Raw genomic sequence first — 60,948 nt, 5'->3', positions numbered from 1 at the left:
TTTTAAAAAATTAACTATTTTTGTAGAATTTTGTTGGGTAATGGTTTATAAGACGAAAGTGATTTAGACAGATATTTTTAAGATTAATAGTAAATTCAATAAAAATAAATATTATATGAAAATTTGAGGTAAGGAATGGACGAGGAGGAATTGCTACTGCCAGTGTGGTGTTTGCTATTTATACTCTGCTACTTCTGCATCCCACATTTGTGCAGCAGCTCTTGGCTTCTTGTAAGCCGTAGAGATACTTTGTAGTTAACGGACGAAGGAATGGTATGGTGATTATCGAAACCCTAATCTGCCAAGGCGGAGTTCATGATCGTGGAATCTTATCTCCGTTGTATTCGCTTCACATGCATTTGCTTCTTCGTTTCGGGATTGGAAAATTAAGCAATTTTGACCATTTCTCTTCATCTTCGTGCTCTTCGTCTTCTTCCAGCCTTGGTTCACCAAAAGCAACTAGAGTGGTGAGTTGTCGGGAAAATCAAATGCTTTAAGTTTGAAATGGTTTGGGCAATTGGTTCGTCCATGTCTCGATGAGTCCGGCTGTTGCTGTTCCTGGTTTACTCTGATTCTCTGGAGAACAAGGTAGATGCTTATTTGGGACTAGGGTTCTGATCTTTTGGGAATTTATGCCGTTAGCATTAAGTTCAAGAGACAAAGGAACTAGATAGAAAGACTTGGCCTTTCTGATTTGGTTTTTCCTGATTTTTCCTGTTGTTTGATGCCCCCAAGGGTTTTGTTCCGCAACTGCTTTTTGCTTCAATTTACTTGGCACTTTATTGTGTTCTGGCTTGAGGCATTGTCTCTTGGTTGTGAATAGTAGGGATTGCCTGTCATTTGATTATTGCCTCACAGAAATTTAGCATCTTTTGGTTCTGGGGTAGCAGCATATTTGATACATGGAAATTTTCATCTTCGTTTTATTTCTCTCTTTTTTGGTTCAGAAGTGAAATGAAGAGGAATATCTAAATTTAGGAGCTTGGGTTGAGTTTGTCACCGGGGAGGCAAGAGCAGATATGGACTTGTGGATTGCTATTGCAGCTGCCAGTGCAGGATATGCAGTCAAACACTGGCAGAATCTTTCGAGGGATAGGCAAAGTTCGCCGGACTTTGAGTCCAAGTTTGTGAGACAAGAGTTATCACCTGTCACGGGGCTTCTTCGTGACAAGAGTCATCTCTTCGGCAGATTGACGCAGGCAAAAATGCAAGATGGTGATGTTTCCATAGAAACAGAATTACAAGTTGAGCAAAATGCTTCAGCAACTGATGTGGCTTCTGCTAGTGAGCTTGACAATAAGAAACTAGATAATGTGGGCAATCACGATGACTGCAATTTACTCTCTATATCAAGTTTTCCTGCTAAGTATTTGAGCAATGAAGACTTTCACAAGGCATGGGAAGTTTTAGATGGAAATCCCAATGTGTCCGAGAAATCTGGCAATTCTTTTCCTGAAACTTCTACGACAGAAGTAGGCACATCTTACAGGTTTGCAAGGACTAGAAGTTCTCTAAGGAGTATATGGTCCAACATGCAATTCATTAAACCTTTAACTTCCCTAGAAAGTTGTGTTATGGCTCAATTATATAAGGAACATATTGGAATGAAAGAGTATGTGCTTAGTTGTGTTCCCTCACTGTCTTCCCCAGCTGCTAGACCATGTATTGTGACAGATGGAAGGAGAATAATCAGCAAAGCAATGGATGGTTCGCTTTCTTCGCACATTGAAATTGACGAAAATAAGTTGAACAAGAAAATCTGTTCAGTGGAGAATACGACTGCCTCTAGGGTTCTTTCACTACCAAATGCTGGGTCCATGGAACCACTGAGGAGGAGACTTAAGGCAGGGAAAGGTCCCAATGCAAAATTGAACAGTTCTAGTAAACTGGTTGATGGAAAACTTTTCCATTCATTAGCTGGTATGTTAATTTTCTCTGGATAAATTTTCTTTTCAATATATGCATGAATATGATACAATATCAAGAACTCTGTCTTATAATTTATTTTCTTTTGTTTTTCTTGCATTCAAATTTCAAGATAATAATATTTCTTTTCAATTTGCAGTAGTTTACCTTAGAATCCTAACTGCGGCCTCACCAGGTTTACCTCAGAATCAGTTTTGAGAATTCAAGCACTGCTATCTTCTTGTTCTATGTTTGTTTTCTATTTTTGATGAATAAACCAGGATCAATTTCCCAGTACTGAAGATTATGTCTAAATTGGGGACCATACAATAACTTAAAAGGAGGAGAGGAAACATACCCTTGCCAAAGTTTATTTCTAGTGATATTAAAAAGGTCAGGAAATGTGGGCTATGCTGGAACCATGTATCTAGTAAGAACCTCACTTGTTCCCTACACCTAATTTTAACAAGATGCATCTAAAAAATTTGTCCCATCCTTGAATAATCCACCGCCGAAGCACAACCTGTTGATGGGTCCTAGCAATGCAAGTGAACTAATCTCCCCAAACACTTGATGGCCTGTGGGGGAACCATCTATCTATTTGGAACCTCACTCATACCCTGTTAAGATGCATCTAAAATATTGATCTCACGCCTACATAATCCCCCTAAGGGATCCTAAGCACCCTAGTAGGCCAACCTCCCAAAAGAACTGTATTTATCCTTGATATTTCTATGCCAATGACTAATTCTCTCATTTGTAGACCTTTGAAGGTACTTCTCCTAATGGGCAATCACACCTTCCACCACCCTACTAAATGGTACTTAAAATTGACACCACCTCCCCCACCCTACAACAACAACAACATATCCAGCCTTTATCCCACTATGTGGGGTTGGCTACATGAATTCTAGACTTCCTTGTATTTCTGTCTTTTGTCATATCTTCATTTATGCCCATACACTTCATATCAAATTTTAATGTCTCTTCCAAAGTCTTCTTGGGTCTGCCTCTACCTTTTTTTTGACTAATTGTTCTATTTCATCAACTCTTCTCACAAGAGCGTCTCTTGGTCTTCTTCTCACATGATCAAACCATCTTAGTTTAGTCTCTCTCATCTTCTCATCGATTGGCACTACTCCTACCTTATTACGAATAACCTCATTTCTAATTTTATCTTTTCTTGTATGGCCGCACATCCATCCTAGCATCCTCATCTTCGCTACGCTCGTCTTTTGCTCATGCTGGTATTTGACTGCCCAACTTTCTGAGTCATACAACAAAACTGGTCCTATAGCTGTCCTATAGAATTTTCCTTTCAGTTTTAATGGGATTTTACCATCACATGACACCCCCGATACATTTCTCCATTTTAGCCATTGTTTTTCCCCTTTTAAATCCCACCACCTAATTCTTAGATTTTGTTTTATGTGATTTTTTCTCTTCCAATTTCTTACTTGAACGTCAAATACCAAAAGTTTATGTTGAGTAGTCAAACACTCCCCCGGTATCACCTTACAATCCCTACAGCATAATCGATCCTCTTGTCTCATGAGGAAGTAATCTATTTAGGTGCTTGATGTAACATTTTTATATGTGATTAAGTGTTTGTCCCGTTTTTTGAATTTAGTATTGGTTATGATGAACCCATATGACTTAGCAAAATCTAGAATAGACTTACCCTCATTATTAATTTCTCCGAATCCATACCCTCCATGTACCTTTCTATAGCCGCTTTTGTCTCTTACTCACGTGACCATTTAAGTCACCTCCTATAATCACTTTCTCTCCTCTTGGTATTATTTGTATGAGTCCCTCTAGGTCTTCCCAGAATTTTGCTTTTATCTCCTCATCTAACCCCGCTTGTGGTGTATGTGTCCTAAAGATATTCATAGTTATTCTTCCTAGACCAACATTTACCATAATAATTCTATCCCTTATTCTCTTTATATCCACTACCTCATCTACTAAGCTTTTATCCATAATAATCTCCATTTCATTTTTCGCTCGATCATTTCCTGTGTACCATATTTTATATATAGTTTTTGATAAAGTTTTTGCTTTTTTCCCTACCTATCTCATCTCTTGAAGGCACATAATATTAATTTTTCTCCTAATCATCACATCTACCACTTCCATAGTTTTGCCTGTTAATGTTCTTATGTTCCATGACTTAATCTTTAATCTATGATTTTGATTTTGGCTTTGGCTTTGAATTTGATTTTGTTTTTGATTTTGGACTAGCTTCTTTACTCGTATTCATCCAAGCAAATGCGAGAACCCTTGCTCATTTGTCATTACATCCGGGCGTCGATGCAGCGGCCCTAGCTCACTTGACACTACATGCGGGTAGTGTAGCACATCGCCATGAAGGGTTACACCCCAACGGTTTTTCATAGTTTGTCTAGAGTTCATGTTTTGGATCTAACTAGGTTTTATGTTGGTTGTCGGTTATCTAACACAACCCTCCTCCTTTATCCTGGCTTGGGACTGGCAGTGGATAATATCCCCAGACAGAGTTCACCTCTCCCGCCCTGTCAAAGAATAAAATTGAGACCACCTCACCCTCTCAAAGAAAGCCTTTATGTAACTTCTCTAACCAAACTAGGGATACTAAAAAAAGGACATAGAATACCTAGGAAGACCAGAAATGATACCATTAAGGATGTAATGGAAAATGGAAGAAAAGTAATGAAATTTGTGATGGCTATTGAATAAGCTTCATTTATTTTCTCAATAATAAAGCCTTTGACCTTTTTATTCATTTGTAAAATTTTCTTTAGATTCCATCATCATCATCAACTGCATCCTATCCTAATCAAGATAGGGTCAGTGGCATGTCATTCATAATATTAATTGACTTCTAAAAGTCACATTGACAATACAAATCCATGCAAAAGAACAATATGGAAAATTTTACAACAAATGCCCTTTCTAATTTAATCCTCTAGATTAGGAATGAATCAATGATGAGATAAAGTTTCAACATCATCTTCAAAGAAAAGTTTCATGAGATGGTAGTGAATGAAGATAATTGATTTAGAGTCTTAGTTGTAGCCACGTGAAAAGTAGTACCTCAAGCCTCAGAGAACGCATTCCCTTTGACCCTAAAAAATCCCTGTCAAAAATAATTGCCACAAGACATCCTTGAGCTCATACTAGAAAGGGTCATATCGCCTTTCTCCCCACTTCAGTCTATCAGTGATTTCATATATAACCTCCCAAGACTCCTTGCCTTTCACCCACTAGCATTGACTCAGAAGTTGAAGCTTCCTCTCTGTCCAAGCCAGTCTTGCCCCGGTGGAAGCCATCGCCCATAACAGAGAAACAACTACTGTTTTACTGCTGGTCTAGATCTAGGAGAATTTCTGCTAGCTGAGCAGTCCAACCTCAATAGTTCTAGAGGTACCCCTTTGATAGAAACCTTATTACTTGAAAAATAGCTGGGTAGAGGGCAAACAGGAAGTTTCAGAATCAAGAAAAATATCTGTTTGAGAATAACAGTATTCTGATATGGCACTCAATTCGTTTACTTAAGTGATACCAGTATTCTGACCCTAAATTATATCAGTTCTCTAACAGTGTTGCATTCATCAGGATCGTCCCATGGTGAACTTATTTTCTGCCTTGGGGTATCTATAGGCGTAATATCTTCTCTTATAGCGAATAAAAGGGAGGTAGACAGATTGACTCACTTGTTAAAGCAGACTGAAAACTTGGTTCAAGATCTGCAAGACGAACTTGAGATGAAAGATTCACTAACCGTGAAAGAGCTTTCCAGTGAGCATTATGAGCCACATGACACGCTTAACGGTTCATCTTCATCTGAACATAATTTGGCTGGATCAGTGAAATTTGATACAAAAGAATTGCTTGATCAGAAGGCAGAAGATGATTCAAAATCTATGAGTAAAATTGAAGCAGAGCTTGAAGCTGAACTGGAAAGGTTGGAACTAACCATGAAATCATCAAGTTTGGAGGGAAGACTGTCAAATGTGGTTGAGGTACTCACCTGTATGCCATTGTTTTTATATGCCTGGTAGCTTGTTGATTTACAATCTGCATCATAGCAGTGGCATACCCAAAAAGTGCACGGGGGGTGATAACTGATAACCTAAAGTGTAACTACATATATATGAACAATAACTTCATTGGAAAGTATGTTGGTATGATATGTTAATTGCTACTTCTGATTAGAAAGACAGAATTGTAAAATATTGTAGTTCATATGCAATTTTGTCAATAAATTCAGCACCTCAAGAATAAAACCATTTTAAGTCAATTAAATTAGCAGAGCACCCTAATTCTTATCTTGGCTATCAGTTTCTTTATGGTTTTTAAATGTCAAATAATTTATAGAGATATGTAGAACAATGAAATTTGCTTGCTTGAGACAATATAATAAACGTCTTGTTTCAGTGATTTCAATTATTTGGCTGGAGAATACCCTACGAATATACCAATAGGGCAACAAACCACCAATAACCTTACATAACATATCCAAATGCTTAAAAAATGAAATACCTAAATAATTGATATTCAATTTGTACTAAATATGTCAACTGCAGACTTAAAGAGGAAAAACACTCCCTAGTTTGGGGAAGGGTCATATCAATGTAGGATTACGACCTGTTACGTGACAATATTAAAATATTTGGAATAAGTTGAGGGTAGGTGCTTTGGCTCATGTTATTTGCAGACAATATTATTTTGGTGGTTTAGACAAAAGAATGCTAAAGTCTTCAAGTTGAGTAGGTCAAAACCTATGGGGAATGTAAGTTTAGTAAAAATAGAAGTGTGGATGATGTGGCAGTGAGATTTGGATATAAAGTTATTCCTAGAAAATATTAATTTAGGTATCTTGGATTAATTGCTGAAAAAGAAGTGAAGCACTCATGGAATTAAAGTAGGATGGATAAAGTGGAGTGCAAACAACATTTTATGCAATCATAAAATTCCTTAAATCAATTTTATCACACAGCTATCTATATTATATGGCTTAGAATGTTAGGTTGTTGAATATTAAGATATGTAAAAGTATGAGTGTAATTGAGAATGTTAAGGTGAATGTGCAACCATACTAGAAAAGGCAAAATCAGGAACAAGATTATGCATATTAAGATTTGAGTGGTATCTATTGAAGATAAGATATGCAAGGTGTAGTTAAGATAGTTTGAACATGTGACAGAAAGACCAATATACATACATGTGAGGCAATTGGATGGAATGGAAAAAGTTTGTAAAAAAGGTGAAGGATAACCAGACATGACATGAGATATAATGACTTTATAGAAGGTAAAAGAAAAAAAAAGAAAAGAAAGAAAGACTTTAAAGAAGATATGGCATTGATAGAGATGATTACAGAGCTATAATTTATGTAGGGATGATGTTGTTGCTATTGTTGTAAGTTGAGGGTTAGAGCAAATTTAGAATTGGGTAATTGAGATAGAATTAGTGAAACTTTTTGAGGAGAATAACTACCAAATAGCTGTCAGGCTAGAGTAAAATTTTGGGTGTTTTGGCAGTGGCCTATTTTCATTTCATGGTAATTTATTGACTGCAGCCTGTATGCTCTGTTTTAGATTGTACATAAAATTCATTTGTGTAATGACTTATTCATTGAGCTTCCAAGTGTTGCTAAGGTTTTTCTTGTGGATCTTGTGTTAGACTTCCTCAAGAACTTGGCTCTTATTTCTACGTTGGCCTTTACCTGTATGGTTTTAGGATGAACATTCCAAATGATCCAGCATGCTGTGGGGACCTTGGTATTCTGTGGTCTACTGGGTAAAGGCGAAGGCCAGCACTTAACCGTGTATGAGAAATAGTTTCCTTAGGTGAATTCAACTAAGTGAGAGAGATTTCTCCATTTTGGGGGTCCACTAGAACCTCTTAAACATCTGGGTCATTCTTCTTAGAAGCTGACTGCCTCACCAAACTGAAGCACATTTAGCCCCTGTGCTCTCTATGACGCAGTTCTCCATTAAGTCAAAGGAGCTTATGCATTTTTTTTTGGAAGGGTGGATAACTTTATGAGTTAAGAGTTGGGTGTATGGTCAACCACTTGATGACTCATTTAGATTATTTTTTTGATTTGTTTATGTTGAGAGGAGCATTTTCCAAACATTATTCAATCTTCCCTGCCCCAGGCAATCTCTGATTGGATTCCTATTTCATTGGAGTGTGGCAGTCTTAGGTGTGGGCCTACCCCTTCAGGTAGAGATGACAATCAGGTGTAGCCGCCTAAAAACCTGGCCTGACCCAATATACTAGGGCCCTGCCTAGCCTAGGGTTCTTGGCCTAAGGCCCGTTTGCCCACCTGGCTCATTCCAAATTTTAAAAAATTTAAGAAAAAAGTTTCAAAGATTAATAAGTCTAACACTAGGACCAGACCCAGTCAGTTGGATCTGTGGAATCTGAAGGGATCAGATCCTATTGGATCTGACCATAGCTTCGAGTTCAGGTGCCATATTGTGGCTTGACCAGAGGGGAGGGGGGACAGCGAACCTCCTGCCAACAGGCCAAAGTTGCTTGCTGACTATCAGCCACTTGTTAGAAATAGTTGTAATGAAGGATTGTGTTCTGAGGCTTCAAAAAAAGGGAAAAAAAATCAAATTTTGAGTGCATTTAAGCAAATAATGCAATAGGTTACACTTGCTGATACCCTCTTTTAACACAGACCAACACTGGTCAATCTCATGAACGTAAGTAGTGACCTGGGCAACGCTGATATATAACTTGACATGTTTGTATTATTATTATTATTGTAAGTAAATATGCATTTATTAGTACCACTGATATATAACTTGACAATCAAGCCTCTGGCATTTTCATTTCAATTTCTGTGGTGTTTAACTGACGGTTTTATGTACTTTCCATATGAATTATTCTTGTTAATGATGCACAATGAGATGCCTTATTTGAGATAGGCAGGAAGACCTTGACCCTTTTCTGCATTTAGTTAAAATGATGCCTCTTAACTTCATTCTCACTAGTACCATCAATTAGTTGGTTTTACGAATTTTTAATGGAGGGCATAAACTTTCTGCAGCCTGACCCAGACTTCATACCAGGCATCACTGAGGGTGAATTGGTACCTGAGATGTTTGGTAAGCAAGGTTATCCCCAACCTTGTGCGGACCAAGATGGTAGTGGCACCTCCACCCCACACACAGCAAACTATGTGGTTTCTCCCCACAAGTTAACCTTGCGTCTGCATGAAGTCATTCGATTGAGGATGGAAGAACGCATCAAGGAGCTGGAGAAAGCACTTGAAACCAGCGAGAGGAAGCTTCACTTTATGGAATCAGAGCATAAGATGTTATTGAGGGATTTATCAGAGGGCAAATTAAGATCATCCTCTCAGAAAATAAGTCCAATTGTGATGCAAGAACCGGACTCATTAGACCAAGCTGTAGTTATCAACCTGGCAGGGGAAGCTTTAGATGCATACCATGAGGCTTATGATGAATTTATGAAGATGAACGAGTCTGAGGAGGCTGACCGGCAAGATACCCCCGCGGCATTGTCTGATCAAAATGGTTACCAACCAGACCATACAACCGGTAATAGTAAAGCATCGCCAGCTCTGTTTCCTGATAACTTAACAAGCTCGTTGGAGGAACACATTTCATCTGGTGATATGCATTTTAGTCGGGGGGATGAAACTGGCGATAGCGATGATGAGATGGAAAGCCTGTTGATAAAGCAGATAGTGGAGAAATCCAGGAAAAATTCTTGTGTAGTTAGTGCAGAAAATGGCATTGTTTTCGTTGGACGAAGATGAGCCCTTGTATTAAACAAAACGATTTTGCAAGGTAGAAGTAGTAGTGTGGTGATTAATACACACCCAAGTTGTTCTACGTAATTCTTGCAGTTGCAATTTTACTTTCTCCCCTTACTCTTAATTCACATTGTCTTGTTCTTTCCTCCAAGGCTTGAATGATTTTCTTTTCCGCCGAGAGTTTAACTGCGCCTGCATCCTGCCTGATGATCAATGGGTTGGCAAAGTTGTTTTAATTGAAAGGGTCAACAAAGATAACACATCTTGTAATTCGACAAGATCAACAATGAACCTGCTTAATGTAACAGTGCCAGAATCAATTGCGTTCAAGGAGATCCAACAGAAAATTTTATAACATTAGGATTTTTCAACATAAAATTTTATAAATTAAAAGAAAAAGAAAAAGAAAAAGCACCAACTTAAAAGTTTATCAAGCTGAATATAGGAACTGGGGGTAGGACGAGATGCACAAAAACTAGGTAAACGGGAATGAAAAATAATACTAAAACATCTTTATGCTCATTCTTCTCAATGGTTGCAAGCTTTTCTAGTTGATCTCTCAGGCCTTCCGATTGGCAACATCATCGTTCTCATCATCTTCATCTCTGTAGTTCCCATCTTCACCAAAATTGTCGGGAGCATCCTCAGCTTCGTTATCATTGCTATCAAGCTGATCCCCCTCATATCCAGCACTTGCGAAGCTTCCACCAACACCCCCAGCAACACCAGAACTCTGGCTTCCACTGTTCACACTGTCATAACCAGTTGCGGTTGGGGAAGTGCCACCTTGGGAAAAGTTGCCGCCCCCGTAACTGTTGTTACCCATGCCTCCACTTCCATAACTGCCACCGCCATAACCACCTGCATTTCCATAGTTGTCCCCTCCCCCATAGTTACCAACATTGCCATAGCCACCACCTCCAAAACCTCCATCAGCACCAGCACCAGCACCGCCAAAACCACCGCCACCATAGCCACCACCGCCAAACCCTCCACTTCGTGGTCTATCATTTGCATAATTCACCCTTACCCTGCGGCCATGAAGATCCTGATATGAACATACCAAAAACATCACTGTCAACAAAAAAGGTTCCAACAAATATTAATTTGGAAAGGATAAAGTATTAAGCCACACATAGCAATAATAAACACAGTTTTTGGTAATAAAGAGGCATCCCCATTGCACGAGGCTCCCCAGTTCGCAAGTTAAAGGAGGGTCAAATTTGTAAGTTGTCTTCCCCTTGCTCTTTTGCAAAGAAGCTGTTTCCATAACTCAAAACTGTGACCTTCCAGTTTAGGGTTTAGTAGAAGAACCTTACAATTTCTAGCAATAGTAGGGAGAAAAAACTATATCTACATTCTGTACTCGTACTACAAGAAGCTAAAACCTTAATCCTCTGCTGATCTCTCCAAACCTAAGGGATATTGTGTTTTTTTTTTTTTGTTTATTAACATCTATTAGATCCAGTTCGGTTTACTCATCAATTGAGCCATGCATGTCATTGAGATGTTGCAATCAACACTCCCAACCCCAGTGTTCAGAAGCCAAAGGCAATCCCTGACCAATCAAATGAGAAATAATGCAAAAAATAGTCATCAACAAAGTAAAGTACCACTTATAGAACAATCAAAAAATGGATAGGAACCCATGCTATGACTCTTACAAATAAAAAGTACCACTTTTTAATGATCTGTAATCTCTAGGGAGAGCTACAATCAGAAGAAACTCCCAACACTTGCAGAAAATGACAGCCTCGTCATAAAGATAAGCTCCTTGATCCAAGGAGATTTTCAGCTTCTTCTTACATGGTCATCACTTATAGAACAACATATTTCTACATATGTTCTGATCCAAAAAATCTCAGACTAGCATCCACTGTTAATAAATTATGAGAGATGGACCATCAAACTTATGTCAGAGATGGCATTACATTACACATCATTAAATGCATGTCAGTGAGCAGCAAAAAGAAACAATACCTGTCCATCCAATGCCTGGATAGCAGCAGAAGCTTGCTCACTACTAGTGTAAGTAACAAATCCAAACCCTCTGGATCTTCCAGTATCACGATCAATAATGACTCGAGCTGTCAATGACGCCAAGCAGATTACATTAAGCATAAAGTTACCAAACAAGTATAAAACCTAGCTCCCCAAACACAGTCTGAAATCTTCAAACAGGGGTGTCTCTTCACCCCAGACTAGTCCCTATTTGAATACTGACGGAACAAGGAGAAAAAGCTTTTTCATAATCAGAAAATGATCATAGAGCAATTCAGCTATTTTTTTGAGTGAATATTTGGCTTCATGAAGCAAATACTTTTTCCCTCTCTTTACTTTTCTTCATTCCCAATTTAGTGCCCAAAAAAAATCCAAATCACTTCACAAACCTTGATCCTATTCCCCTTACTTTTAACCTATCAGCATACCACTTCCCATCAAAATTTAGGTTAAATAGGCTAAGGATACAAGAAATCCATCATGCATTAACAGATTCAAAAAATAATGTCATTGCTGAATGGATGTGGCAATAATTGTTAATGTAAGGTAATATATAATCAAAAACCTGGGAAACATGCTGTAAATTCATAAACCCAGTAGAGTAATTCAAAATCTTAGTCATCAAACAAGGACCACCTAAAATAAGTATGTCCCAAACATCACTCTTGATTCTGTGTGACAAAAACATGCTATGACTCCCTGCAACTTTAGTTCAGACTTATTCTTATTGGGAGTATACTTCTATTTCAACAGGACATGATTAACAATTCAGCAAATTGAGAACATCACTTTGACAAGCACCTGGACTTCATTAACATAATGGACCGAACTTAAATGAACTTAAATGCATACCTTCAATAACTTCTCCATACTTGTCAAAAGCTTCTCTCAAACTCATGTCGTCTGTAGCATATGAGATTCCTGCAATACCAATAAAAAAAAAAATTAGAACAATAATAAAGAGAATATCATAATTTCCATCTGAAAGAGCTGAATGCACCTCCAACAAAAAGTTTTGAAGAAGACATCGATCGCATCACTTGGAAGATGGACGGCGTTGATCCACAAACTTCAGAATTGATGTGTCTGGTCACAGTCTGCTTCAGTATATTCCCTGCTTTACTAAAGAAAGCCATTTCTGTGACCTAGAAGAAAGTATAAACATTTATGTTAGAATGATCAACTTCACAAAAACAGGCTGTCTGTTCAGATGTGCTTTCTCAAAGTCCATCCAGACAGCAAATCTACAAAAATCAGACAGTTTTGACTTAAATTTTGGTCAAAGGGAGCTTATAAGTTCTTTAAGAGCTTAAAAATTATTATACTTGTTTGTCAAATCATAAAAAAACTTATAAGCTACCTAGCATATAAGCTCTTCCAATAGCTTATTTGGTAAAGCTGGTACGCTATAGCTTATTTTTGGGTAGCTTATAAGTTACCACAAAAAAAGTTGGTGTTGATCAAGTAAATGTTGAAATTATCCTAATTAAAGTAAGATCTTTATCCAAACACTTTTAAAACTTATAAGCTCCAATGATTTATAGCTAAGCCAAACAGGCTCTTTGCATGTTTCCAATAGAAGAAACTATTTCCAAGGGAAAAATAGAACACCACAAATGCACAAGACATATTAGGATGAATCCCAAGGAAACTAGGGCTTAAATGATCCCTCAACACCTGAAGATTTTAGCATGCTTCTATGCTTTGCTAGTCACTCAACCATGTGGTATCAAGGTAGAGAGACCAACTAGAACAATCTGTGGCCTTAGGACAAGACAGGTAAAATCTTTTTCATAAAATGTATTAGCATTACACATCAAAATAGGATCACATGCAAACAAGAACATAGTGGACTCCTGCGTTTGCATTTATAATGGAGATTAGTGTTTGATGCAGATCCATACATTAATGCAAAGCTTATCACGCAGAGGCCTAGTTCTAATACCCAGACTTTGACAACAAACATTAATTAATGAATTACAAAGTTTTCATAGTAGAAATTCAAATTTGGTCTACTTCTATACCTCAAAAAGTAGCAGGTATTCCAGATTTCACTTGCTTGCAGGTTGTACACCATTGAGGTTATAGTTTAACAACTATAGCTATTCATTTCAGTGCTATACAGTGACGTGCCCCAAAGAAAACAAACATAAAGCACTTCTAAGTACACATCCAGCATATGCATCTCATATATAAAACTCCACCTGGGTTAAGTAAATTCCCTCGATACTGTTAGTGTTGAATGTATTTCTTTTATTATTTTATTCACCATCAGTCCCAGGCTCAGATAAAGGAGCATTAGCAAGAAATCGCCAGATCATATACCATGAATTCTAGACAAAAGATGATAAGAAAACTATAATATAAAGGAGCATTAGCAAGAAATCGCCAGATCATATACCATGAATTCTAGACAAAAGATGATAAGAAAACTATAATTCATATCACCAGCAACCCCCCCCCCCCCCCAAAAAAAAAAAAAGGAAAATTAAAGCTTGGGTTGTTATTGTTATACACCCAATATATAGTCCATAAACTATTTTCAAAATTTGAAGGTGAAAAACATTGTGCGCGTCAAGGCAGACACGGATTTCAAAGGTTGTCCAAAGACAACACAGATTTTGACAATCGCACTTCAACATGCAAAGAGAAATTCCATCAGCTGTATATTTCGAGATTAAATGACATTAACGTTGCCGCCTCTTTCAATCTCAGGTGCTGGGAAGCGTAGGCTAGACAAAACCTCCACACGAATCCACCCATAGAAGCTACTCTCAAACTGACCAGATTTGCCAAACCGCAAATCTCATCGCGCTTTTAGACCAGATTTTAAATTTTTTTGTTTCTCCTAGTCGCGCTTTGTGGCACAAAACCATTCACATACACATAAAAGGCTCATCCGAACCCAACTAAACCCCATTCTCATACGCAGACACGCATTATGTGACACATATTTGTATGCCCCTGAGTGCTTTCCACAACAAATTACTACCTGTTACCGCGATCGTCAACGACTACCGAAATCAAAAACCAGTGACACGTAAAAACATCTCAATAGAATCCTGGAAGCACAGTGCACATGAATCTTCACACACATGTACGAAATCAGAACAAAAGATTGACTGCAAAACCAATTACAAGGGTTTGGAGAGTTACCTTGCTCGACCGGCTCGGCTCTCTCTCTTCGAGGCTAAACCCTAGAAACGTTTGATCGATAGGAGGGTTTATGTGAATGTCGCTCGGGAATATATTGAGTGTTAAATGGGCACAAGCCGTTGGATCGTGATTGGAGCGTTCTGAGCCGTTGGATCAGATGCCGTGACGGTGTTAAACCTAAAGATATTTATCACATGCTGGAGTGGAGTTTTTGACTCTGGGTTTCCATTTATCCCTTCTTTTTATATGATTATTATTAATTCTTTTAAATATAAGGGTTTGATAACAAAAGTAATTTCTTAAAATTAAAATTAATTTTAAAAAGTATTATTTATTTTTTATAAAAATAAATAATAATAGTTTAAAAAAAAAAAAATTGAAATGAGATGACGAATGTAATAGCCTCTTAAGTCTGACCACAAAAACCTCGTGTCATTAAAAAATATTTAATTTAAATTATAATTATTATTAAATGATATAAATGATTTATAAGAAAACCCTTTATATGATTTACAAAAGGCCCCTATAATTTTATTTTTTATAAATACATCCATCAACTAAATAAAAAATTCCTGGGTGATAGTGCAATTTTTTCTTTCTTTTTAAATTTTGGATATGATAATGTGATCTAGTTTTTCTACAAATGCCCCAAAAATGCTCAAAATTAATTGGTATCTCCTCAAATCCACCGAATCTGAATCACCCGCTAACCCTTGAAGCGCCACCAACGACCCAAAGTTGATCCAATCTCTGGCTCCGAAATGGACCAAAACCCAAAACCCACAAGCATTCTCGATTCGCTTGGCGAGGAAATCATCAGAATCGTCACCCCAGTCTCGATTTGTATGTTCCTGGTGGTGATTCTGGTCACCGTATTGACCAACGGTTCATCTTCTTCCGCATCTTTATCGTCGTCGATCACCACCATGGCTACCATAGCCTACACCGAGGAGAGCTCAGACTCCATTTGGGACAAACTCAAAGGTGCCCTTTTGAACTCACTAGTGTTTGTTGCTGTTGTCACTGTTGTTACCTTCTTTTTGGTCCTGCTTTTCTACCTCAGATGCACCAAGTTCTTGAAATACTACATGGGTTTCTCTTCTTTCCTTGTTTTGGGCTTCATGGGGGGTGAGATTGCTCTGTTTCTGATCCAAGATTTTAGTATTCCCATTGATTGCATCACGTTTGTGTTGCTTCTGTTCAACTTTACTGTTGTTGGGGTTTTGGCTGTGTTTATGTCAAAAATGGCTATCTTCTTGACACAAGCTTATTTGGTTGTTATTGGGATGTTGGTTGCTTATTGGTTCACTCTTTTGCCCGAATGGACCACTTGGGTGCTTCTGGTTGCCATGGCATTGTATGATCTTGCTGCTGTTTTGTTGCCTGTTGGGCCTTTAAGGCTCTTGGTGGAGCTTGCAATATCTAGGGATGAAGATATCCCAGCTCTAGTTTATGAGGCTAGGCCCGTTAGTTATGATGCAGTTTCAAGGGGCAGTGTAGCTCGGAGGGGAGTGTGGAGGGCAAGGAATGATGCTCATCCAGAAGGGAATGAAAATGACAATCCCAATTCGAGTTCAAGAGCAACTCTTGGGGCTTCTTTAGCTATTGGAAGTGGCCAAAATGGAAGAAATTTGGTGCATGCTGAAGAGGGTCAGGCTACGGCTGGGGATGCGCAGCTCACATCACCATTAATTGAGAGGAGAATAGATGTCCAGATGCACTTACAGGAGGATGCCGCGCCGAGCGAAAATTTGGCACTCGAAGGGATTGGGCTTGGATCATCTGGTGCAATTAAGCTGGGGCTTGGGGACTTCATCTTCTACAGTGTTTTAGTTGGAAGGGCTGCAATGTATGATTTCATGACAGTTTATGCGTGTTATCTTGCTATTGTAGCCGGTCTTGGTGTTACTTTGTTACTCCTTGCATTTTATCAGAAAGCTTTGCCTGCTCTCCCGGTGTCTATCATGTTAGGTCTGTTGTTCTATCTATTGACTCGGCTATTACTTGAAACCTTTGTTGTACAATGTTCTGTGCATCTCTTGATGTTCTAGGCATGTAAAATTAGTGACAGGATTCCTGGTCATTTATAAACAATTTTATTTCCAGACTATTGTATGACTGATTGATTTATCAATGTTCTCATTGTGCATTATGAGGTTATGTCCCTTCCTTTCGAATGTGACTGCTTCGATCTGTGATCAGGTCACTGGTTTTCAGATGGCCAAATATTACAAAAGGGTTATGAATGGGTGCAAAAAACATGACAATGTTGTTGAAGAAGCACAAGAAGACATATTAAAGAGAAACATAAAAATAAGGATATCAGGGAGACTACGATAACCTTTGAGGAAAGGTAAGCTAAAAGCAAAAAAAAAAATTGCATTGTATTTCAATAAGCACCAACCAAAAAAAGAAAAAAAGAAAGAAAGTTGCATTAGTGTGGTGGATCTTATTATTTCACTGTTATGTATAATGAATTTTGTGGAAGCAAGCTTCCTAAGTTTCTTGGAGAGTTTTTTTTTATTTTTTTAAAGTAAAGTTCTTAGAGAGGTCTTATACAACTTGGAAGTTCTCGAGGATTAAAAAATGGGTTTTAACATTTGGTTCAGAAACTGGTAAAGTCCGTGGAGCAAATGAGCATTTTTGGTTTTTTGGGTAGAAGACTGTCGTTGAAGGGGACCAAGAAGGCTCGTGTTACAAAATTCTGTCCCTTGATAGTTCTTACTCATACTTTATCTTATGATAACTTTCATTTTGCTTACACGTCCTTTGCCCTTTCTTTCTGGTTGGGTGTATGAAGCTGCTATATATGGTTGGGAGAGCTAATGTTTGGTAGACTCATGATGCTGTTTTATCCATGTACCAAATACTCACTTCAGTTGCTCAATTGTGATGCCGTTTTATCTATGTACCAAATGCTCACTTCAGTTGCTCAATTGGCTATTCTTTTGCATCTGTATAGGTCAATTTAGCATGCTCAGCTTGATTTTATTCCAAAGGGTACGGAAGTTATGCTTTTTTCTTCTTTTTCTTTTTCCAGATAATAAGCATAAGATATGCTGCATTTGCATGATCACAGATGCTTATTAATTGTAGATTAAGGCCAGGGATGCATTAAACCGGGATGCGTAGGGCTGCATTTGCATTTACATAATGTTGAATTCTAATCTGAATTTGAATCATAATTCTATAAAATATGGTGCAAAGCAAACGATTTTTTTAATCTGTTATAACCTGTCTGAACTTCGAGAAGCTTTTACACTTCATCAGATATAGTTTTTGTCAATGGCTTCACATTTTTAGCTGGGTAAAACTGGGAAAAGATGTCTGTGAATCAGCTGAGCTTGCATCTTTGTGAATGTATGTATCAAGGGTGAGGATCCTAAAACGTCAAAATGGGGTGTTTGTAGTTGGAGAGGCTTTTTATGCACAATCTTATCCTTACTTTGCAAAGAGATGATTCTATTCCTAAGGCAAAGGAGTAACCTTATCATTGCTACTAAGTTTTTGTTTTTCAAAATATTTTCAGTAGCTGAAGCCAAATCATGTGTTGGAAAAGATAGAAGGGGAGAAGGGCTGAGGGACGCGAAATATATGTGTGTAACTTTTTAGGACCTCAAAATTCTTTGGCAATGGTGATGTAGTTGGTTATCTACTTTGTTTTAAATTTTAAGGGTCTATTTTTTTTTTAACTGTTTTAAGGTTATTTTTAATTTTTCAAAACAGTGAAAATTATTTACTTTCATATTTTAAAAAATATATTTTCGAAAACAAAAAAAAAAATTATACAAAAAACTTAAAACAACAAAAAGTCTTCTCGACTATTTTTATCATAAACATGATTAAAATTTTCAAAACACAAAAAACAATAAATACAAAAAAAATGCATTTTAGCAATATAAAACAAACATTCAAAATATAAAATTAAAAATAAATTTAAAATTAAAATATGAAAAGAACAGTTTCTGAGGTTTTGCCCTTTAACACAATGTGTAAGCAGTGAACCCTTTTTCACCCCTTGGCAGAATTCTAGGACAACTTTCAACCTAAATGAGGCATAAATAACCAGAGGAAGGGAAAAATGTGAGACTTGTATTGTACTGTATAAAAGGGCTTACAAGACATCTTGCTTAGTTTGGCCAAATGGGGCCTCCAATAGCTAGGATCTATGGTCTATCCTCTATATATATTATCCTTACAAATTACACAAAAGATAATTTACAAGGACTTTTTTTTTTTTTTTTTAAGATATGTACAAGCCTTATTTGGGCTCCTTTAACCTGCAGGGGCAGGGCTTGAAAACAAGCTCTAAAAAGAAGTCAGTTTGGGCAGAGCTGAAAAATTCCCAATTTCTTAGTCAATGACTTGCTTACCAATCTATTGAAAAGCAGTATTTGCCTCAAAACTCTGCCTCTACCATCATATGTGCTTTGCTCAAAACAACACTCGTTCTTCTATATGTTTCAATTGAGGGAATAAAATAGAACTTGATTCACCAATTTATATTATTGGATAATTCTAAATTTGCTAAGATTTATATGGCTATTGACTAATATCGATAATTGATTGATGAGACCTAAGATTCATTCATGCAATAAATATAGTCCTGTGAATGGTAAGAGAAGAAAATCATGATGATAGAGGCGTCGGAAATAAGTACCTTCACAGAATTGCATGTGAAGGAATAACACTTGATAATGGTTCCTTTACAACCTCAAAAAAGAGAGAGTAAGCATCTCATAAAGGACTTAAGCTACTTTACTATCTCCTATCTGATGCATCCTACAAGGTTGTCGGAGAAAAGAAAGCAATCCTCCATGCAAATTGTGCTTGAAGGGTCATAGGTAGAAAGCGAAGAAAAAGTTCATTAAGCATCCATCTTCTTCATTTCCTAACTTACTACATTCCAAAGGGGTGCCGGAGCCATCACCACCATGGCTCAGAGGGTTGCAGGCAAGACATTGATATGTTTCATGGGGTTCACCATGTCAGTCCCGCCGGCATGCTTGATGAACTCTGAGGGAGAGAGGAAGTTGCCGTGACAGACACAGACGATACTCACTTGCCCTTTCTTGTACCTGTACAAAAGCCCGTCGATTTTCTTACCATTGGGCCCATCTCCAGTTGTAGTTACACTAGGCATCAGTTTCATCATTTCATTCATTGTATTAATGTCCCGAGTATCGTTGTCTGAAACTTTAGCCTTCTTGGATGGTCTCTCCTGCTCGGTTTCTGCAGGCTCAACTGGTTTTCCATTTGATATTGTCCTGGACAAGAACATAGAATATGGGCGAGATTTTGAAGAATTTACCGCCAGTCCATTTTCCATTTTCTCCAACTGGGGCGCTGAGTGATAATTTAAATGACAAACGGCTCTTTTTCCATTTAGCATTGTCCCAAAGTTGATCATGGGCTCTGAGCGATAATTGGTACTGACGACTGATTTTCCACTTTCCCTTACTGTGGACGAGACTATAGGTTGAGAAAAAATAGGAAGATCTGCCGCAGTGTCAACACCTGAACCAAGGTTTAAGTAAGCATTAGCAACCAATTTTTTAAAAGTTATAGCAAAGAAATATCTGGAAAAAGATTTAATCACACAGTATTTCTATATTAGTCACACACAAGCACTGGAACAGGGAGGCTCAAAGCCAAAATATTCCAGAGTTTCTTCACATTGACCAAGCACTTAGATCCCAAAACTTCACAGATTAAATAGCTTGTAGACATTGTTGGGGCCATTTCCTAGTGCAACCCGTTAAGAGGGAGGATTGTTAGATAGCTTGTATACGGTCACTCTATTTCCTAAACAGCTTAATATTTGCAAACATTGGTGTCCTAAGCCTAACATCTTCAAGAGCATATTCAATTCCAACATGTGTTCAGACATCTGTGAGGCCAGCTACTTCTAACTTGCCAATTATTTCCATTTATGGAAATATCTTTTGTAAGGCTTATAATCAACTTAGGGGATACAAGGAGTCCAAGGGAAGCATTTAAACAACAAAACAAGAAATGATGTATCATTTAAAGAGAACAATACTAAGGATCCAACCAAGAAACACATATGACATAGCCTGATAAATCCAACATTATTCTACAGAATAATAGAATTAGAATTATGTCTAATTAGTTCATTCCAAGTCAAGAATGGTACCCGTAGGGTCTTCTTGGCTCAAAACTACTATTAATTTAACTTAGTTCCATATCAAGCAGTGATGACAAAAAAGTTAGTAAGTTGTCATTTTAATTCCACTAGTTGAAATAATCTACTCTTGAAAAAGGGTTAAAATAAGTCCATTTGTTACAACAACATACCAAGCCTTTATCCTAGTATGTGGGGCTGACCACATAAATTCTACCTCTTATCATTTCTATCTATGACCTTGTCTTCACTAAGTCCATTTACTATTGTCATAAAAAACATTCCCCACAGCCAGGATCTATTAATAAAATTAGGATGAAATATTGGAAAACATGAATTACACGTGTAAAGATTTACCTTGAATTCTTAGGTTGGGGGAAGGACTGACGTTGGATCTGATTTTCTCAATGGCATGACAAAGCACAGTGTTCTTCACAGCTGATTCTACAGTCCAATTGGGCATTTTAATCTCATTCTGAGACCTCTCTTCCTCAGAGCTACCGCCCCTGCTATGCCTGTGCTTCTCCAACATTCTTCTCTTGGCCTCCATCCTCTTCATGGCCTGCAACTCCTTGAGCTTCCTCATCTCTTGCTCCGCCTCAGTTGGCAGCGACGAAGATCTAGCAAGGGAAAGAAACCCCCTGCCCTCATTTCTATGCAGGATAAAGTCTTCATTCAGTGAAGACGTTCTAATTAGAGGCTTTTCCTTGGGATTTTGGCTGTAAGAACCGCCCAAAGAGAGTCCAAGGTTCAGGTCCAGCTCTTCCGAGTCCACAATTTCACACTTCGGGGGTTTCATTCTCTGCAGAAAATCAGCAACCCGATCATTCCTTGCTTCATCCATTAAACAACAAGTAGCAAAACCAAAAATCAACACCTCACGTTCATCAAAGTACAAAAACAAAAACAAAGACTCCTCTGCCTTCTTCCTTTCACCAGAAATCAAACACAGATCCCTATCTATATGTTCTGCTACACCTTCAAACTGCAGCGACGAATTCTCATTGCCTAGAAAATCTAACTAGAGAAAGAAGAAGGCAACAAAACACAAATAAGTTCACAAGTGCTTGCACTTGTGAAATCCACAGCTTCTAAAAGCGAAAAGCAGGATCATGCCACAACCAACCAATTGAATAAAACAATCAAATGAGAGAGAGAGAGAGAGAGAGAGAGAGAGAGAGAGAGAGAGAGTGCTCTTACTTTGAAAGTAGCGATGAAGATTCCGGCGAGGGATCACGCCGGAGAGAGAAATTTGATAACTATATGTGCTTTACAGAGGAATTTGGAAACATGGGAGTTAAGTCTGTGATGTAGAGCTGATTTTGATGATGGCAATGGAGTTTGAGATGGCACGAGGAGACGGTTGCATGTACGGCTAGGACTTTTAGCGACTGCCATTTTACTATTATGCCCTTCTCTTGTTGCTTAATGACAAGGGTATTTTAGACTATTTGGTTCGCAAGTTGCAGCGCGGACACGTGTCAAGTCACGGTGACGCGGTGGGTGGAGGGAGCAAACCACTCACATCATCAAACCTCGCAACTTGAGACACTGCTTTATGCATTTAAAAATAAAATAAAATAAAATATTTTTTATATATTATTATTTTTCTTATCCTATCCCGTAGGGCACGCTGAAGTTTAAATAATTTGTACGCGTTACTGTTAAAATGATGTATTTATTAGTATAAATATATTTAATAGAAATTATTTATCATAGACAATAAAAATAAAAGAATACTGACTTTACAAGAATTAATTAGAAATATTTTATTTTTTAAAGAAAATAAATTCATTTTAAATTGTTTAAGACCTATGGTCTAAATGAATTATTTTTCATACTATAAATCTTAAGGACCTTAATTAAATATTTAAATATTAAATATTAAATATAAAAATAGACCAAATCACGTAAGATCTGGTAGAATTTATCCCCTCCTTTTCATAATGAAACTTTTTTTTTTTTTTTTTTATCATAAAGAAATGACAACGCTAGACGGTTTTGGCCATTGGGAGGATGACATGTGGGCGAGTGAACTACACAAATAAAGGCCTAAAAGCGTAAATTCCACGAGATCCAATGGGAGGATGGGGAGTTTTGTACGTAGAGTACTGTGGCAGTCATATTGGACCCACCAACCACAATGGACATTGCTTGTGGGCAACTTGCCTTGCCTTGCCTGGCCTGGCCTTTGGGAGATCTTAGTCGGCGGTTCGCGGCTGCGATGGCCAACCCGCGCCCTGCACTACTGTTTACTTATCCTGTGCCTAGTTGACACGCAACAATGCTTTGGACAACCAATGGCTTCAATTGATTATGATTTGCTTTTCAAATTAAGGAAATATTATTTGAACGTAAATTTAAATATTTAAATAATATTTTTATTTAAAATAAAGTACTAATTGTTAAAAGAATATACAAACTTACATTCCAACTAATAATTATTAATCGCGATAAGAGTTTAAAATTAATTAATTTATAAAATAATATTAAATCAATTTAATTAAATTAAATTGAGTTTGGATTTAAAAAAAAAGACAAAAAAAATGTCAACCCGAATTCAGAGGGAAGATAGAATCATTTCCAATCTGAAGGAGGAGAAGATGATGATGATATGATGATGTGATTGATTTGGTTGAAGCAATTAGCTTGAGGTCCAGGGAGTGGGACCCAGCAGCAGACAGGAAAAAGTTCCCTGACTTTGGGGCCCATCACAGAAAGCCCACTTGCAATTTATTTTATTTATTTATTTTTAATTTTCTTGACTTTAACATTTATGGGAGTACCAATTGGGTTCCTGGTGGGGCGGGAGGGGAGAGGGAGCCACGTGTGAGAAGATGGGACACGCGTCAGGTGTGAATTTGTAAGGCACAGCTCAGCGTCAAGCAAGAAGTTGCTGTTGCCACACCGACCTTCCATCCAAAGCAGACAACTTCACGCCCACAGCTAGCTAGCTAGCTAGCTGTACGTAAGCCTCCCCCCCACCATTCCCTTGTAGGTAGGAATATTTCGAAATACAATCTCCCTATGATTGCGCAACCATTGGTATCTCTCTATTAATTATAATTATGTGTCGTAAGTTCAAAAAAATTAACATAATAAGTACTAAAAAAAACAGAGACTATAATCGAGACGTAGACGACTCATGTCAGACAGCCGCCTCAGACTTGAGACTTGAGGCAAAATCGATATTTTTTCACCAAAGGTGTGTTTGATTAGTTACATTTTTTTAAAAAAAATAATTATTTTTTACTTAAATTTTAACTTTTAAAGTGTTTAATAGATTAATATTTTTAAACAAAACATGATTTTATTTTTCTATTTTTGCTTAAAAACAGCCCACGTCTCCATCCCTTCTCTGCCATATGCGTTGAACATCAATTCTCTGCCATATGCGTCGAAGACTCGATGCGATAGGAGAAGACTCAATCTTAGAGGAGAAGTGTGGCGGCAACAAAGTTTGGTACCAGCGATGAAGGTAGACAGTCTTGACTTTAAGTGAAATTTGGGAGAAAGAGAGAGAGAGAGAGATGGGGGGAAGCAGAGAAGAGGAGGTGGGTTTGGGTGTTTGGGAGGGGGGGAGGGAGGAGTCAGATTAGTTCCATATAAAATAATGTCAATTAAACACTAAAAATTAAAAATATATATATAATATTTTTTTAAAAAAAATTAAGTTAATCAATCATCCTTAATTGATAATTTTCATACAAATTATTTTTAAGCAGTTCAATTGTCTATAATTTATTTTTTTAATACAGATTTCATATTCGTAATCAAACGCACCATAAATCTAAGGATACCGCAGGCAATTTATCTTGAAATCAATGGCCCAACCCCTACCACCTCCTGCAAATTGTTTAATTTAATTGTCGTAGATTTCAATTTACGTTTGTAAAATAGAAACAAACCTAAACAGAAATGAAACACAATTATATTTTTCTCACCCTCCAAAAGCAAATATGATCTCTAAATTTGAACTACCGCATGGTAGAAACTTTCCTTCACTGCTGGAGATTGTCACAGAAAACTTTTGAATTGTAAAATTCACACAGCATAAATCGGAAGCTGGAAAAACGAAAGCAACAATAAAATTCTACCGATTGCTACCAGTTGAGCTGAATGCTATGGAGGGCATAGAGACCCGTATCACACATCTCTATATGGCCATTAGATCACCATATTTGCGCATGAAAACAATTGAGCCAGCAAACAGAGCTGCAGCACGGAGAAGTTTCTGCAGAAAAACATGACGGAACGAGAAGATAAGTGGAAAAGCAAAATTCTGAGTTCCAGGAACCGACAAGAGTCTCGTTTTTGTCAGTCATGGTAGGCAACTGAATTCTCACGCATGGACAACAGGAAATGAGCCTACGCTCCACTTGATAATACAAGCATCACTCAGCGATAAAAGAATTATTGGACTCAACTGAAACATAATACTTGAACACGCACACAATAAAACTTTAGAAGCCTTGGTAGTTCAAAGACATCTGGCTTCCTTCTCAGAAGCCTTTGTCCTACCAAGGGAACAATTCCACAAAACTAAAACTATCTTAAACGAAGTCAAGTTGGCATTCACAAGATGCCCACTTAATTCTCACCCACATCACAGGTCCAAGTTATACACTTAAGTCACTAACAAACCTAACCATTTTTATCCTAAACCTAGAACAACCTAAAAGTAGTCGCATAATCCAAGATTTCTATCAGCCTATCAACAGAAATTCAATAAAGCTATGTTTAGCTTGAAAGGATGGGGAAGGAAGGGGAAAGAAGGGAAGGGTTATCAATCCTCTTGTTTGGAAGACTTAACAAGAGAAGGTGAAAGAGATCAGAGGGGACCCAATCCCCCTCAAAACCTCCAAAAACTCTTCCCTCCAAAAGCAGGGGGTAAGCAAGGTGAAGGGAGTCCCCTTCCTTTTTGTCATTGAACATTCAAACAAGGAGAAGGTAACTCCCCCTCCTTCCCTTTCCTTTCGATTCTTCTATCAACCCTTCCTTCGCCTTCCCCTCCAAAACTCCCAAATATAGCCTAAAACAGTTTCACACCTGCATATAATAAGAATCATAAGTATCATGCACAAAATACCTGCAACATCTAAGTACAAGTTTGACAAACCACTTGATGTTCCACTGATAACATCTCAAACTTAGGCCTACATGAAAGAGAAATCATGAATGTTTTCCCCTTTTACTTCCCTCCCCACTCCAAACATTGCAAGAATATAGTGAATGGTCATTTTGTTTGTCTTTTGACTTTATCTTCTTTTTCTTTTTAATGTGTGGCTTAGTAACTATTGATTTAAATGATAGTTTGGAATGACGTCATACTTTATGACATATAATCGTATAATTTTTTACATTTAAATCCGTGGACTAAATGATATATTCCCCAATTGATTGAGGGTTATATTTTTAAGGATCTAGACATTATATGCACAACCATAGGTAACATATATGTGTAAATGAATGGTAATATTTTTGGCCACAGGCTTTTGCTCAAATCCTACCCCCCCCCCCCCCCCCCCCCCCACACACACACACACACACACAAACAAAAAAAAGCAAAAAAAAATAGCCATCACCCTACTCATTGCAAAGCCCAAAAGCTTACAAATTTCAAAATCTAAGTTATTTAGCTATGAAAATTATGTAAGTTCCAGGTTCATACTTGTATTTGTTTATATTCTTCTTAGATACCACCCAAATCATTGCAAACGCAAAAGCTTACCCATTTCAAAGCCTAATTGATTTAGCTATGAAAGTACAGTAAGTTGAAAGGACACCAGGTTCTCAACATGAACATCCTAACAAGAAAAATGTTGACCCGGACCTAACACTAGCATTGCTTTGCTATACTTTGCACCTCATAAAGATAGAAACTTCCATAAAGAGGCATGTCTTGTTTATGTGCTGCATATATAGAAACTTCCATAAAGTAGCATTTTTTTATAGTGTTCATGCTGATAGAACTTCCATAAAGTGGCATGTATTGTCATGACTGTGTTGGAAAGATAAGAACATCCATAAAGTGACAAGTCTTCTTGTCTCCGTGTTAACAACATATCAGAAAACAACCAACCACCACCAATAGGCACTTCCAATAAGTGTTGAAGACATCCACAAGCACACCTATTTTTTTCCTTTTCTTTATTTAGACAATTGGGAGACGCATGCAATCTATACTTCTATGCATATAAATTGAATTACAAGTTTTACAGAAAATAATGAGTTTATACCTCTAAATCTCTCCTCATTAGACTTTTTAATTTTGAAATGCTAAACTACAAAATGAACTGCCTGTTATGAATCAGGGTTTTCTAAAAAAAATTGAACTTCTCATTTGTACTTATATTTCTAATATGAAAAATTTGGAAATTGATATCTTTCCATTTAGAGACAAAAATATAGCTTTCTATTTGTGTTGGTGTGTGCATATATATATATATATATATATATATAGAGAGAGAGAGAGAGAGAGAAGGTAGTAGTATCCTCAACAAAGCACCAAAAGGGGTTGCAAAGGGAAAAGCAAAAGATCTAACAAGTTAGCAAAGGACTCTACAACAACAACAACAATATATCTAGCATTAATCCCACTATATAGGCTATAAGACTTTTATAACTCATATATATCTAAGTCTCCCACCAAATTTTGTTGGTCTCCTACTACCCATGTTACAATTGTGGCTCGGAATTCAAATTTGACTGAAATTGGGATTCCTAATTTGATTGTGATTATGATTTCAAATTTGACTATGATTAGGATGTCAAATTCGATTGTGATTGAGATTTATCTCAATTGAAGATTTATCTTCTTAGCTCATCTTCTGATCAAGATATAATTTCTTGTGTACATCTATAGATAATTTTAGGCCTATAAATAGGTGTCCAATGCCCTGTAATTATTATAGCAATATAACTTTTGTAGTAACAATATTCACTTAGTGATATTTTGTTCTTTTTGCCCATGATTTTTCCCAATTTGGGTTTTCCACGTAAAATTGCATGTTCGTTTGTATGATTAATTGTTTAATTGTGGTTTGTTTTCAATCCAAAATCATAACAAATTGCTCGTCGTCAACAATCACTCACCGTCGACTTCTGTTGTCAGCCTCTTCGTTAGCCACCTCTACTTCTCGTTTGGGCCAACCATAGACGTTAGCCTTCATCGATATGCTCTGCCAACAGCCACCGGGTTCGCCCCAGCAGATCGATTGTCGACCTTCCGCCATTAGCCCTCCCACGCTTCGATGGCCGCCGTTGTAGCTTCCTTGTCGCCGTCGACCACGCATCCCTGCAATTTCTGTCATTAAAGAAGCTTCAAGCTTCTCACCCAGATCCGTTCAGCTCAGATCTGACCCAGTAAACCAGATACAACCCGCCAGATTTGTCCAACCCAAATCTGCTATCCTGATCTGTTTTCTATTAAGATTTTATTTATGGATTGTTTGACATTATTTGGGGTTATTTGATTTTCGTAATGGCTATCTTGAAGCATGATATTCCATTGTTGGACTAGAATATTAGATTCTCACCATGACAGGTTAAGATGCATGCAATTTTGGCACAAATGGATTTAGATGAAAGTGGAGTCATTAACGTAGAAGTACATTGGTGAATGTGGAATTATTAAGGACAGTAAAGATATGTTGAGCCTGATCTTGTTGCCTATACTTTAAGTGTGGTTGAAGATATCCACTACAATGAGCGTTGTGTGGATTTGGTTGGAATTCCCTAGCGTGTGGATTTTGTTGGCATTCGTCAAGAAGATTAATTCTTCGCGATTTTGTTAAAAGAAAGAATTATGAATAATTCCATATTTGAATTTCGAGTCAAGGTGGAGCTTGTTAAAATTGTGACCCAAAATTCAAATTTGACTGACATTGAGACTCATAATTTGACCGTAATTATGACTTCGAATTTGACTATAATTAAGATGTCAAATTCAATTGTGATTGGGATTTATCTCAATTGAAGATTTATCTTCTTGGCTCAACTTCTTATCAGGATATAATTTTCTGTGCACATCTATAGATAAATTTAGCTCTAGAAATAAATGCTCAATGCTCTAGAATTATTGTAGCAATACTACTTTTTTTGTAACAATATCCACTTAGTGATATTTTGTCCTTTCTTCCTGTGGATTTTCCCGATTTGGGTTTTCCACATAAAATTATGTGTTCGTGTGTGTAATTGATGGTTTTATTGTGGTTTGTTTTCGATCCAAAATCATAACAACCTATTTTGCTAAACATTTGTTGGTCTTCTTCTCAAATGACTAAACTATATTAAATGTGCCCCATGCAACTTATATTCAATAAGAACTCCTTAGATTTTATTAGAAATAACCTCAATTCTAATTTTATTTCTCTTGGGGTCTCCTCATAATTGTCACATTCATATTTTGCATATATTGGTGATTTACGACCCAACATTCTGTGACATAAAACAAGGATGGTCTTTTAATTGTTTGAGAGGATTTTTATTTTAACTTTAACAACAGACTCAAATAGAACATCTCCAACCCAAAAGAACAAAGAATTGATAATGTTTTCCTTGTGATGAAAGGGAGAGCTTTCCAGATTTTCAAAAGCCTCTCCTAGCTCCCTCTAGCCAAATATGGTTAAAGATACAAGAATAAGTTAAAAACAAAGTTCTATAACACTACTACTAGGGCAAATCCAAGAATGCAAAAGACTTAAAAATAGCTTTACCTGTTGAACATAGAAGATATAAAAAAAAAATTATACTCCAGATATTAGAAATGCCAAAATATGAAGCAGGTAGTCACATGGGGGCCTCTCTTTCTCAAACTATTTGTTGTGTTGGTATATTTCGTTGTTGCACTTGCAGTAGAATAAAATTGCCTCGTGACAAATATGCTTGCTATCAACTTGTGCTGCATTTCCATCCTTAATTTTAATTGGTGCTACTTCAAATTATTTATTAATTTTGAGAACTATATGAATTATTCATAAAGTCCTATCTTACTCATGTGCCTGCCATTTCACATCATCCATTTTCTGAAAATTGCCAACATAGATCCTCATGGCGTGTTCCTCTATCTCTGCTTCTTAGTTAAGCACCGGACCATGACTCACAACTTTGTTCCCAGCCTGCTACTTTTTTTTTTTTTTTTTAATATAGAACTAAAAATCTACCTACCCAAAAACCACACTGGTAACTGGAAAACATAACTTATCATCTGAGGATAACGCTAGAGCCTGGAGACCATACTAAAAGAACCTGTCATGGTCTCCTCAGAGAGTACATCTACATAGAGTAAGAGGACTAGTGACGGAGCCCCTGATAGAAAACTGAATCAATTGCAGCAGGCTGTGAAACCCTAGTAGCTTCAAGATTTAATAGGAACATTTAATCTAAAACTACATATTTGATTTCTACTGCTCATAAATAATATGATATCGATAATTCATAAAAGCTTTACTGTGAATACTTCCATGTAATCGAGCCAGGGTGAGGCAGCCAAAATTTGCATCATTTGAATCACCAATTACAAAAAGCCCAAACGGAAGCCACTCGAATATGAGAAATAGAAATATAATAATACAGAAACATGTGGAAATGAAGTCAGACTACATCAAATACATGTTAGCATCAACATCCATACACACACACACACACACACACATATATATATATATATATTGTACAAAGAAAAACGCCGAGAGAGAGGTTACCGCGTTGAGAGCCCATTTCTCTTCGTCGTGAACTTGAGAGTGCCAGAAAGCCTTGAGTTTCTCCATAGAAATCACTGCGTCCGCCATTGGTAAATTGAAACCACACCGACAGAGAGACAGGGGCGCGTATTGTTGGAGTTAGGGTTTTTGCGTTAAGGGGGTTTGACAACGGCGATCGCCAGTTATCGACTTTGAAGCGAGTATTGCTGGCTTGAATTACCGAACTACCCTTGCGGCTTCTGACGACTGCAGCTCCATCAAAGGGTATGCTGGTAAATGCAAACGAACACCCTGAATGAGCCATTCATATTAATATTATGGGTTTTTAAATACATTATTTTAAATTTATACTGTAAAAATATATTATTTTATTTATGAGAATTAAACCGAGTCAAGTTTTTTAAATTCAATAATAAAGTGTAAAAATTGTCGCACTCACAGCATTTCTGAATGAATTCATAGCCTGCTTGTTCATGAAGGAGCGACAAATCAACCAACCGTGGGATAACACGTGGCAACCGGCCGACAAATTCAATCCTCCAAGGGAGGGATGTGGTTCACATTGAGAGAGAGAGAGAGAGAGAGACTGCGAGAGAAGAGAAAGAGAGAGAGAGAAATGGAAGCAATGCCTATGGGGTGGTGCGGTAGCAGCAATTGCGGCGGAGTGACGGTAATCCGATCATCGCCGAAGTTCGGACGAAGCGCAGCAGGAAGAACACGCTTTCCTCATCCATCGACTCTTCTTCCTGTTGTTAAATCCATGGCAGCCGAGAAGTCGATTCCCTCCGCCACCAGAACTGTTTCCTCCGCAAAGGTCGGTGCCATATGTATATATATATATATATATAATAGTTCAATCTCTCTTCCCCCTTCCCTGCTCTAAGCTCTCGGATTTTGGCTGCACAGAATCAAAATCTGATGCGGTACTGCTTTTCTTTGAATTCGTATTGCTATTCAAATGGATTCAATTCAGTGAGATCTCTCCGTTTCTTGTTTTCTATGTTTTTCGTTAATTTTTTCAACCAAAAATAATGAGAAATTGCACGGGAAACCCCGAGTTTCACTGGATAAGAGTATCAATAATGCTTTGAGTGTGCTTTGAGTGCACTTGTTCTGGATAATGCCAAATGAAAACCTAATAAACTCTTTAAAATAACCAAATTAACTTGTAATAATTCGCCTTTTTCTTTGGAATAATTAATAGAATTAGCATGCTAACCAAATGAGTGTTGTGTAATAACATATATATAAATAGAAAATGTATATAGAATGTTAGAAAAAACTCTAATGACGATAATGAAAAAGTAAAAACAATTATTAAATGACTAATAATTAAGAAAAGGTCACCAAACACACCATTTTTTTGGCTAAAAAATTCATTAAATAAATCAAACCACCTATTTATGGTATAATGCCATAAGGATATAGTGTTCACAACCACGACCAAACCATACCCTTATGGCAGTTTCTTACCTAGTACCAGGGAAACTATGTTCATTGATCTGCCTCAAAAGGGTTCACTGGAAATCAATAATAGCAATGTATCAAATGTTGATCATATTCTGTTAGTTTGGCTATATAAATTCTATTTTGTTAATTATTTCTATTTATAATCGCAGAATTCCCAGGTTTTCCCTCTGGGAGAGAAAGGCCCAAGGAACAGCTACTCGGCGTCCACGCCGCCAGTGAAACTGCTGACAAGGGTGGAGCAGCTGAGGCTTCTGACCAAAGCAGAGAAAGCTGGGCTGCTATCAGCTGCAGAGAAGTTTGGACTTTCCCTGTCAACAATAGAGAAACTGGGTCTCCTCTCAAAGGCAGAAGAACTTGGAGTCCTTTCAGCTGCCACAGACCCTGCAACCCCAGCAACCCTCCTGAGCCTGAGCGTGGCCTTGCTGGTGTTGGGCCCTTTTTGTGTGTATTGGGTGCCTGAAGACTACCCTTGGGAAGTTGCAGCCCAAGCTGTGGTTGCTTTGGTCTCTGTGGTTGGTGGATCAGCTGCTTTTGCAGCTTCAAATTTTGTATCCAACTTGCAGAAGTTGAAATGAAATGAATCTCTCGATCCTTGCACATTGACATGTACTTATTTCACCAGGAACATGGGTGTTCAGCTTTCAATTTCCTCTGTATTTAGCATCAAATAATGGCAAGCAATGCAACTAAGTGAAGTACACAACAATGCGTCATGAGAATAAAGATGCACCAAACCACCTTTTCATGACATTTATGGACTAATTGATCGTTTCAATGCATAGACCAACTAACCAACTGGCGTATCCCCCTAACCCATTATCCCAATGATGAAAAATGGGGTTAACATAGCAAAAATATTAACACCTAACCTAGACACCGAAAAGAAAATGAAGAGGGGCGTCTCTCATTTTCTATAGGGATAGTGACTGGTAGATGATGATAGAACAGCTATCACCCAGAACCAGCAGCGCTCTTCGGTCCACCTTGACGATCAAATCTTCCAGTTCCATTCTGATCTACACGTTGATAACCCTCTCCACTGCGTCCACTTGGACCCCTAGGTCGACCTGAAAAATCGCCCTGGTTTCTAAATTCATTCCTGCTATAGCCCCTGCCACCACCAAAGTTGTTGCGACCCCTGAAACTGTCATTCCGGTATCCCCCCCTGCCTGATGGGTACCTTCCTCTTCCACTGGTGCCAACTGGAAAAAAAAGACAGCTCATTATGTGACCATTAAAGCCAACCGTTAATCATCATGAAAGCCCAGAACTTCTTAAAGTTCAAAAAACTTGCCTCGAGTGGTAGTCCTTTTCACCTCTACAGCAGCTTGGCGACCCCCAATCTCTATAGGCGAGGCCTGGAAACATTATTGATTATTTCACGTGATAAAAAATAGTTAGCGTGGCTGCTGACTTTCAACATTTATGAAAATAGAAACCAAAATATTGGCCAATGCCCAATGGTTTGATTAAATAAAGGGCTAAAGTATCACATGAAAAAATAAAAACAAGCAAACAGAAAGAGAGAAGGAAAAGTTAACAAAGCCACTTGATCAGTTTCTTGTCTTCGGTTCTGAGTTTGATTTTTATTTTTTCTTTCATGTTTAATTTCCATTTTTAGTTAAAAATTTGAAATTTTAACTTATTATTTGATTTCTTTTTCTTCTTTTTCCTCCTCTACACCACGTGGAGTATGGAGTCCAAGAATGCTGGGGGGAGAGAGAGAGAGAGAGAGGTGGTTGATGAGTTTGCGGCAGAGGTTGGCTAGCTAATTAACTGGTCATGGGGAAGGAGAGAGCCGTTCAAATATATGTAGGAAGGAGGGTAAGGGAAGAAAAATGAAAATGAGAAGAAAATTGTGAAAACAGCTTTTCGGTGTTTCCATTTTTTTTTTCAAAAGTTCTGACCCCCTTTTCTTGTTTTTGTTTTCAAAATTGTGAAAATGAAAACTGAATATTGGAAACAGAAGTGCAACCAAAAAGGCCCTAAGCAACCAGCTCTTTCACATGCTTGGAACATAATGCATCATGGTTATCAGAAAGTGATGGATATTCACAGAAAAGATAAACATCAATAAAACCTTAAGATGACTACCTAGAGAAAAGAAGAGCAGCTGCAGTTGAGTGCTGCTGCTGAATAATTTGAGCATGGATAAAAGCCTCAAAAGGGAACAAGTGGAAGGTGCACTTGACAACCCCCATTAACTGCATCTGAGAATGCTCAGTCAGCTACTAGAAGTCCATTAAGCGTATCAACATTCAAGTAGAAAGAACCTTACAAATGATTAAGTACTAAACATGCTCTACAAAAATAATTATGTATCAGATTAGAATGGATAAAACCAACATTCAAATTTTAATTCACAAGCTATTAATTCAGCACTAGTAGTTTTTATTACTAGTGAAGTATTCCTCCTTAACACTACCAGTCCCAAACTTGGAGAAGGGTAGTGTTAAGTAATCGACAACATAAAAATCGTCAGATCTTTGAACATGAATTCTAGATGAAGATCATAGGGTTAGAATGCATGTAGCCACCAACCATACTTAGTGGGATTAAGGCTCATGATGATGATGATCATCGTCACAAAAATCAACATTCTCATAACAATCAAACTGAAGAAGGCACCAAAGGACAACCTTCTGACTCAATGATTGAACTGGATTCTGCAACATCTTGTGTTATTTATAAAGGATAACTTCCTGATTCAATTATTGAAACACAAGCTACATCAAGGAGATACTGAGACTTTTCCAACTATAATCAGATTGCATCAAGGATCAGCATGGAGCCTGTCCTTGCTCTTGAGATAGATGAACTTGCAAAAGCACATCAAAGAAGTGTCTTGGTATATGCTATTTGTAGATGACATTGTATTAATGGTTGAGACAAAATAAGACGTGAATAATGAACTTGAAGTGTACATTCAAATACTGAATGTGGGAAATGTTAGTTCAGAAAAAATAGAAATGTGGAGATGTCATTGTAAGATTTATAGATCAAGTCCAACAGCCACCCACACTCCCCCCCACCCCACCCCCCCCCCCCCCCCCCCAAAAAAAAAAGAAATAGTTTGATATCTTGACTCAATCGTCAAAAAGAAAAGAAAATTACAGGAGATACTACCCATCAATCAAGGCAAGATGGTTAAACTAAAAAAAGTATGTACAACATTTATATGATTGTAAAATCCCTCTGAAGCTATAACGCAAATTTTATCAGATAGCTAGGAACATCTTTGTTATATGACTCAAAATGTTGGACAATTAAGAACCAATGCGTGTAAACTATGAGTGTAGTAGTGAAATTACGTGAAAATGTGGCCATTCAAAAAAAAAAAAAAAGATAAAATAAGAATTGAGATCATATATAATAAGTTGGAGGCATACAACCTCTTGAAGATATGATGTAGAGTCACAATTAAGATAATTTGGAAATATGAGGCTGACCCATAGACACATCTACGAGGCAATTGGATGAAATAGGGGGAGTTTTAGCAAAAGAATGATAGGAAGACCAAAAAATTTTTGGTGGGAAACCTTAATATAAGATATAACAACCTTACGGAGGCTCTGATAGTTATATAGATATGGCTACAGGTCTAGAATTCATGTAGCTAACCAAACAAAGTCGGATTAAAACTTGTGATTTTTTTGTATACTTTTCACAATATTTCTATTTCATTTTTGCATAATTTAAGCTTATTTTTTATACATTTTGAAGTACATACCATAGTCTATGAGATTACTCTTTATTTTCCTTGATGTAGGATCTTATGATCCCTGATCCGATCTAAAAGATTGCTCCATTGATTCCATCATAGATATTAATTTCAACAACAATGTTTCACCTCTTTCCAAGGACCTTTTTACTCATCAGCATTCTAATTTTGTTTCTCTATTTTCTTTCCTCCTTGATTGAGACTTGATTCTAATTTGGAAAACCATAGACAACTACATCACATGGAAATTCAGTTAAAACACACAAAAATAACTAACGTTCTCCATAAGTTCCATTAATTTGCAAATTGAAATGTATTAATGGAGATCTCATTTTCCAGAGTAGATGTTTCTTCTTGTTCTTAACCTATGCTGAGGCAGCATAGATTAAAGTTAGTATAACTCAAAATAAATAAGACAGAAGTATCCAGTTGTACCTTTATAGCAGCCTGCATGGAATTCAATGATTCAAACTCAACAAAGCCAAAACAAAATCCCTGATGCTGGTCACAGGATATAAAGATGAACCTGTAAATAATATATCGAGACAATGCCAAGTAAAAAAGACTACTGATGTTAACATATGAAACAGACCTTATTACTCCGGACTTGAATTCCCCCATGCTTAATAGGGCCAAATTTTTTGAACTCCTCATCAAGCTGTGCAGTCGTTGCGTTCAAAGGCAAATTCCGTATGTAAATGGAGTGGCCTTCAACTTTAAAGAGTACAAAGTTAAAACTAGAAAACCGATTCCAGATCTAGAAAAAGTAAGCACCAAAACCTGATTACCATACTAGAAATCATGTAGATATAACACACACCAAAATGCATAATAAAGAAAGACAGATCAGGTATGAAGAAAAAGCAAGCATAGGGGTCTTAAACAACAAATGCAACACAAATACTTATGAGAAAAGGGTCTTAAAGAAAAATAATTTTATCAAAACTAAATGGTTATCTTCCTGATAAAAAGGGGATCCATACCTTCTTCATGAGCATCAGTAGTTTCTGGAGCACTATCACCAGTAGTAACTGAAACTTCTAATTCAGGGGATATTTCAGCAGAAACCAGTGGCGGTTCATCATTTGCAGATGGCATGCTCACTCTACCGGTAGGAACATAGACTGGAGTAAAAGTTTTAGCAGCCTTAGTCGCCTTCACCTAGAAGAAATCCAGTCAAATAAACATAAAGAAAGTGTAATGTCATAAATGTAAAGCAAGTAACTTTTTGGCCATGAACTCACAATTGAAGCATATGATTTCTTGTCCTCATGAGCAGTAGAAGGATCTGAAATTATAATGGGAATAGTTTCATTCTGACTCGAGTTCATTGGGGGTTCATCAATAACCTCTTCTTCCAGAACTGACCCTTCCTCATGGTCTGAGGGATCACAAACTTCTGCACCATTATTCAGACCCTCAGACTCAAAGCTCATGCTGGGCTCAGGCTCAGGATGATCAGGAGCATTAATGGGCTCTGAATCAAAGAAAAAAGGCATCCCACATATTCATTATTGTGAAACTCCAATATTGTACATCAAGGAAGTAGGATTGAACTAACCTGGCTCTGATGGCATGGGGGCAACCAGAGCATCATCATTGATGTCATTAACTGCCGGGGGATTGATATCCAATGATTCATTTCCATCAACATACCTAAAAACATCATTAAGGACAAAATATCCTTTCTCTTGTGGAGCTAGGAAGAAAGTCTGTGCAAATTTCCTTTTCACATCGTCCTTCCCAGTCAAGCATCCAGTTACTAAAACAATCACTCCTTCCATGTAGGACCCCTGTGCATCAGCAGTTTTGATCTCTGCCTTGTAATTTCCATAACCCAATGATAGAATCTTGTCATTGATTGCCTGATCCAAGTCAATAACAGGATTTATTTAACAGTAACAGTGATTGATCTACAGTTAAAATTTTGGAAAAATTGATTGAATGCTATCAAGTATAAGCAGGTATAGCAGTTCACGTAACCCCATTAACACAGATCAACAATTACAAGGCACTTGGTAGTGAATGAATATGTGATCTGAGCAATTAATCAACCTCAAGCAACCAAAAAAGGGAGGGAGTATTGTTTATCAGCCAGTCTGGAGTAATGAAGCTTCCAAAATAAAACATTAAAAGTGAAAAATTACAGTTTAATTTCATCAATGCTCCCAGTAAACTGCACCGTATAAAAGTCCTTGTCAACTTGCTGAACTTTTTCAATAAAGCCGGGGCATCATTAAACATCTTTACTGTTATGTTCCAGTGAGCTGGTCACAGTAACACCCATGAACCAGCCTAATTCCAATTGCTTGGTTGTGGCTACCTGAAGCCCCTTTTTCCAATATAAGCAAAATTAGAAGGAAACTTAAACTGAGAAAAGAAACCACGAGGATGAGGGCAGCTCATATGCATGCCTAACCTCGTTATATCAGTAGTAGCTATTACACAGAAAGTGGTAAAGTGACATCGGAAGAGTGGATCCATGTAACCAAACACCAGAGTAGTTAGCAAATGGCTAAGTTGAGTTATGATGATATTACAAAAACTGGTCCTGCCAATGTGGCCAGGATGGACTTAGCCTGGACCTAACTTCAGTAATATTTGCAGTTGATAACTCTAGCTTCTACACCAAGCAAGAAGCCAGCAATAAGGTATTCATTAGTGAATGAATGTTTGAGGAACCAACAACCCCAACCTACCTAAAAAGAGTGGAAAAAAATTGCTCATTAGGCAGTCTAGAAATATGAACCTAATGATTGAAAAAATTCAAAGTAAAAGTTACAGTTCATTTCATATATGTTTCCACTATGGATATTAACTATCCGAAAGTGCCTATGAGCTTGCTGTTCTTCAAATAATAGCTGTGTTCTCTTGACAAATGTAGGTACTATTGGACATCCTAACTGTTATATTCTGGTGAGTATATCACATCCATGAACAAATGGGTTCGTTTTATAAAAGTTGCCAGGTCATGCCATCTATACTGAAATGTACTGGGTCATGACAAGATCAAGTGGGTAAGTTTCATAAAAATTACCCAGTAGTAGGCAGACATGAAAGGTGGTGTCTTGACCCATGATTGAATTGGCAGAGTACTATAAAGAACCTTTGGAAGATGTTGAATGTCCATTCACATTCAGAAGAATCGGAAGCTGAGCACTACTTTTAGTTAGATTTCGGATTATCATCATCACCTCTTACTTTCTTCTATTTTTATTCAAGTGAAATGTGCTTCCCATATGTTCTACAGTTTTCTTTTCCCTTGTAGGCTTAAGTCAAATTGATGGCAAACACTTATATGCCGCCACTTGGCTTCAAAAATCAAAATACAAAATAGAATGGCATAAAAGGGGAACCAAGTAGTAGATAAGGGGATCATTAAGAAGTATACTACTACTCTCCACTTGCACAAAGTAATAAAGTTGTCTACCATAAGATCCAGCAATGAACAAATAAGCTATATTCACACACGACTCACCTGCATGGTTGTCACTGAAGTCATTCCACCATTAGAGTCTGGCCGGCTTACCACACTTTTATCTTGGTAAAATTTATAAACAAGTTCTGGCGATATGTGAAGAATGTGGTAATACTGGTCAACAAAGGCATTACAGACAAATTGGGCACTGGGTAAAGGAGCAGCAGAATTTGCTGCCTGTGCTGCCATCTGCATGAGTTCAAACATCAGCATAGAAGGCAAAGACACATTGTATTAGAGAGAATAAAAATACGCCTAAAAGAGAACTTGAGCAAGCAATCAAACAACCTCCATCTCCACCTCCCCCCTACACCCCCACCCCTTATGTTTGTGTGTGCAATTGCTTGCACAAGATAGAAACATAGATACAAGAAGCAATTTTTCAAGAATCCTAGTAGGCTGATAAATTACAACAAATAGTAGGATAGTAAAGAGTATGACAAGATTCCAACTGCCCACCTAATATATGGAATCATGGATTTCCAGCTAGAGAAACCCATACATCGCACATATTATATCCCTAAATAATTTGTCTTTGCATTTGTATTTGTATTCTTGTACAGTGTTGAGAAGTGATAATCACGCATTTACATTCAGTTGGCTATATGAACATGTTAAGATTTCAATTGCTGGACACTTTGAACTTCATTTATCACGGGGTTAGCCTGGTATCTGTTATTATGAAATTTGTACATCTTCCTGGAGTGCCAAACATGTGGTCATAGTCTACTCTCTACAACTATCAACAAGGATCAAAAACCAATTGTCACTGCCCTTAGCAGAAACAATAGAGTTTCCCTTGATTCGGTGAGATTCAAGGGATCGTAACAGGGAAAATTAGAGATAGCAAAATAAGAACAGAGAGAAAAGAGTGAGAAGAGAGAGAGTGTAGAGGGAGAGAAATTGAGTTGTTTTATATTTGATTTTGCATAACCTCTCTCTCAAAGTAGGGAGGGTAAATGTGCTCGCTTGGCATGGGTGCGGATGCAACAGATCATCCCCCTTACCAGTGGTTACAACAACTTCTTTTATCCTTTGTTATGGCCTCACATGTGGCCCTCCTACGTTAATAGAATTGACAACTAGAAATTAAGTACATTAATTGAAATAAAGGAATTATAGCATAACAAGGAAACAAAATAAAGATTGAACATTAAGGCAAAAAATTTAAAATAGCCATAGACATGACAATTTCCCCTCCCTTAGAAACATTTCTTGTCCTCAAGAAATGCTAAGAAGACTCACAGCCCTTGGAAAACACTAGAGTAGGCTCAATAGATACTCCCAGGTGTTGCTCTTGGTGTCCCCATGCTCCCATTTCACCAATACTTGGATGAGGGGAATCCTCTGATTGTATACAACTCTCTTGTCCATAATAGCTTCTGGCTCCATCTGGCTATCCTTCACCTTAGGTAGTGTAGGTAGAGCTGGGTTGACCTCTTTGAAAGGGACATATGGAAAACCGGATGTATGTGGGTGCCTTCGGGTAATTGGAACCGGTAAGCCACCTTGCCTATTTTTTCTATTATGATGAACGAACCAAAATACTTGGGACTTAACTTGGACACTGGTCCCTGACTGATTGTCTTCAAATGTGGATACCTTAGCCTTAGATACACTTTTTCTCCCACCTCCAATTCTTGGTCACTTCTCTTCTTGTCTGCGTATTGCTTCATTCGATTCCGGGCGGAGGCCAACTCCTATTTTAATTGTTGCAAAACTACCCTCTTTTGTTGTAGGTATTCTTCCACTAACATTGTTGTAGTATGCCCTTCTACAGTAGGTAACAGTGGGGGTTTGTATCCATACAGTGCCTCAAATAGGGACATTTTTAGGGATGTGTGGTAAGTAGAATTATACCGCCATTGTGCCAAGGCTAACCACCTATGCCAATTCTTGGGCTGCTAGATATACATGCACCTTAGGTAGATTTCTAGCACTTGGTTAACCATCTCAATTTGCCAATCCATTTGGGGGTGATAGGCTGTTGACATGTTGAGCTTAATTCCCATAGATCCCATAAGCTCCTGCCAAAAATGACTTATAAACACTTTGTTGCGGTCTGATACAATGGTTCCCGGCACCCCATGCTGTGACACTACCTTGTCCATAAATACCCTAGCTACCTCCTTGGTTGTGTAAGGGTGAACCAACCCTTTAAACTGAGCAAACTTTGTGAACCTGTCCACCACAACCATAATACTATCATTCCCTTCTGACATGGGTAGTCCTTCAATAAAATCTATGGTCACACTAATCCAAGCTTGGTTAGGTACTGGTAGGGGCTGTAGGAGACTAGGGTAAGCCACATTTGTTAATGTAGGTGCTCTAAACCCAATCAGATTAGGCATATTGTACATTGACAATTGCAATCATATTTATTGTTGAATAAAGAGTTATTCAATTTCACAAGAAGTCGTTCTATTAGTTTCTTGTTATTATTGTAATGATCGGGTGAAACTAGATAGAAGTCCATATAATATTTACTGTGATTAATCTATAAATAAGTGAGATAATGCATCACAATTTGTAGACATCATTAAATGTCCTAAGTCGTAGCAATATCAAGAATGGACATTGACAATTGCGGTAAGACTTGTATGTGCTATGTTTTTACTATCTGATAACATTGGGAGTCTCATACCCATAGGCAAGGGGATGCCTAGACAAGTACATAGATGACTAATGTTGGAGAACGTGTCACTAGACATCACTCACCATGAGAATTCATTTTGTTTATATGTTGATAGAATTCTCATATGAGATGGGTGTAACTAATCCTTAGACTTGAGGTTGTCACGGTCATCTCATAAAAAGACCAGTATGTTTTGACATTGTTACGATGGGCTTAGACAAAGGCTGCACATGGACGATCGTTAGGCATATCGTGAGGCTTATGGAGATGGGTGCATAACAAAGATGAGTCTCATCTATCTCTTGATAGAGGATGATATATCTAAGACGCCTTCGGTGGATATTCACTTTAAATCCATGGTGACGCAGCGTGTAGCGCGAGTGTGAAGAAAACACACCAAAATAAACCCTTAAAAGAGCAAACTTCAATGGCCGAACCTTGACTTTCAAGAAGACGTAAAAACAAGACTGTTTTGCTAAGAAAATCCAAAAAGGTTGCTGAAATTTGCATTGAGAAAACTTGATTACAAACTCTAGATTTTAGGTATATTTATAGTGTTTGGCTAATCCAAATCCATCTAATATTTGTAAATAAAATTTAACTAGAATCCTAATAGAAATAAATCCTAAGTAAAATTCAACTAGAATCCTAATAAAAATAAAACCCTAATCAAACATAAAATATAATCCTAAATTAAGTAGAAACATGAAGTAGAATCCTAAAACTTATGAAGTATTAAAATATTGTTCTACGGCTACTGTTCTGGCGATACTGTTCCGGAGTGGTCGGGTCTTGATTAGTGATCGCATCATTCACCTCCACTTGAGAAAAAATTCGGTCTCGAATTTTGATCCGGGTAGGACAAATCCATGTCTGGCAAGTACAAAGAAAGATTAGCCACATTGAATGTTTGAAAATACCCATATGATTAGGCAAATCCACAACATAAGCATCATCATTGATCTTCTTTGTAATCTTGTAAGGACCATACTTCTTTAGCTTGAGTTTGTTCTGCTTTTGTGCTAGAATCCGTTCCTTCTTCAAAAACATCATAACTTCATCTTCAACCTCAAATACCTTGTGCTTCCTATGCTTGTCAGTTGTTGCCTTTTTATTTGTGCAATTTTTGCTTGACATCTTCCTGAATCGCTTGAACTTTTCTGCTAAGGGAACATGAGCAAAGACATTCCTTCCTCTCTTAGCCCTATCTCCGTTGGCATGGGTCCAACCATCACCTTGTTTGTTGCCATTTACCTCCATTGTATTATTACTGTTAGATTGAGGACGTTGAATATTCCATCTTGAGTGCTTTTCTAATCTGGTAAATTTTATCACAGGTTCTTCTCCTTTCATCAACTTTCTTGATTTTGATTCCTCAACAGCTTCCGAATTCATCTGTAGATTTTTCTTACTTGGAGAAGTATTCTTTTGCAACTGTTTCGAATAGAGGCTTATTCCATCCATGACTACCAACAATCACTCCATCACTTAAAATATTGATGATTGAATCCTCCTTTGGTCTAAGCACTTGATCAGCTATAGCAGCAGCTGCTACATCATTCTTAGTTGCAGAATCTAATTTCATATTAATATCAAAAGCAGTTGCACTACCCGAGTTAACTAGCCTGGGAGATCCAACACCCCTATCTACAAAAAGACCCCTGTGACCATCTTGCTTTTGTAATCGCAAAGATGAATATGTTCGTATTGCCTTCGATTCAACCATATTAGAGCCTGAATAAACTGTAGAAGGATCTGCTACCATGGCCTCCATCTTCTTTACAGTCGCAAATCGATCAGAAGAAACACCACCATCCTTGGATTGCGAAATAATGCTTGAACCCTTGGGATTGGGAAATACCCCAGTATGAGTCGACAACCTTGGAGTTTCTATCATGTTAGTAGCATAAATCAGACCTGAGTTTGCAAACGTTAAGATTGCTGGGATAACATAATGTTTGAGATTAAGATCCAAACTCATCGAAAAACCATTCTTTAGCTTATACTCATCATTTCCCCAATAGTTGTGTTGTTGTGCATTCCTCCTAACCCATCTACCACTAGGGTTGGTTATCATACGACCAAGATCATCCTCATCGTCGCTATCATCCATCATTGGTCTTTTAGGATTAACGAGGACAAGATTAATGGCTTGTCTTTCCGGTTTAACATAACCGGCTTGATTCACACCATTAGTCCAGTTTTGATTATCCTTAACTCATTGCAAAACTCTCAATTGATTGCAGATTCGCTCTAATTGTTGTTGCATTGTACGAGTTATTTCCCATTGTTTTTTGATTGCTCTCCAAACCGCGGGCAACCCCCGATCACCGTCACGAGACTGGTAGCTACCGTTATCTTCAAGATTAGCCATCTGATTGGTTAACGAACCGCTATGATACCACCTGACGCAACATGTAGCGCGAGTGTTAAGAAAACACACCAAAATAAACCCTTGAAAGAGCAAACTTCAATGGCCAAACCTTGCCTTTCAAGAAGACGCAAAAACAAGACTGTTTTGCTAAGAAAACCCAAATAGATTGCTGAAATTTGTATTGAGAAAACTTGATTACAAACTCTAGATTCTAGGTATATTTATAGTGTTTGGCTAATCCAAATCCATCTAATATTTGTACATAAAATTCAACAAGAATCCTAATAGAAATAAATCCTAAGTAAAATTCAACTAGAATCCTAATAAAAATAAAACCCTAATCAAACATGAAATAGAATCTTAAATCAAATAGAAACATGACGTAGAATCCTAAAACTTATGAAGTATTAAAATACTGTTCTGACACTATTGTTCTGGCAATATTGTTTTGGAGTGGTCGGGTCGGCCTTGGGCCGGGTCTTGATTAGTGATCGCATCAAATGGTCATGGTGAAAGAGATCAATAAGGAGTTATTGATTAACTTTCTATTGAGTGAAGATATTCGGAAAACCAAAGAAAACTCACGTGATCATAATCAAGCAACACATTGCCAGACTTGAGATCACAGAAGATACATTGATGAGAGAATCGAATTACAAGGTAACCATATTCGTGAAAAGTTGTTTGTGGATTATGAATCATTCTAAATAATTAGGTAAATATGACGTTTTGTTAGAGGTCAATCTTGTCTTATATGTTCAAACCGACACATTACTAACATATTCAGAAGCCTAACGAATCATACACAAAAGGTACGGTCCCTGACTTAAACCACATAGTAGACGTATGGTTAAGTGGGACACTTCGGCAAGAAGTTGTGCTGTCGTAGATTCTCACAAAAAAAGAACAAATAAATGTAATGACATCGATTTGACAAGGGTTCGTAAAAAAAAAAATAATTTCCTAAAATGGCAATTGATTAAATTAGAAAGGAGTTTCTAATTTAATAATTTCCTATATTTGTTGAAATGATAAATAGGAAATAAAATAAAATATATTTAGGCTTAAATTAATATTTGGACTAAATTGGATTTAGTCCAAATATTTTATTTAAACTTATAATTGGATTTGGACCATTTAATTAACTTCTTAGTTGAACTAAGATAAATGGGTTGACCCATATCTATTAGGGTTTAGGAAACCCTAGGAGGCCTTGCTCCTCTATAAATACCCTTTTAAGAGTTGCCCAAATTGATGAAGGGTTTTGTTGTTTTTTAAGAGTTGAAAATTGTCATTCACTCTCTCCCGTTTCCTTCGACATCAAATCAAAACGAGGCTCTTTCTGTCCATATACAAGCCACGAAAAAGAGAGGGAGCTAGCACTCTCATTCCACTCTTCTCGTCAACGGACGCGTGCAACGTATCACGAGTTAGAGGCCGAACACTTGTACGGCTTGGATACGCAAACAACTCGAAAATCTAAAGATTATATTTATTTTATTTTGTATATCAAGAGTGGATGATGTTATAATAAAATTAAAAGACCAAATCTTACAAAGAAAAGACCATTTTCGATATTTGGGATCAGTGATTCAAAAAGATGGAGAAATCCACGAGGATGTCGCACATAGAATTAAGGCAGGTTGGCTAAAATGGAGAAATGCATCGGGGGTGTTATGTGATGGTAAAATCCCATTAAAATTGAAAGGAAAATTTTATAGGACAGCTATAAGACCAGTCTTGCTGTATGGCTCAGAATGTTGGGCAGTCAAATACCAGCATGAGCAAAAGACGAGTGTAGCGGAGATGAGGATGTTAAGATAGATGTGCGGACATACAAGAAAGGATAAAATTAGAAATGAAGTTATTCGTAATAAGGTCGGAGTAGTGCCAATCGAGGAGAAGATGAGAGAGACTAGACTAAGATGGTTTGGTCATGTGAGAAGGAGACTAAGAGACGCTCCTGTGAGAAGAGTTGATGAAATGGAACAATTAGTCACAAAAAGAGGCAGAGGTAGACCCAAGAAGACTTTGGGAGAGACATTAAAATTTGATATGAAATATATGGATCTAAATGAGGATATGACAAAAGACAGAAATACATGGAAGTCTAGAATTCATGTAGCCGACCCCACATAGTGAAATAAAGGCTGGATATGTTGTTGTTGTTGTTGTTTTGTATATGAATGTTTTGATTTCGACGTTAATCCAATCGTCGGAATCGGGACAAAGTTCAAAATTTTTGAACTACGTTACTTGCTCCGTAGCGATCTTTCTTTATTTTCAACATTCTCATGCTTACACCTCTTGCATATGTCACATACTGGCAAGGGCTGTAGGAGACCGGGATAAGCCACATTCTCATGCTTACACCTCTTGCATATGTCACATGCTAACATGAAGTTCTTTACATCCGTTTTCATCTTGGGCCAATAGAATAATTGTTTAACCCTGAGGCAGGTGTTTTGGATACCCGAATGTTCCCCCACTGGTGACTAATGCAAGGACTGTAAGATTTTTTGCTTAAGGTCCCCTTTACCTCCTATGACAATCTTGCCCTTGAACCTCAACATCCTCTCTATTAGAGTGTAACCTCCAGCCCCATTAGACTCCACCACTAGGCTTTCCAATAACTCCCTTATCTGTTCATCATTGGCATAGCTAATAGCTATCAATAATTTCCTGACACCACAGTAGTAATGGTTGCCACACTACCTTCCTCTTGGCACCTTGATAGTGCATCGGCAACTACATTTTCCTTGCCTTGCCAATATCATATTTAATAATCAAGTCCCATCAACCTGGCCATACCCTTTTTTTGCAACTGAGTTTGTAACTTCTGTTATAGTAAAAACTTTAGACTTTCATGATCTGTTTTAATGATAAATCTACCTCCTTCTAAATAATGTCGCCACTTCTCCACAGCCATTAACACTGTTAGGAATTCTTTCTCATAGATGGTCAACCCCAAGTGCCTTGTACTTAAGGCTTGGCTCAAGAATGTCAGTGGCCTCCCTTTTTGCACTAGGATTGCCCCTATGCCTACCCCACACGCGTCAATCTCCAATACAAAGGGTTCACTAAAGTTTGGCAATCCTAAAGTTAGCACTGTACTCATTGCTTCCTTAAGCTTTTGAAAAGCTTCTTAGGCCTCTTTACCCCATTTGAAGTTTCCCTTCTTCAAGAGATCAGTTAGTGGCTTGCTTATAACCCCATACCCCTTAACAAATCTCCTATAATAGCCGGTTAGGCCAAGGAACCCCCTCAAAGCCTTCAATGTTGTGGGTTTGGGCTAAATGACCATGGCTTCCATTTCCTTGGGTTTGCCCTAACCCCATCTCCTAATATTAAGTGACCCAAATATTCCACCTAATCTTGACCAAATGAACACTTAAACCTTTTGATGAAAAGTTGGGTTAGATCTGAGGACCTCTAAGGTGGTTCTCAAGTGGGTTAAATGTTGATCCAGGGTTGGGTTATAAACAAGAATGTCATCGAAGAATACTAGTATGAACTTTCTCAAATAAGGCTCAAATATTTGGTTCATAAGAAAGTGGTTGGGGCATTGGTGAGTCCAAAGGGCATCACCAAAAATTCAAAATGTCTATAATGGGTTCTAAAAGTAGTTTTATGGACACCTTCGGTTTTTATTTGATTTGATGATAGCTTGATCTAAGGTCTAGCTTGGGAAAAATAGTGGCATTATTTAGCTCATTCATTAGGTCTTCTACAAAGGGTATAGAAAATTTGTCTTTTATAATTAGGGCGTTTAGTTATCAATAATCCACACAGAAATGCCAGGAACCATCCTTATTTTTTTCTAGAAGGACTGGTGAGGCAAAAAGGCTATGGCTGGGTTTTATGAAGGATTGGTTGAACATCTTTTTCACCATTCTTTCAATTTCTGTTTTCTGAGTGGGAGAATATCGGTAGGCCTTGATGTTCACGGGTTCAGAATTGGGCTTAAGGTTGATAGAATGTTATGATTAGGAGCTCTTTTGACAACTCAATCAATGTTTCCTAATGCCAATTCTCTCAACTCTTCACCCGAAATCATTCCAATACAACAGAAATAATAAACAGAAAACAAGAACAAAATTTAAATGAAAGAAAAACATAAAAGATCAAACCACAAACAAAAGACAACAGTTTATCCTGATTCGGAATGCTTGAAAGCAACCCTATATCCAGCCTTGAAATCACCTCGAGAACAGCCTTTATTTTATTCAGAAACCGATCAGTACAACAGCATGATTGATCACTCTCTTCCCTCTCTATCCTACTCGAATACAATCTTCTTGGAGATTACAAAGAACTTTCTTGGACACAAGTCTTTCAAATCACACATTGCATTCGAACATAGAGAATGAGAGTGAAATCTAATGCACACACACCCCATGCCCTCTATTTATAATAGTGGGCGGATATCCTAATGAAAACTTTTAAATATAGTTTAACCCCCCAACTATAACTAATTACAGATTAGGATATAAACTTCTATTTAATTCTTCATTGGACCTAAAAATGCACTACTTTCACCGATCTTCTTATCCTATACTCTAGACAACTTTTAACATAGAATGGTCTAGGTTTCGAATGGGAGGTAGGGTGTCAGGCTCAACAAATAAGTCATCAAATTCCACCAGCAATTTATCAATAAGGTAATTAGAGTGGACCTGGCCAATATTCCCTTGTCAGTTGTTGATTGACTAGTTCCCCAAACATCATCTTCTTGGGACCCTCTTCCACTGCCACAATCGAAAACAATTAAGTCAGCTTGCTCCATTTGCTTTTAATGACTCTATGCAGCCTCTTCCCTATTATTATCTTACATATACCAATTTCTCTTCCCCCTTTTAGTGTCATCCTTTTCTTTCCTTTTTAGAAGGACACTTCTATCCGATTAAAGTCAAAACTTATGGGACTTATCCCCTTCATCTAGTCAACCCCTAGGACCACGTCACATCCTCCCAATTGTAGTAGCATGAGATTTGCTTCAGATTCCTCTCATTGCATCTCCCAATTGAATCCGTGGTAAGCCGAATTACTCAATACCTTTCCCCCATTAGCTACTGTCACACTCAGGGGTTGAGCGTCCGAGAGTGGACACTTCAATCTTCTAGCAGTGTCTTCATCAAAGAAGTTGTGAGTGCTTCCACTATCTATCAAAATCATTAAGCTCTTGTCCTTCACATGTTCCTCTACTTTGATTATGATTATTTTGTTGTTGGTCACCCCTTTCAACACATGGAGTGAAATTTCTCCGTTGTCTTCATCTCCAGACTCCTCGCACTCCTCAGTTCCTTCTCCTCCTTCTTCCACTCCTTCCCTTGTGTCTCCCTGAATTTGGCACCTACATTGATGCCCCGGGAAATACTTATCCCCACATCTAAAACACAAGCTGGGCTACCTCATCTGATCATTGAATTTCCCACTTGAGTGGGGTACCCACGACTGCCTAGCTCTGGTGTTGCCCCCTACCCAATCACAGTTGAATTCCTTCCCTCCTTGATGGGAGGTTCCTATTGTCATAGCCTTATTTTGCTACCTCTGCTTCTTCATCAAAGCTTCAACTACCATCTCTTATAGGCTAGCACTCTCCACTACCTATTCAACTGTTCGAGGTTTAATCATCTTAACCATAGGCCTTAGGTCATCACTTAAGCCATTCAAGAAGCTGGACATGAAATAGGCCTTAGAGAGATGAGGGTCCTGGCTGCTCACGAGAGATCGAAACTCCTCAAATCTCTTTAAGTAGGTTTTCAATTCTCCCACCGGCCTTAGTTTATTAAACTCTTCAACAATATTTGACATACTTCTTTCCCCGAACCTCTCGCATAGTTTCTCAACAAATTCTCCCTAGGTGGGATGATCCCTCACACTAGTCCACCCTTGGTACCAAGCATCTACTACGTCATCAAAATAGGCAGCCGCTAAGGATACTCTTCTCCCTTATGGTATGCCATACCATTCGAACATCCTCTCACACTTCCTTATCCACCAGCGTGGGTTATCTCCTTCGAAGACAGGGATCTCCAACCGAGGCATGGGAAACCCCAGCTGTTAATGATGGCCCTGCTCTCCACGGCCCCTATCTGGCAATGTTTCTACCTCCTCATCCTATCCCCCTCCAATGTCGGAAGTTTCAAGCCTACGATTTGTTCTATTGTTTCATAAGAGAGACTCTGTTCTATCTGTAGGAGGAAATTTAGGGGCCATACTCATCGAGTTTTGGCGTGTGAACATCAACATGAATTGTTGAAGTTGTGTTCCTAACTCCTCCCTCATTTGCGCCATCTCCTCCCGCATTTGTACTAGTGTTCCATCCAACCTTCTTTCCAACCTCCCCATGGAGCCTTCCATCTTATGGTCGATTGCCAAGATCGCCTCATGGTTACGTCCATTCCCCAGCTCCAGCTAATCGGCTCGCTTCTAGAATTCGAACATGGAAGAGCTGACTTGCTATAGCTGGGATTCCATGTTCTTCATGCGGGTTCATTCCGCTATGAACTTCCAATAATCTTTGGTCGGAATCGAGCACACTGATACCAAATTGTCACTGCACTTAGCAGAAACAATAGAGTTTCCCTTGATTCGATGAGATTCAAGGGATCGTAACAAGGAAAATTAGAGAGAGCAAAGAAAGAACAGAGAGAAAATAGTGAGACAAGAGAGAGTGTAAAGGGAGAGAAATTGAGTTGTTCTGTATTTGATTTTGCATTACCTCTCCCACAAAGTAGGGAGGGTAAATATACGCGCTCAGCATGGGTGCGGATGCAACAAATCATCCCCCTCACCAACGGTTACAAGAACTTCTTTTGTCATTTTCTATGGCCTCACACGTGGCTCTTCTACGCTAACAAAATTGACAACTGGAAATTAAGTACAGCAATTGAAATAAATGAATTACAGCATAACAAGGAAACAAAATAAAGACTGGACATTAAGGCAAAAAATTTAAAATAGCCATAGCCACAACACCAATTCCCTGAGTTTTCTTAGGGAATAGAAGCAAAAGAGAAGTATCCAATTCGCGTAGGATTGATCAAGGGTACCAGTATTACCAGTGAACTCACATCTTGAAATTAGTTTCCTGCCCCTGAAACTTTAGATATTTACAAATGACAGCTCCGGAGGACTTCTGGCCACCACCAACAGGCCCTCCTGATGGTGATATACACTAATATGCACTCATATCGACAAGAAACTGCTTCACTTCTCTTTCTCCTATGATGTTTGAGTTTTGTCTCTACTTTTAAGGGTTTTAAGGGTCTAATAAACACAGTGACATAAGGCATATGAGCCCCATGCCTTTGCATCTGTCATGCCTTTTAGATGAAGCAACTCAATGTTGAAAAGGCACACAGAATTCACACCTTTGACAACAATTTTTGTGATCATTGATCAAAAGATGGGATTAATTATTGTTGATAGTCTTTTAAAACATTTTGCAGACAGTCTTTCTATTCTAATTCAGCATTTGAGATTCTCCTAAACCCTAAATTCATATAATAGTTCCAGCATTGATCTTACACTGTTTTTTAGCCCAAATTCTACACTTATTTTTGTTGTTTTGCATCTCTCACTCTATCAAAAATACAGTTATACACTCTTTACAGCTTCATACATCAACAAATCCACAGACTAAGTAATGCTAGAACACAGCACTCACCCTCACAGAAAGCTAACAACAACAGATAAAAAGTTTGCTCTTGAATCCATGCAATTAGGCTCAACTCAACTCAAGGTTCTCTTATTTCTCCCAAACCAAATAACACACGGAAAACAAGAAGAACTTATTACCAAGCCTCTTCTGCTTCCCCATGTAACGCCACCAACAATACAAGCTCTCAAGTATAACATTCTGGTCTAAAAATGGCCAAAAATGAGAGTCTATATCTCTCAAATTAGGGGCATACTAGAGAAGAGAGGAGTCACTATCCTGCTAGAAAATCCAGTACCAAGACCATAAATTTTCATTTTGCCATTTCAAGTTATTCTTAAACTTAAAGATCGTTCATTGTGCCAGGCTTAATCAAGAGCGAACCCACAAGTATACAACTAACATTCATAATAAGACAATCTATATTAAGAAAATAAATAAACGCACAATAAATCCAAGTAGCATTATAAGATAACTCAGTACATAAACCTAGACTAAACTGTATGGGCACAAACAAAGAAACAAAAAAATAACCCTCCTGCATCAAGGGTGACAGGCTAGTAAAACAGGCTATGATTATGAGTTCGACTCTTGAACTCTCCCCCTTTGTGTACTTATAGAGGCAAACCCGGTTATGGTACGATATGATCCTTGGTTGGGGATACACCCATTTTTAATTAAGGGAAAAAAAAAAAAAAAAAAAGAACAATAATGCATAACCCTCCTAAGTTAATAAATCGCAACAATGAAAATCCTGAACCAATTGACTGCAAAAACAAAACTAGGGTTCCAATCAACAGTACAAGCAAAACCCACAAAACCCCAAATCATACAACTCGCTGATCTGGTCCACACACCGCCAGTGGAACCATCAACGTGATCCCGAAATTCAGAAGATGCGAGGAAAAAGGAGAAGCCAAAAAGCAGCTTAACCGAGGGTAACTGATTTCGACACATAGTTTAAAGAGAAAATCTATACATACATCGATGCGATGAAGCAAACATAGCGATGCAAATGACAATTTGGAGGCGCAGATAGTGAGGAATACCTGTTAGCGAGTGATTTCCGAGAGACAGGAAGTGATTCCACGCAGAGAGAGAGAGAGAGAGAGAGAGAGAGAGAGACGAGGTAAAGCGATCTGCGAGGTGGGAAAGAGAACGCAGCGTGAGAGCGAAGAGACAGGACAAGAGCAGAGATTCGCAGGCCTGATGCTTGAACTCGGGCACAAGTGCCACTGATCTTGAGAGTGGAGGGCAAATTGGGAAAAACAAAATACTTCTGGGCACCGTATTTTTTACGTTTCGTTTATTTATATTTTATATTAACAAATTATATTAAATTTTAAAATCATTTTTTATTTTTATTTTTTTATAAAAATATAAAATGGGCATGGGATGTGTCATTTTCACAAATTTCATTGTATTGATTAGCCATTTTTTATCAATCCAATTTGATCCAATATTTGAATATCGTCCCATCAACACTCGCCTCTCATTTCAATTATTAATTGATTAACTAATTTTTAAGAAAAATGCTATTGGTACACCTTTGTGTACACCTTAAGCTACACAAAGGTGTATCAATGACAAAAATATCCCTCTGAGGCGCATGGAGAGGCGCAGGGTATTTTTGTCATTGATACACCTTGTGTAGCCCAAGATGTACAAAAATGATGTACATGTAACATGACTCAATTTTTAAAGAATAACAAATTATTTCAAAATATTATTATTTTTATTTGAGTGTCATGTAGAAAAACTCAAGTAAATGACTATCAAATACGAAAGACAGACATATAAATTGTCATCGAGCTTAAAAAATTATTTTTTTAAATAAAATTTTGACGTTATATAAACTAAATCAGCTGCAAAAGTTCAATTTTAGAATCATTTAAACAAAATCAATGAAAATTTATTCTCGAGACTTAATTTATTATTTCAATTGATGAAAGAAGGATGTATTCACAAATTCAAAATTAGACTCATGCCAACTAAGATATTTAATTACGTTTATTATTATATTTGTCAGAATAAATAATTACTTAGTTTATTTAAAATTGAGTATGTAGATAATTATTTTTTGATCCAAATTTATTCAAAACCTGCTCAACTTGTAACAACAAATTTCAATCTCTCGATATATCATTATATAATAAAATCTACTCGATACAGAAAATAAAACAAAATAATTATGTGTAACAAATGACTTATTTGTCTCTTAGATTTTTTTGTTTATATACAAATATATTGGAGAATGTTACAACCATATATATCCAGTGAACAAATCTCAACTAATTGATTAATTTAAATCATTGGAGATTTGACATCAAATTTCATTGAATTCAGTTTTTAAGTCAAGTCCTGTACTTGTATCTAAATTTATATCTTAATCTAAGTATTTGAAAATTCGGGTTACTTTTAAAAAATTTCAAGGAGGGGCATGAATTGAATATGTGACAACTTTCATTTTTACATTCTTAAGTGTTTGAAAATTGAATCATTTAATATTAAAAATAAAAACTATCTACCTTTCAAAATAAATAATTAAAAATGGGGCTAAAATTAATTAGTTATTTTATGGGTGAAACCTTAAATGTAAGTATAATAACTAAACATAGCTTACTATTAGTACTAATAATTGGTTGTTGTAAAATTACCTGCAATATTTTAATAATTATTTAAAATAAAAAGAATAATTTCACTAAAAATATGACTATAAATATAAACAATAAAAAAATTAAAATATAAATAAATGGTTTCACTTAATAAAATAAAACCCATTTTCTATGGGCCTCCATAGAAAAATTTCAATCTTCTCCTATCTAATGAAAGCCCATGGAAGGGTTTATGGGGGTGGAATATGGGCCCTGAGATTTAGCATGAGTAGTGGGCCTATGAGCCCATCTTCATGATGTTGTTGGTAGAAGTTGCTGGCAAGCAACATTGGTTCCAAACATAAAAAACAAAACATTGGGTTTATTTATTAGAATACTATAGGGTGACTCGTGTTAAAAATATAAAGGTGATGATTGATAGTAAGTGTTTAGATTTTAATTTTTAAAATAAAATAAGCTTTTATGTGTTGGTAAGGTGATTTCAGAAATTAATTATGGTGAGTTTAAATTTTTTTCGATAGTGTTATACGCTATTTTCGCATCACCCCTTTATGGGCCAAGCTCAACCCAATGGGTCGGTCCAATCACCCAGAGCTCGGAAGAGCCCGGCGACCTCGTCAAACGAAATCCATACGCCACCAAAGTCCGAATCCCGTAAAGCAAGCACCTAGCGAACTCCTGATAAAACCCTTGACGAGCTCTCGACGATCGACTAATGGGTTCGCTATAAAAACCCTCAGTTCGCTATATTATCTAAGTCGCTAGTTTAAAGCCATCAGCTCGCATAAATGGTGAAGCTACTGAGAAGTCAGAGATAGGGCTCGTTCACTTTATCTGCAACAGCCCATGTCCCTAGTAATGAGGATCTCACTTCCAGTTTTGTACAGACGATAAGAGCTGTTTGTCCCCCATTATATATTCATTGTATTTTTATATGTTATCTAAATTGTAAAAGCCCCTCAGTATAAATGAGAATGATAGATATCATGAGGGACGAGGAGAATAATCAGATACCGCCATTATGAGAGAATAATCAGAGTGTGGTCGTGGAGTAGGCATCGTTCTGGCCGAACCACGTAAAAATTCTGGTGTTGACTCACGTTTGGGATTTTTCGGGTTTTTTCCTTCATTCTTCTTGGTATTTTTGGATCTACTCACCGAGGCCCAAAACGAATCACGGTCGGCTGAAATTGAACGTCGACATTTTGGCGCTAGAGGAAGGGCGCCGCTCTGATCAATAGCCATGGCCAGAGAAAGAAATACTCGAAGTTCCGAGGCGGCGATCGACCCACCTGAAAATCACAGCGATCGGTCGCGAGACTTTCCACCAAATGAAGGACCCGTTGCCTCGATAGCAGATATCCCTTTACCACAGCCAGTTGGAGACGCCATCGGCATACCACCGCAATTCCCTGTCCAACCTACTGTTCAAATCGCTGGAATATGGACGATCCGAGACTGGCAGCAGTGCTAGGAAGCATTGGAGAATACGGTGATACAGCTCGCTGATACGGTCAGAATTCTGGTCCAAGCTCAAGCACGGGCTTCCCACGATCCACCGGCGTCGCCTCGTAGGGTCCGCCAACCACAGGAGGAAAGACCCCCACCCGCGGAAGAGGATATTGGGGATAACTATCCATCCCCAAATCACCACTCCCCAGTCCGAGAAAAAAGTAGGCGATTGCAGGCCCAACAATTAGCAGGTTCGGACTCATCAACCGTGGAGGAGCTATATCAAAGAGTGCGACAACTGGAAAAACGACAAGGAGTCCGCAACCAGAATAATGGCCGTGGGGATAGGACGTCGTTCACAAGAGAGATTGAGCTTGAACCCCTCCCCCGGAGATTTAAGGTCCCAAGCATGCCACAATATAATGGAGACAGCGACTCCTACGATTACCTGGATGCGTACAACGTACAAATGGATTTGCAGACAACCAGCTCGCTGGTTAAATGTCCCGCCTTCCCGGTAATATTGAGTGACATTCCCCGAGCTTGGTTCAGGAGTCTCCCGCCACGCAGCATCAACAGTTGGGAGGAGTGCCAGCAGAGGTTCCTCAACCAATACAGAGCTCTAAGGAGGCAGCTCGCACCGCCTTGTCACCTCGCCATGGTATTCCAGAAAGCAAACAAGCCGTTGAGAGATTACATCACCAGGTTCAGATGCGAGGTGAGCAACATCGAGGATTCCTCCGATGAAAGTATCCGAATGGCGATTTCTGCCGACCTCCGAAAAGATGGAAAGCTCTATGAAAGCATCTACAGGACCCCGGTTAAAGACCTGGGGGAATTCTATGAACGAGCTTCCAAGGAAATTCGATGGGAAGACACCTTCGGGCCAAAGAAACCCGTCGGGTCGAGAGAAGAAGTTGGGGGCTCCAACCAGAATAAGAGAAGGCATAACGGAGACACCGGAAGAGAAGCTCAGGGGGAGCGCTCAAACAATGAAGTGTTCAAGTGAGCTCAGAAGGCGGATGGAGATGAGCGACCTAGGAGGTCACAGCGCTTTGACAGCTACTGTGTCTTGTCCGACCCCCAAGAAAGAATCTTCGCCATGGAAAGAAACAAAGAGGAGTTCGGGAAGCCCAACCCGTTAAGAACTCCCAATAAATTCTGAAACAAGGATAAATTTTGCGCGTACCAGAACGAGCCTGGTCACAACACCTCCGAATGTTGGGTCCTAAGGGATGCTATTGAAGATCTGATAAGAAGAGGTCGCTTGAAAGATTACGTGGTGCGACCGACTAATCAACCAAGCCAACCACCGGCACAGCAGCCGCCCCCCTCCGATGATGACCACTCACTGGCTGTGCGAACTATCTACACGATTCATGGTGGACCTCACCTCGCAGGATCCTCCCACAAATCCCGCGACAAGTACGTACATGAAGCTAACCATGTCTTACTAGCGAGGTTGGACGAGCAGCCAGTTCTCGCGAAGCGATCTAGGGGCGGCCCAGCTCCGAAGAACATGGTTTTCTCGGAAGAAGAGGCCAGAGACGTCCATTGGCCCCATAACGACGCACTCGTTATACGGGCCCAGATCTGAAACTCCGAAGTGCGAAGGATAATGGTGGACACAGGCAGCTCGGTAAATGTAATGTATAGAGCGTAATTCGATCAGATGGGTTTGGGCCCAGAACAGTTGAGCTCGTCCCCAAAGCCGCTCTACGGATTCACGGGGGACGCGGTGATCCTCATCAGTCAGGTCAGCCTTCCCTTCACCATTGGGGATACAAATCGCCAGGCCACTACTTTGACATAGTTCCTAATCATTGACTGCCCCTCAGCATACAACGTCGTACTCGGGAGGCCGGCAAATGGGGGGAATAGCACCTCGTAAGACGTTGTTATGAAGACGCCCTAAAAATGGGAGCAAAAGGAAAGAAAGTGAATATCATCGCAAAAGGAGACCCGACCAACCTTCGCGGCAGGAGGATGATAGGAGGAAGAAGGCGAGGGTTTCTGAGGGAGAGCTGGCCTTGGAGGACTTGCCGGGTGGGATCTTCATCGGTCATCTCCTGGATTCCATACCCACCCTTTTGGACGCAGCCGCGAAGCCTTTGGACGACTCAAGGCCCCCTCTACGATTATATTGCTCGTCATAGTTTGGTGGTGAGTCACCTCCACCCTCTTTTTTGTATCTCTATTTCTGGGCCTCCTTCTTTCCTAAGCTAATCTCCTTTCTTTCTTTTTTTTGTTTAGCTTTATCTCGCCTCCATGAAGCTCAAACAGCAGTACCTGGACTTCGACGCACAATTAGTTGCAGTGAATACGACTTTCCAGGCTGACCTCGGGAAGCTTGAGGGAGAGAATAAAGCCTTAGAGGCCGAGCTTTTCGCCGTCCAGAAGGAGGCTGAAGACTCGGAGACGTGTTTGAGGGAGGCGGCGTGGAAAAATAAAGACCTTGACGATGAGCTCTGTTAGTCAAAAAGCAAGTGGGAGTCTACGAACTCAAAGCTCGCTGACGAGCTAGATAAAGCCAAGGAGCATTTGTGGGAAGTTCGAGACAAGCTGAAAACGGCTAAATCAGAGTGGAAGCAGGCTGTTAAACGAGAAGTTCGGTGCGAAGAGATCGCGAAAAAGACCATTGATGATATTAGGGCGGAGGTGGCGGCTCGGATGGACTTAGCGCGCAAAGAGGCCAGGTCCAACACCTGTTCGGCGTTCCTGTACACTCTCTGGCTGAATCACCCCGAGATGGATTTTTCCTTCTTTGGTGCACAGGCCGTTGAAGAGGTGAAGCGATACACGGTTGAAGCCGCCAAGGACACTGAGGCCGCCACTCCACTCAATTCATCAGAGGTCGTGGCGCCGGCTGCTGAGATCGAGCAATCTAGAGTTGCCAACCCTCAGCCAGCCCAGTCTGCTGATATCCCTCCGTCTGCTGAGGCCCAGCCTGTGGAAGTGACCGCACCCCTCAGCTAGGACTCCCCTATTTTTTTATTTTTTTTTTGTAATACGAGCTAAATTTAATGAAAAGGAACATTTGTTGTATGTGCGCTTCTTGCCTTAAATTCCTCCGTGAACTCGAGCTAATTAGACTTATATTCTGACGAGGTTCCGGTATAGTGATTCGTGAATCAATCTTCACTTGTAAATAACTTCTTCATGATATAACTCGAAAATAACTTCAGCAAACTCTCGTATATTTGAAAGATTGACTCAGAAGAGGCCTTCAAGAATATAACTTGAGAACAAATCGTCCGAACATAGGTCTAGACAAATACGGAGTTTTGCCAGCTCGCAGACTGAAATACTCAAACTAGCTCGTCGATGATAGTTGTAAAAACCAACGCGAACACTTATACTTAGGCAATTTCCAAGAAACCCCCATCTAGTATGTCTTGACAGAGTAAAGAGAACCTTACCGAGGTGTATGTAAAGGCAGATTGCCTTGCGATCTCGACTATCATATAGTGGCCGAGCAGCTCGTGATAAACGATCAGGACGTGTGTCCGGTAGGTCGCGAATAATCTTAATTAGGCAAATTAAGACGGACCTCAGTTGACACGGTTGAATATGCAAAATTTGCTAGGATATGAGATTGTGTCGTGACCTCGATTAGCATACTGAGGCTTTTAACAGGTTTTAACAAATCGAGAGTGAACACTCGAGTAGGTCACAGACCATGGCTTTAAGCCAAGATAAAAGGATCCCAGCTAGTGAAAACTCAACTTGCACCGCCAAGTTATATGTTCAAGCGGTTCTCAGGGCGACCCCAACCAACATGTCATGGCTTGTTATTTCGTTGACTTGTATGGCCGAGATATGTGTCCAAGTAGGTCGCGTTACGGCCTCGGCTAATGACTGCACTCTCACCCTGCAATTAAAACACAAAACAAAACACAATAAAAATTTTATATTTTATTTATTTATTTAGGCTAGAGGTTTATACTCGTCAGTGTACGAGTGCAGTTGTAGTTCAAATTTAAATTTATACTTTCTGGATAAGTCCAGGTCGTCCACTGAGAGATTTATTTATGGCAAAAGAAAAAAAAGAATGTCACACACACGCACACGCATTTAGATGGATTGATAACATGATTTTTTATGATTTTTTTAGATAACAAATACTAGAAAATAAAGCAAGACAGAAGTTGAAATAAATACTAAACGTGAGAATATGAAATTGGAAAGTACTTGAGTTAAGACAATTTCAGTGCCAACCCATTGATTCCCAAATATTAGCATAAAAGATTAGCAACATTAATTTAATTTCAGATATGAGGATTTGTTATTAAATGCAATTAAAGATAATGATAGCTCTAGTTTAAGCAATCCCCATACATGATATGCGGGATTCTAATTTAAGAAACTACCATAAATTCAATTACAATTAATACACAAAACAACTAAATTAATCATCCGGGTTTGGGTATGATAGCGTTTCCAGTTCTAGTAACTCTCATGCGTGACATGAAAGCTCTAAGTTAGGCTTACGCTCGAATCCAAACCTAGTGATTTTTCAATAATCAAAACACACTCATATTGAAGTTTAAACCAATGTTACTCATTTAAAGCGTAGCTTTCTTTGGGAATCATTGGCGTTAGACACTGTTCTTGCCTTAACCCAAGATTAGATTTAGCTACTCATCTCTATTAAATTAATTGACAACAATTTAAATGACATAATTTAAATAACAAAATTTAAATGACAGGAATTAAAATAGAAGAAACTAACCGGCCATTTAGGCGGTAGATAATTAAAATACAAGAATTAAAATTGCAAGAATTTAAAGGCAATAAACTAACCGTCCATTTAGGCGGTGAACAATTAAATGACAAGAATGAAAATTGC

The 60,948-nt window shown here is 38.2% G+C and overlaps 7 protein-coding genes across 14 annotated transcripts; 3 read left to right on the top strand and 4 right to left on the bottom strand.

Moving 5' to 3' along the window:
- Positions 1–200: 200 nt before the first annotated feature.
- On the top strand, positions 201–9,769 carry LOC127792945 (uncharacterized). Of its 2 annotated transcripts, none has more exons than XM_052323628.1 (4): positions 201–467; positions 948–1,920; positions 5,503–5,909; positions 8,954–9,769. In XM_052323628.1, exons 2-4 carry the CDS (start codon positions 1,020–1,022, stop codon positions 9,686–9,688), a joined length of 2,043 nt encoding a protein of 680 aa, XP_052179588.1. In that variant the 5' UTR covers positions 201–467; positions 948–1,019; the 3' UTR covers positions 9,689–9,769. The 2 variants fall into 2 exon arrangements, with proteins under 2 accessions (XP_052179588.1, XP_052179587.1); XM_052323627.1 differs by having other exon boundaries at positions 201–588.
- Positions 9,770–10,005: 236 nt separating this feature from the next.
- LOC127792946 (glycine-rich RNA-binding protein 3, mitochondrial) lies at positions 10,006–15,000 on the bottom strand. The gene is made up of 5 exons (XM_052323629.1): positions 14,843–15,000; positions 12,687–12,831; positions 12,539–12,607; positions 11,666–11,772; positions 10,006–10,733 (listed from the first exon to the last, which is right to left on the bottom strand). Exons 2-5 carry the CDS (start codon positions 12,820–12,822, stop codon positions 10,245–10,247), a joined length of 801 nt encoding a protein of 266 aa, XP_052179589.1. The 5' UTR covers positions 12,823–12,831; positions 14,843–15,000; the 3' UTR covers positions 10,006–10,244.
- A 493-nt stretch (positions 15,001–15,493) lies between these two features.
- On the top strand, positions 15,494–17,002 carry LOC127792819 (presenilin-like protein At2g29900). The gene has a single exon (XM_052323422.1). The coding sequence runs from the start codon at positions 15,604–15,606 to the stop codon at positions 16,891–16,893; it is 1,290 nt and encodes a 429-aa protein (XP_052179382.1). The 5' UTR covers positions 15,494–15,603; the 3' UTR covers positions 16,894–17,002.
- A 2,478-nt stretch (positions 17,003–19,480) lies between these two features.
- On the bottom strand, positions 19,481–22,354 carry LOC127792824 (ninja-family protein AFP3-like). Of its 3 annotated transcripts, none has more exons than XM_052323426.1 (3): positions 22,188–22,354; positions 21,345–21,789; positions 19,481–20,359 (listed from the first exon to the last, which is right to left on the bottom strand). In XM_052323426.1, exons 2-3 carry the CDS (start codon positions 21,784–21,786, stop codon positions 19,782–19,784), a joined length of 1,020 nt encoding a protein of 339 aa, XP_052179386.1. In that variant the 5' UTR covers positions 21,787–21,789; positions 22,188–22,354; the 3' UTR covers positions 19,481–19,781. The 3 variants fall into 3 exon arrangements, with proteins under 3 accessions (XP_052179386.1, XP_052179388.1, XP_052179389.1); XM_052323428.1 differs by having other exon boundaries at positions 21,345–21,821; positions 22,188–22,350; XM_052323429.1 differs by having other exon boundaries at positions 21,345–21,817; positions 22,188–22,325.
- A 2,593-nt stretch (positions 22,355–24,947) lies between these two features.
- LOC127792904 (mitochondrial import receptor subunit TOM5 homolog) lies at positions 24,948–30,866 on the bottom strand. The gene is made up of 2 exons (XM_052323557.1): positions 30,692–30,866; positions 24,948–25,221 (listed from the first exon to the last, which is right to left on the bottom strand). The coding sequence occupies exons 1-2, from the start codon at positions 30,776–30,778 to the stop codon at positions 25,144–25,146; spliced, it is 165 nt and encodes a 54-aa protein (XP_052179517.1). The 5' UTR covers positions 30,779–30,866; the 3' UTR covers positions 24,948–25,143.
- A 371-nt stretch (positions 30,867–31,237) lies between these two features.
- LOC127792903 (uncharacterized) lies at positions 31,238–32,758 on the top strand. The gene is made up of 2 exons (XM_052323555.1): positions 31,238–31,505; positions 32,311–32,758. The coding sequence occupies exons 1-2, from the start codon at positions 31,242–31,244 to the stop codon at positions 32,734–32,736; spliced, it is 690 nt and encodes a 229-aa protein (XP_052179515.1). The 5' UTR covers positions 31,238–31,241; the 3' UTR covers positions 32,737–32,758.
- Positions 32,759–32,874: 116 nt separating this feature from the next.
- Positions 32,875–53,253, bottom strand: LOC127792901 (nuclear transport factor 2-like). Of its 5 annotated transcripts, none has more exons than XR_008021229.1 (10): positions 53,082–53,253; positions 39,361–39,549; positions 37,444–37,747; positions 37,127–37,359; positions 36,866–37,043; positions 36,475–36,596; positions 36,318–36,383; positions 34,256–34,371; positions 33,456–33,519; positions 33,214–33,363 (listed from the first exon to the last, which is right to left on the bottom strand). XR_008021229.1 is itself a non-coding variant. In XM_052323552.1 (9 exons), the coding sequence occupies exons 2-9, from the start codon at positions 39,547–39,549 to the stop codon at positions 33,113–33,115; spliced, it is 1,407 nt and encodes a 468-aa protein (XP_052179512.1). In that variant the 5' UTR covers positions 53,082–53,253; the 3' UTR covers positions 32,875–33,112. The 5 variants fall into 5 exon arrangements, 3 of the variants coding, with proteins under 3 accessions (XP_052179512.1, XP_052179513.1, XP_052179514.1); XR_008021230.1 differs by having other exon boundaries at positions 34,256–34,365; XM_052323552.1 differs by lacking the exon at positions 34,256–34,371 and having other exon boundaries at positions 32,875–33,363.
- Between the last annotated feature and the right edge of the window lie 7,695 nt (positions 53,254–60,948).

Source organism: Diospyros lotus, unplaced genomic scaffold (assembly GCF_014633365.1).
Source record: "Diospyros lotus cultivar Yz01 unplaced genomic scaffold, ASM1463336v1 superscaf1, whole genome shotgun sequence".
Classification (NCBI taxonomy): Eukaryota; Viridiplantae; Streptophyta; class Magnoliopsida; order Ericales; family Ebenaceae; genus Diospyros; species Diospyros lotus.
The sequence above is the reverse complement of the archived record's forward strand: the minus strand, read 5'-3'. Positions and strand labels throughout refer to the sequence as shown.

Excerpts from the sequence above, each read along its gene's own strand:
- LOC127792904 (XM_052323557.1), bottom strand. The coding sequence starts at position 30,778 with ATGGCGGACGCAGTGATTTCTATGGAGAAACTCAAGGCTTTCTGGCAC. Across the intron at positions 25,222-30,691 it reads AGAAATGGGCTCTCAACGCG|AAACTTCTCCGTGCTGCAGC; the intron begins GTAACCTCTCTC and ends GTTTTTCTGCAG.
- LOC127792824 (XM_052323426.1), bottom strand. The coding sequence starts at position 21,786 with ATGAAACCCCCGAAGTGTGAAATTGTGGACTCGGAAGAGCTGGACCTG. Across the intron at positions 20,360-21,344 it reads CCCCAACCTAAGAATTCAAG|GTGTTGACACTGCGGCAGAT; the intron begins GTAAATCTTTAC and ends ACCTTGGTTCAG.
- LOC127792819 (XM_052323422.1), top strand. The coding sequence starts at position 15,604 with ATGGACCAAAACCCAAAACCCACAAGCATTCTCGATTCGCTTGGCGAG.
- LOC127792945 (XM_052323628.1), top strand. The coding sequence starts at position 1,020 with ATGGACTTGTGGATTGCTATTGCAGCTGCCAGTGCAGGATATGCAGTC. Across the intron at positions 1,921-5,502 it reads ACTTTTCCATTCATTAGCTG|GATCGTCCCATGGTGAACTT; the intron begins GTATGTTAATTT and ends TGCATTCATCAG. Across the intron at positions 5,910-8,953 it reads GACTGTCAAATGTGGTTGAG|CCTGACCCAGACTTCATACC; the intron begins GTACTCACCTGT and ends AACTTTCTGCAG.
- LOC127792903 (XM_052323555.1), top strand. The coding sequence starts at position 31,242 with ATGTGGTTCACATTGAGAGAGAGAGAGAGAGAGAGACTGCGAGAGAAG. Across the intron at positions 31,506-32,310 it reads GAACTGTTTCCTCCGCAAAG|AATTCCCAGGTTTTCCCTCT; the intron begins GTCGGTGCCATA and ends TTATAATCGCAG.
- LOC127792946 (XM_052323629.1), bottom strand. The coding sequence starts at position 12,822 with ATGGCTTTCTTTAGTAAAGCAGGGAATATACTGAAGCAGACTGTGACC. Across the intron at positions 12,608-12,686 it reads TTCAAAACTTTTTGTTGGAG|GAATCTCATATGCTACAGAC; the intron begins GTGCATTCAGCT and ends TTGGTATTGCAG. Across the intron at positions 10,734-11,665 it reads TCCAGGCATTGGATGGACAG|GATCTTCATGGCCGCAGGGT; the intron begins GTATTGTTTCTT and ends TGTTCATATCAG.
- LOC127792901 (XM_052323552.1), bottom strand. The coding sequence starts at position 39,549 with ATGGCAGCACAGGCAGCAAATTCTGCTGCTCCTTTACCCAGTGCCCAA. Across the intron at positions 37,748-39,360 it reads CTTCAGTGACAACCATGCAG|GCAATCAATGACAAGATTCT; the intron begins GTGAGTCGTGTG and ends GACTTGGATCAG. Across the intron at positions 36,384-36,474 it reads TTCAAGTCCGGAGTAATAAG|CATCAGGGATTTTGTTTTGG; the intron begins GTCTGTTTCATA and ends TCCTGTGACCAG.